The sequence below is a fragment of the Crotalus tigris genome, unplaced genomic scaffold, assembly GCF_016545835.1.
Source record: "Crotalus tigris isolate CLP2741 ecotype Arizona unplaced genomic scaffold, ASM1654583v1 scf7180000024423.372371, whole genome shotgun sequence".
Lineage (NCBI taxonomy): Eukaryota > Metazoa > Chordata > Lepidosauria > Squamata > Viperidae > Crotalus > Crotalus tigris.
The window spans coordinates 1-63,074 of NW_024100590.1; the positions used below are offsets into that span (position 1 = coordinate 1).

General features: G+C 44.4%; 1 protein-coding gene across 4 annotated transcripts; it reads right to left on the bottom strand.

The window, feature by feature from the left end:
• Positions 1-10,892: 10,892 nt before the first annotated feature.
• LOC120302128 (zinc finger protein 493-like) lies at positions 10,893-47,623 on the bottom strand. 4 transcript variants are annotated; one of them, XM_039330047.1, is made up of 7 exons: positions 47,486-47,623; positions 45,064-45,609; positions 41,902-42,013; positions 39,413-39,495; positions 36,275-36,401; positions 34,469-35,474; positions 14,547-19,633 (listed from the first exon to the last, which is right to left on the bottom strand). In XM_039330047.1, exons 2-7 carry the CDS (start codon positions 45,388-45,390, stop codon positions 17,692-17,694), a joined length of 3,597 nt encoding a protein of 1,198 aa, XP_039185981.1. In that variant the 5' UTR covers positions 45,391-45,609; positions 47,486-47,623; the 3' UTR covers positions 14,547-17,691. The 4 variants fall into 4 exon arrangements, with proteins under 4 accessions (XP_039185980.1, XP_039185981.1, XP_039185979.1 ...); XM_039330046.1 differs by lacking the exons at positions 34,469-35,474; positions 36,275-36,401; positions 39,413-39,495; ... (1 more) ...; positions 45,064-45,609; positions 47,486-47,623 and adding exons at positions 10,893-11,849; positions 20,339-20,465; positions 21,252-21,319; positions 22,537-22,648; positions 25,344-26,157 and having other exon boundaries at positions 17,889-19,880; XM_039330045.1 differs by lacking the exons at positions 34,469-35,474; positions 36,275-36,401; positions 39,413-39,495; ... (1 more) ...; positions 45,064-45,609; positions 47,486-47,623 and adding exons at positions 20,339-20,465; positions 21,252-21,319; positions 22,537-22,648; positions 25,344-26,157 and having other exon boundaries at positions 14,547-19,877.
• Positions 47,624-63,074: the final 15,451 nt, after the last annotated feature.

A 63,074-nucleotide genomic window follows, 5' to 3' on the forward strand; every position in this document is an offset into this window, starting at 1 on the left:
AAGTCAATAGAATAAAAGGGAGTAGCACAGCTAAGGAAAAGGGGGAAAAAATGGCAGACTGTGTTGTTTGGCGACCCTTGTGAAATGGTCGTTTGACCTCAAATGGAGTCCCAACCCACAGATTGAGAACCACTGATTTAGAGGGACAAGACCTTCAGCTAGGTTGGCGTGCTTTTATATGGTACGAGAAGTCTAAAGCACATAAGTACTTTCAAAATCATGCGATAAGAAACGTACTACTTTCAGAATGGGAGAAAATTAAACATAAAGTATACATGAAAATACCTGAGTGGCTTTCAACAATGGAAGCATTTGCTTATCCAAATCTGATTAATTATGACAAACTGGGTAGTTATAAAGACATTTTAGACAAAGAGGGAAAACTTAAGGACAGGCAAACTTTACAACTACAAGGTACTTGACATGGTGGTCCTACTTGCAAATTCAAACAAGATACGAAAAAGATATAAAATTGACAGGTTTCTACAAAGAACAGACCCCATTGGATAAAATTTTGTTAAAAACAGATGAGAATTTGATTAGAAAACTCTATAAATTCCTTTTAAACTGGAAGATAGAAGAAGAACAAGTAAAAGAAACAATGATAGTATGGGCAAAGAACTTTGGATATTCTATAGATTTGGAAGACTGGCAAAAACTTTGGGATAAAAATATTCAGCTTACAAAAGCGGACACCAGTTCGCTTAGCGAAAATGTTTAAAAATGTCTCGAATATTTGCTGGAAATGTAAACAACAGCCAGGCACTTATTATCATGCCTGGTGGACATGCCCTATCGCTAAGAAATATTGGTCTAAGATCCATAGATGGTTGGAAAAGATGATGAAACTACAAATAGAATTTAAACCAGAATTGTTTTTGTTAGTAATATTAAGACCTAATTATGGCAAAGAGAATGACTACTTGATATTGCATGTTTAAACTGCTGCAAGGATAGTATTTGCCCAATTTTGGAAAAATGAGAATCTACCATCTGACCAGATTATTATTACCAAAATTTTAGAGTGTGCAGAAATGGATAGACTAACATTAGAAATGAAAGAAAAAGATGACTCAATTTATTTTATTTTATTTTAGAACTTGGGAAAAATTTTATCAATGGTTAGAGACACATTAGAATTTGAAGGATTCAATATTTTAGAATAGTTGACTGATTTTTAATCGAGTTCTAACTAACATTTTGATAATACGATTACTTTTCCTGATTTACTGATTTTCATTTGTTACTTTTGATTGTTAGGATTTATTTTTTTTGAGATTTTATTAGTAGTGTTTACTTAATAGATCAATGTATTTGTTTACTAATTGTTTTTAATATGTTACAGTTTAAGCTTTGTTAAAAATGGTTGAATATGATATTTACTTATGATCTGGATGGTTGCTTGTTTGTTGAAATATGTGATTGTACCTTCCTTATTTTACCCTAATTCCTTATTTCCTCCCCCTCCCCCTTTCCTTTTCCCCCTCCCTTTACCATACCTGTTTTGTTCCTATTTTTCCTCACCTATATAAATTTAATAAAATTTTGTTAAAAAAAAATAAACTGCAACCTTTCTAAAGCAGCCACCATGTTTATTTATCCCTGGCTTGGATGAACCAGGATGAAGACTTTTCTTTCAACAATGGGATGGGATGGGATGGGATGGAAGAGAACAACCAAATGTGATTGGACGCACAAGGAATTTATCTCTGGCACATAAGCTCTAAGAAGCTCATGCATACAAGTGATCAACTTTTGTCAAAGTGAACACCAAAAGTATGTAGGGATTTGGAAACTAACATCCAGGTGGTAGTTGTCCCAAAGGGGCTTTTTTCAAAAGGCAACTGGACTTTCTTGATTTTCCTTGAAGATGTTTTGCTTCTCCTCCAGGAAGGAGGAGAACTGAGGAAGCTTCTTGGAGGAGAAATGAAATGTCTTCAATGAAAAACAAGAAAGTCCAGTTGCCTTTTGAAAACACCTTTGGGATAACACATGCAGACAACATTGGGGTGCAGAAAGCTGGTTTAGATATCGTATAGGGAAGATGCTGAAATATAGTAATAATAATATAATAATAATAAGAAGTTGTTGTTGTTGTTGTTGAATGGGACCTTGGAGGTCATCTCATCCAACCCCCCACTCAGGCAGCTTTCCAAAATACAGGTAGCCCCTGACTTACAAACCACAATTAAGCCCAAAATTTCCATTTCTAAGCAAGACAGTGGTTAAATGAGTTTTGTGCCACTTTACAACTTGCCTTGCCAGTTGGAGAAGGGTCAGGCTTCCCAGGAAACAAGGCCAATGCATAAAATGGCCTCTGACAATTGGAAGGGCAAGGATCAAAGGAGATTCAATTAACAGGTTAAGTAGAAGGATCACAGGAGATTCAATTAACAGGTTAAAAATTAGAATAACCGCATAAGTGCTGCAGCTTGCTAAACCAGAACCCCAAATATACTACGGGAGAAGGAAAAAGCATAAATAGGAAAGATTTGCACCCGCACACCTCTAAAAAGAAGAAGTATGATGTTAGAAGAACAAGTATCACGGAAAGCTTGCTATAGCACTGCTGAAGCAACAGTTACGAAAGTGTTGTGGTTACACACTAGGATAACTTTAAACAGCCTTGCTTTGCTTCATATTACATAGATGCAGAAAGGCTAAGACAGTTGTTATGTCCCGAGCCTTTGCAAACGGCTCGGGCGTTTGCAGGCAGTCCCGGGCAGGTGCAAAGCTGCCCGGGACCAGACAGGCTGTCGCCAGCGCCGTGCGCATGCGCGGGTGCTGGAGCGGGAAAAGTAACCCATTTACCCGGGAGTTGCCTATATAAGAGGCTGGCGCGAAGGCGTTCGTTGGGCGATGGGTGAAACCATCATTCTGTAAGCTGAACGCTGAATAAAAGAGAATAAATGAGAATAGCGGCTTCTCGTCACGTCATGTGTAGTACCCGCCACGCGACTCAACCTTGGCGGCGAGAGTGGAGACGCCAGTTGCATACCTGAAAGAGAGGAAGTGTAAGCTTACCCAGCGTCCTGATCGGCGGCAAGAGAGGAACGAGTTGACATTCGAGGGGTTGAGCTGGCTGTATAAACCCAGTCTCCTGAAGATCCGAGAGGCGGAAAAATCGGAGGCCTTTCAGAATTCGAGTCTACATCCAGAGCACGGTGGGAAGTCCTACGTATCCAGAATGGAGAACTACTCAAGGAAACAAATGTGAGGGACAGATAGCTTGAAGGTTGACCACCTGCTTTGCGTTTGCGGCCAAGGCGCGCCTTCGATAATCGCAGGAAACCTTGCACAGCACCTGTTCCAGTAGGAGTCTGTAAGTACGCAGACCTGAAGAAGCTACTGAAAGAGCACTTCCACCCCAAGATGTCCGTCATCGCATGGCGCCACACCTTCGAGCAAAGGGATCAACGGCCCGGCGAGTCGGCCAAAGAATTCATCGCCGCATTACGGAAGGCCGCCAAGCACTGCGAGTTCAAAGACCTCGAAGAACGACTGAGGGACCGATTTGTGTGCGGGTTAAGGCATCGAGATCTACAACAGAGACTTTTCGCTAAAGAAGAACTGTCCTACCAAGATGCCTTAAGGGAAGTCACCGCAGAAGAAGCAGCAGGCGGCGCTGTCAAGAACATGCGGCCGATCAGAAACAGTCCAGAGGTTGCATCCGTGCACCAGGAAGACGCCCAAAGGAACTCCGAGGAGGATCCGGATGAGGAAGTCGACCGTCTCCACCCACGACGGAAGAAAAACAGAAGGGACGCTCTTCAGCTCCGCTCAAGTGCCCATCGGCTGTGGAGGTCGCCACGGAGAACCGACTGCAAGTTCAGCTACGATACTGCCGGGCATGCGGCAAACAAAGGACACATTGCAGCTGTGTGTCTGGGCCGACGAAAGTACAACCTCAGGAAGACGCCGCCCTGAAGGTTACCAGATGACCCAGCCAGAATAGGTTAGGGTTTTTTGCGCTTCGCGAAGAAGCACTTAGACGGGCACACACAAAGCAATTAGAAAAAGCTGTCAGGTGAAGCTAAAAGGGGGCCATTATCTATGGAACTAGACACAGGGTCTGCTTTCAATATCTCCGTTGCAACATTTAGGAAGATTGTTGTTCGGTAGTGGAATCAGGACAAGTAATGCCTTCCGAAATTGCTGTTAACAGATTTGCAAAAATTCAAGAGTGTGTGTTAAGGGGGAGGCCACCCTTAATGTGCAATACAAGAGTTTTGAAGGTCCACTATACTTATTAGTAGTAGGGGGTGAACGAACGAGTCTCATAGGACTCGATTGGTTTGAGGCCCTGGGGATACACGTCACAGGACTCAACAGTTGACAAACACTCGACCTACAGGAAGTCTGCAAAGAATTTGCAGATGTTTTCAGCCCCCAGCTGGGCACATTCAAAGGACCCCCTGTGTCCTTAAAGCTAGACCCCACTGTCACTCCCATTAGAATTAAAGCAAGAAGGGGCCCTTTTGCTTTAAAGAGTAAAATTGACACTGAGTTAGACAAACTGATTCAACAGGGAATCCTAGAACCTGTTGATTCCAGTCCTTGGGAGACCCCCATTGTCACGCCTATAAAGGCAAATGGGGACATTCGCATTTGTGCTGACTACAAATGCACTCTGAATAAGGCATTGCAGCAACATGCCTATCCTGTTCCTGTGGTCAGTCATATCCTGGCCTTCCTCAAGGGGGGGCGCGTTTTTGCAAAGCTTGACCTAGCTCCAGCATATCAACAGCTGCCTGTTGATGATGACGCTGCTATAGCTCAGACCATTGTGACCCACAGGGAAGCCTTTAAGGTAAAAAGGCTACAGTTTGGAGTGAATGTCGCTCCTGGGATTTTCCAAAGCGTAATGGAAAACACACTACGAGGTATACCAGGGGTCTGCCCCTACTTTGACGATGTCTTGATTGCAGGAGACTCCAAACACATTCTAGCTGAAAGGCTTAGGGCTGTCCTGTTAAGATTCAGGAAATCAGGCCTCAAGCTCAGAAAAGATAAATGCAAGATTGGGGTGCCTTCTACTGAATTTCTGGGATTCAAAATTGATGCTGCTGGGATTCATCCTGCTGAATCCAAACTAACTGTTATTTTAGAAGCACCCAGGCCAAAGTCTAAGGCCGAACTTCAGGCCTTCTTAGGCCTCCTGAATTTCTACAATTCTTTTCTTCCACATAAAGCTAGTGTAGCTGAGCCTCTTCACAGGCTCCTAGACAAACAAGCTGTGTGGCTGTGGTCACAAGCACATTAGGCTTGCTTTAAAGAAGTCAAGGCCTTGCTCACTTCTACAGTGTTTCTTGCAACATTTTCAACGAGTCTCTTCCTGTGTGCATCGCTTGTGCTGCGTCCCCCCTACGGGGTTGGAGCTGTCCTGAGTCACCTCAGGTCTGATGGAACTCAGGTTCCTATTGCATACGACTCCAGAACACGGTCTTCTGCCGAGCGCAACTACGCTCAGATAGACAGGGAGGCTCTGGCTGTTGTTGCTGGAATTAAAAAATTCCACGATTTTCTATATGGCAGGCATTTCACGGTCTTCACTGACCATAAGCCTCTGCTGGGACTGTTTACCACACGTAAGCAGACTCCCCCCATCATTTCCCCTAGAATGCTTAGGTGGTCTATTTTCTTGTCTGCATATGATTTTTCATTACTCCACAAGCCTGGGAAAGAAATGGGCCATGCTGATGGCCTCAGTAGATTGCCTCTGCCAGTAGTAGAACTACCACCCCGCGCCAGCCTGTCCAACATTCTATCAATCCAAGCCTTGCCCCAGCTCCCTCTTAGTGCCATGGATGTACCCCCGCTGAACAGGTACGGAGTCAACACTTTACACTGCCGCGTCCTGGTCCTGTTCCGGGTGCCTGAGCACGTCCCTATTCCTGAGGTTCAGAGTTTCTGGTCCAAAAGGAACAGAAATGTCCCCCCCTTCTACAGGGTTGTCTTCTTTGGGGAACAGAGTTGTCATTCCACCTCAATGAGGACTAGGGTCTTAGAATCCCTCCACGGGGGTCATCCTGGCATTGTTCGTATGAAGGCTCTTGCACGCAGCCACTTGTGGTGGCCTGTTTTAGATAAGGATATTGAGGCTCAGGTGCATGCATGCCACCTGTGCCAACGATCTCGCCCAGAGATGCCCCAAGCTCCCGTGCATAAATGGGAGGAAACGCAGTCCCCATGGTCTAGGGTGCACTTGACTACGCTGGGCCCTTTCAGGGCCAGTTCTTCTTGGTCCTTGTTGACAGCCATTCGAAATGGCTTGAGGTTGTACCTGTCTCTTCCACCACCACTGCAAAGACTATTCAGGTACTGAGGGGGATTTTTGCTGCAAACGGGCTTCCAGATGTCATCGTGTCTGACAACGGCCCTCAATTCACTTCCTCCGAATTCCAAGCTTTCTTACAGGCTAACATGATTCGTCATGCCACATCTGCACCCTTCCACCCGTCCACCAACGGTATGGCTGAACGTATGGTGCGCATCACAAAGGACGCCTGAATAGACTCCCCTACGTGGACTGCATCATAGGTTTGCTGACTTTTCTCCTTTCTTATCGCACCACACGTCCACTTCTACAGGGAGAAGTCCAGCTGAACTTCGTTGGGGGCGCCAACTTACTACTAGACTTGACCGGTTGCATCCGGACAGACTGCCTTCATCTACCTCACATCCTAGGGCACCTAGACAACTACTTGTGGGTGCCCCGGTTTGGGCTCGCAATTACGGGCCTGGTCATACATGGGTCCCCGCTTCTGTGTCCAGGATCACAGGTCCTCTCTCCTACGAGGTTGCCCTGGACAACGGTCGTGTCCTGCGTCGGCACATTGACCAACTTCGCTCTAGGCGAGACTTTTCTGATGAGACTCCTGGGTCTTTTCCAGGGGGGGAGGGGGACCCTTTGGAGCAAAGGGAAGGGCAAGAGCTACTGCCCATCTCCACTGAGGGAGCCACAAACGGCCCATCCCAAGTTCTGCAATTGCTCCGAAAAGAAAGTCATGGAGCTTACCCACACAACAGGCACTCACGCCTACTCCAGCCAGGGAGTCACCCCGGGGGCATACTCACTTTCCACACACATCACACAGCACTCCAGTAACGGAGGATACCCGGGGGCATCCCAACAAATCATTCCCCGCAAGAGAGCTGGCACACAATTCCCAAGGTTGGCCTGACCTTACCCCAAATCCTACAGGGGGTCAAACATACACAGAGCTAGTCGAGGAACCAAGTCCCGACTACAACACCCCTAGCACAAATCAGGGAACACCTGAGTTTTGGGAAAGTACAGAAACCCACACGAGCCCGAGCACAGAATGGGGTTCAGGGAATGGACAGCCTCCTGACGGGTCTTGGACTGACCTAGGAGGTTCTACAGAGACGCCCAGCAGTGGCTATCACTTCAAGGGGCCTGAGGGTCTACAGCTAGGTAGGACAACCAGGTCACAAAGCAACAGAAGCCCTGGCCTGACGAGCCCGGTGGGCAAGCAAGCAGGCCAGGCATCGGGGCACAGTCCTTGGAAGACACCAGGGCACAATAGAGAGAACAGGCTCACGCCTCCCTCCAGTCAGGGACCTTATGCCAGTAACCCAGAGCTAAGAAGGTCACAGAGAGCAAAGAAATCTCCTAAGTATCTAGAAGATTACATAACATTGCTGGCAAGGCAAAAGCCAGTAAACAGTGGGAGCACTGGGGAGCAAAATGTCATGTAAAATAAATGTTGTATGTTGGTAGTAGTTTTAGCCCAGGGGAAAGGGGTGTTATGTCCCGAGCCTTTGCAAACGGCTCGGGCGTTTGCAGGCAGTCCCGGGCAGGTGCAAAGCTGCCCGGGACCAGACAGGCTGTCGCCAGCGCCGTGCGCCTGCGCGGGTGCTGGCGCGGGAAAAGTAACCCCTTTACCCGGGAGTTGCCTATATAAGAGGCTGCGAGGCGTTTGGGCGAGGCTGAAGCCATCTTCCTGTAAGCTGAACGCTGAATAAAAGAAACTGAGAACTCCAGCTGCTTCTCGTGTCTCTTTTCCCGCCATGGACTCAACAACAGTGATGGCGAACCTTTTAGAGACCAAGTGTCCAAAACCCACCCTGCCCTGCCCACCATCCCGTGCCCTGCCTGCCCGCAGGGCCACCACCTCCACAGCCTGCCGCAACAGGCAGCCCAGCAGCACCATGGTGGCCACATCTCCACCCACGCCCTGCAGCAGCATCTGCGCATGACAGAGCACAAGGGCGGAGTCTTGTCCCTGCTACTTGCCTGCCATGTCCTTGGCTGCGTTGCCCTGTGCGGGCAACGCCCGGGGGCGACTCTCCTCCGGAGGGGCTGCTGGTGAGGAGGAGGCCGTGTGGGGAGGCAGGGCTGGGGCGAAGGGACATGTGCCCACAGAGAGGGCTCTGAGTGCCGCCACTGGCACGCGTGCCATAGGTTCGCCACCACTGGGCTAAGATGTTAGTGTAAAACAGGCAGGAATTACTTTCAGGCAGGAGTGTCAAACTCTTAACATTAAGTGACATTTCACGATGTATCGTGAGTTTTCTATGACCGGCAATGCGGTGGGTGCGGTTTCGGCATGACTATCCGGCCCACGGGCCAGCAGTTTGACACCCCTGCTTTAAGGGGAGATGAGACAATTCCTTCTGACTGAGGTGTAATCTTTGTGGCAAACGCTCTGTGGATGTTGGTGGGGTATACAGGTTTTGAGGGAGAGTTCCTTGTGTTATTTTTTCTGCAGAATAAAAGTTTTCGCTTGCAGTCTCCTCCTGTGTGTTCAATTTTAGGCGTGGGCAATACTTGGAAACAGACTCAGCGTTGCGGTGGGAAAGGTAACGAAAACCAAAAGAGACTTTGGAGTTCAGAGGGATCTCTTTCCTTCATTGAACCACTCTGGAAGTTCAATTCTTTAGGAGGAAAATGGTGAATATACCAGGAGTCCTATCTCTGCAAAGTTCAAAAGAATAGAATGGAATGGAATGGAATGGAATAGAATAGAATAGAATAGAATAGAATAGAATAGAATAGAATAGAATAGAATAGAATAGAATAGAAAATATGAAATGGAATGGAATAGAATAATAGAATAGAATAGAAAATATGGAATAGAATAGAATAGAATAGAATAGAATAGAATAGAATAGAATAGAATAGAATAGAATAGAATAGAAAATATTATTATGCTGCTATGCTGCTAAATCTTTCCAGACTCACACTGGCTTATAACAATGGGAGTTGAGAGGGTGCAGGGAGGTAAAATTTAATTTCCTGCTTCGTTCTACCATATCTCATCAGAATTTTCTCCCAAGGTTTATTCCGAGCCCAGGATGTGAGTACTATATCATTACACCAAGGACACGGTAGAAAAGCAATAGCACTCAGATGAAATTTGGTCAATACTATCGCTTAAATTAAGCAGTTTGTTTGCTTTAACTTACCATACTTTAAAAATAATGCATTGCTCACATGTACCGTATTACATAGGATTAATAAGAGCCGTGGTGGTGTAGTGGCTAACTCTAACCACAGCCAGGAGTTTGATTCTCATCTGCTCAAGTTTGATTCAGCCTTCCATCCTTCCAAGGTCGGTAAACTGAGGACCCAGATTGTTGGGGGCAATAGACTGATTCTGAAAACTGCTTAGAGAAGGCTATAAAGCATTGTGAAGCAGTATATAAGTCTAAAACAGCGGTTCTCAACCTATGGGTCACGACCCCATTTGGGGTCGATCGACCTCTTTTCGGGGGTCGCCAAAGGCGGCGACCCGCCATTTTGTCCCCTCCGGGGGCGCGCTGCGCCTCCGGGGGGGGCTGTGCCGCGCGTGGGGGTGGCGGCGCGCCTCCGGGGGTGGCGCCGCGCATGCGCGCCGCACACGAGGACCCCGCCCCCATGCGCGCCGCGGCGCGCATGCGCATAAGGTTTGTGTGACGGGGGTCGCCGTCACACAAACCTTGAGAACCGCTGGTCTAAAAGATGCTTTTCCAGGAGGCAAGTGGACTTTCTTGTTTTTCCTTTGCAGACGTTTTACTTCTCATTCAAGAAGCTTCTTCAGTTCTGACTGGAGGGTGGGGGATGGAAGGATTTATACTTCTTCCAGACAGCTGGTCACTTGCATCCTTTTGGAGAGTTGTTGAGGCCAGCCTGGAGGTTTATCTGTTCAGGTGGCCTCAACAACTCTCTAAAGCAGACATGTCAAACTTGCGACGCCACATGGTGTCACGCAATGTATCGGGACTGTTTTGCCATTGCCGGCAATGGGATGGGCGCAGCTTCCATGTGACGCATCCGGCCCATGGGGACGGCAGTTTGACACCCCTGCTCTAAATGAATGCAAATGACCAGCTGTCTGCATGGAGTATAAATCCATTTTTTCACCATCTGAAGAAACTTCTTGGATGAGAAGCGAAACATCTTCAAAGAAAAACAAGACAGTCCAGTTGCCTCCTGAAAAAGTATCTTTGGGACAACTATGACCTGGATGACTGAGAATCTCCATAGGTCTATAAGTCTAAGTGCTATTGCTATTTTATTCTGAATGACATTAGCAGTTTTTATGGCTTTTACACTAATTATTTTAATTTAAGGAGGCATAGAATTGATGCTAGTGATTCTAAAGCAGTGGTTCTCAACCTGTGGGTCGGGACCCCATTTGGGGTCCCGACCATTTCACAGGGGTCGCCAAACAACGCAGTCCGCCATTTTTTCCCCTTTTCCTTAGCTGTGCTACTCCCTTTTATTCTATTGGCTTTTGAAAGCCAATAGAATAGACTCTCTTGAATAGAGTCTAATTCTATTGGCTTTCAAAAGCCAATAGGAATTGTCCAGGCTGTCTCTGCCCTGCTGAGCCCGCCAAAAGTCCCATTCTGCAAACGGTGCTGCACCAGTTGAGTAGTCCTCGACTTATGACCAGTTGAGTAGTCCTTGACTTACGATCGGTTGGGGGGTCGCGGCATTAAAAAGGTTGAGAACCACTGTTCTAAAGCCATTCATCGACTTCTTCTTAGATGCAAGTGATTGCCACAAATGTCCAGAAGATCAGCATCCAAACGAAGGCCAATATCAATGTGTCCCTAAGATTGTAACTTTCCTTTCTTTTGAAGTATATTTGGGCATCATCCTGGCTTCCTTGGCCTTATCCTTCTCATTAATCACCACCTTTGTGTTAGGAATCTTCATTAAATTTCTACAAACTCCAATCGTTAAAGCAAATAACTGGGACCTTTCCTATATCCTCCTCGTTTCCCTCTTGCTTTCCTTCTTGACCTCCTTTCTGTTCATTGGCCAGCCAAAGAAAGTTACTTGTCTTCTCCAACAAACAATGTTTAGCATTATCTTCACAGTTGCTGTTTCTTCAGTTTGGGCCAAAACATTAATGGTGGTACTGGCCTTCCTGGCTACAAAACCGGGAAACAAGGTCCAGCGATGGTTGGGAAAGAGATTAGCCAACTCTACTGTTTTTTCTTGTTCTGGTGTCCAAACTCTCATCTGTATCATCTGGTTGGGGGTTTCTCCTCCATTTCCTAAGTCTGACATGCACATGAAGAGATGGTCCTGAAGTGCAACGAAGGCTCTGTCACAATGTTTTATGGTGCCCTTGCTTACATGGGCTTCCTGGCCGCCATTTGCTTCACGGTGGCTTTCCTGGCCAGAAAGCTGCCTGGGGCCTTCAACGAAGCCAAGCTGATCACCTTCAGCATGCTGGTCTTCTGCAGTGTCTGGATCTCCTTCGTGCCCACCTACCTGAGCACCAAAGAGAAGTACATGGTGACTGTTCAGGTCTTCTCCATCTTGGCCTCCAGTGCTGGTCTGTTGGGCTGCATCTTCATTCCCAAGTGCTACATTATCATCTTAAGGCCTGATTTGAACACAAAAGAACCAATAACAGGGAAAAAGTAAGCATATCAACATATATATGTTTTCTGAGGTTTTCGCAGGTGTTTGTATGTAGATCTTTGGTTATTCGGGTTTTCTCCTGCGTCAAATTGGAAGTGTCTTGGCGACATTTTGACGAAGTCTCATTCGTCATCTTCAGGCTGGTATTTTCAGCTTCATGCTTCTAAGAGCAATGCTAGAAGCACGAAGCTGAAAACACCAGCCTGAAGATGATGAATGAGACTTCATCGAAACGTCGCCAAGACACTTCCAATTTGACGCGGGAGAAAACCCAAATAACCAAAGACCTACACACACACACGCACACACACACACATATAATGCTTAATGCTTTATAATCTAATTTGTTCCCTTGCTCTAAGCCTGGTGGACTGGCACCAGGCCACGGCGTGCCAGAAACCGGCCCACGCAAACAAAGCCCCATCCGTGGGATGCAGGCAGTACATGAAACCACACCCCTCCGGTCTGCAAAAAACCCTTTCTGCACGGAACCGGCCCCTCGTGCTCCAAAGGTTGCAGACCTCTGCTCTAAACTATATCCCCAGTTTGGCTTCCACTTAAAACTATAGTCATGTTAAGAGTTCCAATGTCGTTTGTAGGAAACAGTTCCTCTTTTCAGTCAAACTAAGAGTCTGGAAGGCATACCTTGCTGGAGAAAGGACCCCAGTTTGAAGAAAAGTGTGTGGCCTTCAGCTGTCCCCTGTGAGCAGTAATTCTAGTAACAACAAGGTATTAAAGGACCTTTCCAAACTAAACTTTGCAGCCAGCCTTCTCAATTTTCTTGGTGATTGATGGACCCTGATAGGTTTCAGAGAGAGCTGGGAATTTTACCTGAGAATCCTCTGCATAGTTACTACTCGGATTAAGAAGGTGAGGTCCTAGACTATATTGTGTCTAAGCAGCCTCTCTTGACCCATGGATCTTGTCATTCCCAAATGTCCCAAAGATGTTTTTCATGAGGCAACTGGACTTTCTTGTTTTTCTTTGAAGAGGTTTTCCTTCTCATCCAAGAAGCTTCTCCTTGGATGGTGGGGAATGGAAAGATTTATACTCCTTGCAGACAGCTGGTCATTTGCCTTCTTTTAGACAGTTGAGGCCACCTGGAGGTTTATCTGAGTTGTCAAAATCACCTGAGTAGTGCAAATGGGTGCGGAGCCTTCTTGGAACTGTTGAAAAGGACTGTTTTGTAAACTGGAGATGAATGATGTCATATCCCTCCTCCTTTGTTGATAGAGGACTATTCAACATCATCTATCTCAGTGGTTCTCAACCTTTTTAATGCCATGACCCCCAACCAGTCGTAGGTCAAGGACTAAACCGGTCGTAAGTCAAGAACTAAACCGGTCATAAGCCGAGGACTACCCAACTGGTCGTAAGTCGAGGACTTTCCCTGCCCGGGAGCGCCACGCATGCGTGGTGCCGCCCCCTGCACTGGCCGAGGCGCAGCTGGCAAGCGGCAGAGACGGAGCAGGCCGACCACCGGCTGGGCCACCAGCTGGCCCAGCCCAAGGGAGATAAGGCACCCGCCGGAAAAGGGGAAAAAATGGCGGACAGCCTTGCTTGGCGACCCCCGTGAAATGGTTGATCGACCCCAAATGGGGTCACGACCCATAGGTTGAGAACCGCTGATCTATCTCCAGTCTACAATACAGTTTTTTCAGCAGTTCCAAGAAGGCTCCACACACATTTCCACCACTCAGGTGACCCTGAGGATACAGATAAATCTGCAGGGGGCCTCTAAAAGAATGCAAATGACCAGCTGTCTGCAAGGAACATAAATCCTTCTATTCTTCACCATCCAGTCAGAGCTGAAGAAGCTTCTTAGATGAGAAGTGAAATGTCTTCAGAAAAAGAACAAGAAATTCCAGTGGCCTCCTGAAAAAGCATCTTTGAGAGAAATGAAATGGATTAAGAGGTAATTAGAGCGACACAGTAGGTGTGAACTTAAATGGACTCCAGAAGATGGTAGAGGACAGGAAGACCTGGAGGAATGTTGTCCATAGGGTTGCGATGGGTCGGACATGACTTCGCAATTAACAACAACAACAAGAGCGACACAGGCAGAAGACAAAGAGCTAACTTTAGCAAACATGGGTAAGAGCTGCTATCAAAGCCTATTTTATTGCGATTTGTGTGGCAAAGTACAAATGCATCTCTGCACAAATGACATCTGCAGATAATCACCTAGTGGGCCTTTTTGTGTGACCCAATTGCTCCTGCGGAAGAAAGACTTGGAGGTTCAGCTGCAGGGTGTGCTAAAGATTTTCCTGAAGTTCTAGGATTCATTCATGAATATTGGCCCAGTAGAGATACCCAGAATATATCTTTGCCTGCTTATCTGGGAACAGATAAGATCCGAGGTGGCACAGCAGTTAGAGTGCAGTACTGCAGGCCACTTTAGCTGACTGTGTTCAGCAGGTCAGCGGTTCAAATCTCACTGGCTCAAGGTTGACTCAGCCTTCCATCCTTCCGGGGTAGGTAAAATGAGGACCCAGATTGTTGGGGGCAATGTAAATATATATATACACTGCTTACTGGTGTACACCGCTTAGAGAGTGCTTGCACTTAAAGCGTATATAAGTCTCACAAATAAATAAATAAATAAATAAATAAATAAATAAATAAATAAATAAACAGACTCTATAGCTCCTGAGGAAAGATTATGATTATGAGCTTGGTCATCTGTATTTTAGATCCATGTCCCCTTGCCAGCTGGTTAAGACCTTCTGGATGGTAACATGAAGGTGGGGTTGGCAGTGGTAAATGCTTCTTTGGTGAAAGGAATGGAGCCTCAATACTTTAAGGTGGCTTTGGTTCACCCCTTTCTTAAGAAGCCATCACTAGCTTCCACCCAGATGGAGAACCTTCCTCCTATCTCCAGTTTACCCTTGTTGGGGATGACAATTTGGTCATACTGCAGCTTCAGGGGATCCTGGATGAAGTCAGGATTCACACCTGGATATGAAATGGAAACTAGTAGTCATGCTTTTTGATGTTCTCTGATGGGAACAAGATGGTGGTAGTGTGTCAAGTTTCACTCTGGGTAACCTGTCAGAGGCTTTTAATACCATCAACCATGGTATCCTTCACAAATGGCTACATGAGTTGAGAGTGAGGACACTGTGTTGTCTTGATTCACTTCCTTCTTCAAGGCTATTTTCACATGGTATTGATCAAGGTTAAGAGGTCCAATGCCCAGCCCCTGGGGTCCTTGCCTAACAATGTTTGGCACAATGTTGGTCAGCCTGAGGACCCTGAATGGAGACAGGATCAATCAAGTGTTGGTTTGATTGTGTTGCTGCTGCGACTGGGGAAGGAGGGGATCTTATGGATCTTAAATATTGTAAGATGCCTGGAGTCACCTGTGTGTGATTTGGGGGAGGGACATATACATTAGTTTAATAAATAAAATTTTGCATCAATTGCTGGGTTTTGGTAAAACAGTAGTCCTTGCTTAACCATGGTGATTGGGACCAGCAACTCCTTCGGTAAACCACACAGTTGTGAAGTCTAACACCATGTGATTGTGCCAACTAACAGGAATTGTGGAATCCCTGTTGCCATCATGAAGGGAATCCCATGCAGTCACAGTGTCCCTTGAACGTGTGGTCATTACTTAAGATCTTCTGCCAGCTTCTCCATTGTCTTTGCTTGATGGAAACCGGCAGTGAAAGTGGAGATTGGTAACTACACAAACTGAATATATAGATTCCATAAATTCCCTGTAGAGACCCATGGGTGGTGGCACCTGGAGGGCTTCATTGGATAACCTGAAGTATGGGTAGGTATATAGAGAGAAGTCACTCCTTCAGACAACCAGATCCTACATTGTGGTCAAAACCAGCATTTTGAATTTAGTCTCAAAAAAGCACTACTGCATCAGCCAGTGTAGGTAGTGAAGAAATGATACAATGTTTATTCTTTTTTTGCCTGTCGCAGCAAGCGACTCTTTCAATGGCATTCCAGGTAGTCCTCAACTTATGACAATTGAGCCCCAAATTGATGCTGCCAAGGGAAACATTTGTTGAATGGTTTTAGCCCCGTTTTACGACCGTTAAGTGAATCATTGCAATTGTTAAGTTAGAAATAGCAATAGCACTTGTGTCTTATATACCACTTCACAGTGCTTCTACAGCCATCTCTAAGTGGTTTTACAGAATCAGGTTATTGCCCTCAACCCATCTGGGTCCTCATTTTACCGACCTTGGAAGGATGGAAGGCTGAGTCAACCTTGAGCCGGTCAGGATCAAACTGCCAAACTGCAGTCAGCAGAAGTAGCTTGCAGTACTGCATTCTAACCACTGCACCACCACGGCATAGTTAATAGGTGGGGATTTCTTTTGCTGCAAAATGGCAAAAAAAAGTTGCACATTGTGATCACATGACCACAAGATGCTACAATCAGCCACAAATGCCAAACCAGTTGCCCAAAATGCAATCATGTGATTGCAGGGAGGGGGAAGGGATGGCAGTCATAACTTTAAGGACAGCTCCTAATTTTTGAAGTCTCTTGTAACTCTGAATGGTTATTATGCGACTGGCCGTACATCAAGGATTACCTTTATAATTAAAAAATAACAACTCTAAGTTATCAAACTAGATTTATTAAAAGGAGAAAGGCCAGGCTATAAAAACTTTGGCAATTGGATATGTATACTTTAGCATTTCGTTTATTTCCACCTCCATCAGGGTGAGGATTCTCTGAGTCTCCTGCTGTCTACTGAGGTAGTGGGGAGGTATTATCAACTAAATAAAGCAACATGATAAAGATATTCTCAACCTGAAATATCTTGTAAGCTATTTTCTCTCACAAATTCAGAGAAGTTGCCCTTGAGCCATGTCTTGCTTTGGTTCCTGACAGGATCATGGAATGAGAGAACAGATGAGTTGAGATGGACCTCAGAGGTCATCTTGTTCAACACCCAATCCAATCCTTGGTGTTTCTTCATCGTTGAACAGCTCTTGTCATTAACAGAAACTTTCTGTCTTGTCGATAAATTCTACATAAATCAACCAACTTTCTACATGACAGACCTGGAGATACTTAGAAAACAATTGTCATGTTACTGCAGTCCAGGTGCTAAGCAGGCCCAGTGTCAAGCTTAAAGTGTGTGCACAATATTGCTATCGTTACTGCTTCTTAGCTTGCCATTGCACTCAGGGGGAAAAGAGGGGAGGAAATGGAATGCAGAATCCAAAAAAAACCAACCGTATGAACCAAGGATGTTTCAACAAGTGTTTACCCATAAACAAAGATACTTTCCCATAACAATATTTTAACACTTGAACAATGTGACCTGCATTCAGAGGGGGAGAATTCTATTTTAATGATAGCAGTTTGCGTGGGAAATAACCAGAGCTGGTTTTGCTTTCATTCGTGCCGAAATGATATACCTAATACAGTTTTGCACAAAAAAATTGGATCATCGCATCGGTGCTTACTTGGTTGGATTTTTTAGTCAGAACATTGACACCAAGTGGCTCTAACTACTACCCATAAGCCTTTCCATTCTGGCCTTTTGTCATCTTAGTCACTCTCCTCTAGACATGTTCCAGTTTGTCACAATTTTTCCCAAAATGTGTGAATTATTTTTGAGAGGGGAAATGGATTGCTTTAGCTAAAGCTTTCCTTACACTCAATCTATTGATACAATTTCTTCTCTGAGGGAATACTTTTATGAGAAGCAAATTTGCTACTGAAGGAAATTCCAAATTAAGTGCTTATTAATTCATCAATCAATCAATTCATGATGATTAATCAATTAATCATGAATTGATTAATCATGTTTCTGAGGTATCACAATTCACTGACAACATTCATATGGCTTTCCCCTTCCGTGGATCTTTTTATGAGAAGTAAGGTTACTCCTCATACTGAAGCTCTTTCCACACTCCATGCATTTAGAGGGTTTTTCTCCTGTGTGGACCCTTTTATGGCAGGTTAGAGAATAGTTAATACTAAAACTTTTTCCACACTCCATGCATTTATAGGGTTTCTCACCGGTGTGGGTCCTTCTATGGGAAGTAAGGGAAGAACGTATAGTGAAGCTCTTTCCACATTCCATGCATTTATAGGGTTTCTCTCCTGAGTGGATCCTTTTATGAGTAGTTAGATCACTGCTAGTAGTGCAGCTCTTTCCACACACCATACATTTATATGGTTTCTCCCCTGTGTGGGTCCTTTTGTGGGAAGTAAGGGAACTGTTCATACTGAAGCTCCTTCCACATTCGGTACATTTATAGGGTTTCTCCCCACTGTGAATTCTTTTGTGGGATGTAAGATTACTATTCTGAGTAAAACTCTTTCCACAGTCCACACATTGATAGGGTTTCTCTCCAGTATGAATTGTTTTATGGGAAGTAAGGGAACTACTCTTACTAAAGCATTTGCCACATTCCATGCACTGATACGTTTTCTGCCCTGTGAGGATCTTTTTATTGGAAAAACTCTTATCAAAGTTTTTCCCACACTCTACATGTTTTGATGTTTTTGGATCACTGTGAATCCTTTTGTGGGAAGTAAGGTTACTGCTCATGCAGAAGCTTTTCCCACATTCCATGCATTTGTATGGTTTTTCTCCTGTGTGGATCCTTTTATGAGAAGTTAGAGAACTGTTCATACTGAAACTCTTCCCACACTCCACACATTTGTAAGGTTTCACTCCTGTGTGGATTGTTTTATGAAAGGTAAGGGAATAGTTCCTATTGAAGCACTTTCCGCACTGTGTGCATTCATAGGGTTTTTCTCCTGAGTGAATCCTTTTATGGGAAGTAAATGAACTCAACCCTCTAAAACATTTTCCACACTCCGTGCATTTAAATGGTTTTTCACCTGAGTGGAGTCTTTTATGAGTGGTAAAGGAGGTCAAGCCACTGAAACACTTCCCACACTCCGTGCATTTATACGGCTTTTCCCCAGTGTGGATCCTTTTATGAGAAGTTAGAGAACTGTTCATACTGAAATTCTTTCCACACTCCATGCATTTATACGGCTTCAGTCCAGTGTGGATTGTTTTATGAGATGTAAGATGACTGCTCTTGTAGAAGCTTTTTCCACACTCCAGGCATTTATATGGTTTCTCTCCGGAATGGATCTGTTTATGGGAAGTAAGATTACCATTCCTGCAGAAGCTCTTTCCGCATTCCGTGCATTTATATGGTTTTTCTACCATGTGGATCTTTTTATGGGCATGAAGATGACTGCTCTTGCGGAAGCTTTTTCCACACTCCAGGCATTTATATGGTTTCTCCCCGGAATGGATCTGTTTATGGAAAGTAAGATTACCATTCCTGCAGAAGCTCTTTCCGCATTCCATGCATTTATATGGTTTTTCTACCACGTGGATCCTTTTATGAGATGTAAGATGACTGTTCTTGCGGAAGCTTTTTCCACACTCCAGGCATTTATATGGTTTCTCTCCAGAATGGATCCGTTTATGGGAAGTAAGATTATCATTCCTGCAGAAGCTCTTTCCGCATTCCGTGCATTTATATGGTTTTTCTACCATGTGGATCTTTTTATGGGCATGAAGATGACTGCTCTTGCGGAAGCTTTTTCCACACTCCAGGCATTTATATGGTTTCTCCCCAGAATGGATCCGTTTATGGGAAGTAAGAGTATCATTCCTGCAGAAGCTCTTTCCACATTCCATGCATTTATATGGTTTTTCTACCATGTGGATCCTTTTATGGGCATTAAGATTACTGTTCTTGCTGAAGCTTTTCCCACACTCCATGCATTTATATCTTTTATCTATACTGTCAAAATCTTGGTGTAAAGTAAGAAGAAGGTTCCAACTACATTTTTTATCATTGTCCCTGCATGCATATGGAGAGATGAGGGATTTCTCCATGTCTCTATTTAACTGGCTTCTCTTGGGACTTTCTGGTCTGCACTGATTTCCAAATCTCTCTCTTCTGATTTCAGTTTCAAGAGATTTTGAAAAATCCACAACTTGCTTTGTATAATTCTTGGTCTCTAGCCCATCACCTGCTTGGGACAAAAAAAGAAAGATAAAATTTCATGAGATACGAACGTAGGATATCCGTACAGAAATGGTATGAAGATTTTAGCTTTTCCTACAAGTGGTGCAGATACAATACTCTTCTTTTCCATAGACAGAATAATACCAGATCAGAATTTTGTCTATTAAATAAACCAGCTACTTTTTTTTTTACTAGAATAGCAATAATACTTAGACTTACATACTGCTTCACAGTGCTTTACAGCCCTCGCTAAGTGGTTTACAGAGTCAGCATATTGCCCCCAACAATCTGAGTCCTCATTTTATCAACCTTGGAAGGATGGGAGGTTGTCAACCTTGACCCAGTGAGAATCGAACTGCTGGCAGTTGGCAGAATTAGCCTGCAGTACTGCATTCTAACCACTGGGCTATTATGGCTCATATATCTTCCAATATTTCTGAGCCCAGAGGAAAGAAACTCCCTTACCTAAAAAGACCACATTGTTTGCATTTTCCAGCGTCACCTCCTTGTATAGAGATTTTTGTTCGCAATTCAGCATGGCCCACTCCCCCTCGGAGAACAGCACCGCTACATCTTCAAAGGTTATGGGCTCCTAACACAGAAAAAAAGAAAAAAATCCCAATTAAGTGGACATTTCAGGAACTTATCAAGTCTTCTAGCTTAATGGAAATAACTTAAAACGATCTTCAATATCCTCCAGGAATTAGAAAAGCGGAAGCTGCTCATGATCCAAAAGCTGGCTAGAAAGATTAAAATAAAATAAAAAAATAAAATAATAAAATAAAATAAAATAAATAAAATAAAATAAATAAAAGAAAACAAAATAAATAAATAATAAAATAAAATATAAAAAAATAAATAAAATAAAATATAAAATAAAATAAATAAATAATAAAATAAAATAATAAAATAAAATATAAAATAATAAAAAATAAAATAAATAAAATAAAATAATAAAATAAAATAATAAAATAAAATAAATAAAATAATAAATAAATAAAATAATAAAATAAATAAAAAAATAAAATAATAACATAACATAACAAAATAAAATAATGAAATAATAAAATAAAATAAAATAATAAAATAAAATAATAAAATAAAATAAATAAAATAATAAATAAATAAAATAATAAAATAAATAAAAAAATAAAATAATAACATAACATAACATAATAAAATAAAATAATGAAATAATAAAATAAAATAATAAAATAAAATAAATAAAATAATAAATAAAATAAAATAATAAAATAAAATAATAAAATAATAAAATAAAATAAAGGAAATGGCACTGGAAATGAGATTTGAACCATTAAGGATGGATTAGGAATCTCTTTGTAGAAATCACATTGGTACTAGAAGATCTCATTCCTACCTGAGATGGAAGTACATCCACTGTATCTGTTCCAACACAATGAAGAGACGTTTCCACAGGTAGCATCACTGTTGTACCATTTGCCAAGATAGAGATAAAAAAACAAAAACAAATAATTACATGTTTTAAAAACATTTAGCATCGTTTGGTCTGGTAGTTAAGACATCAGACTAGAAACTTGGAGTCCATGAGTTCTAGTACCACCTTAGCCATGAAAGTCAGCATGGGTGACTTTGAGACAGTCATTCTCTCTCAGCCCAACCCATTTCACAGGGTGGTGGTTGTGGGAAAAATAGGAGAAAGAACGTGTGTTGAGTATGTTCACCCTACAGTTATTTGTAAAAATAATAAAAGTGGATACAAATTAAAAAAACAATGCTAAATACAATGGCCTTCTTACACACAGAGCTAAAGGTTTTTTTTTCTTTTTAAGACCCTACAATCTTTTAATTCGGGATAGACCTGAGGTGACAATCGAATCGAATCGAATTGAATTATAAAGTGGAAGGGACCTTGGAGGTCTTCTAGTCCAACCCCCTGGCTCAGGCAGAAAAGTCTATACCATTTGGGACAAAAATAGAATACAGCTGAGGATTTTTCAGACAGGAAGGCGGTGCAGAGAGTGGTGAGAATGGCCAAAAAGATCATTGGCTGTTCCCTCCCTCCCATCCAGGACATAGCACAGAAGCGTTGCTTGAGCAGGGTCTGCAAGATTATCTGGGACACTACACATCCTCTTCATGACCTGTTTTCCTTGCTACCTTCTGGGAGGAGGCTTCGTGGTCTCCGTAGCAGAACATCCAGATTCAGCCATAGTTTCATTCCGTACAGCATTAACCTTGTGAACTCTCAAGCTTCCTCCTTCCGTTATATATTCAAGACAATGGACAATATTTAATATTTGTCATGTATATGTGGGAGTGTGGGTCTATACATACGTTGTATATAGTACGTTTAGGTGTGTATCATGTATGTGTTTCATTTTGAGAGCAGGCAACTAAATTTCATTTTTGATGTGTGCCGTTGTGCCCACAGTAAAAAAAAAGGACAATAAAGGTTATCTTATTTTCTCTTATCTTATCTTATCATCTTATCTAGATGCCCTTCCTGATGCTATATCTGTCTGTACCTAGGACTGAACTCTCAGCTTTCCAAGTGGGAGGCGAGCGGCTTCACCACTAGGTTATCACGCTACTCAGATAGAGAGCGGAAGTAGTTTTGCAAAACAAGATCATGAAGAATTCAGGCATTATGGACATTATGGACCAGAAGAGCCTTCCTTTACCTGAAGATGGAGCCAGAGGTGGTTTCTCCTGGGAGATTCCCTCCAAGACCAGCTCCTGAGGAGAATATGTTTCATAGTGTTCAACGGCCATCTCAATGAAGGGCTTCTGCGCCTGGAACAATAGTCAAGAAAAAAAAGGAAGACTGCGTTACTCCCTAGTGCAGACATGTCAAACTCGCAATGTCATGTTACGCCGCACGACATATCGGAGCTTTTTCCCCATTGCCGGCAATGGGATGGGCGTGGTTTCGTGATGCATCCGGCCTGCGGGCCAGCAGTTTGACACCCCTGCCGTAGTGCTTCGAACACCACACTCCACCTTCATATTGTCAAGACTGATTTGCTTTTTCGCCTACATTTTTTTCTCCTGCTCATATCTTGACGGTGGAATGCAAGGGAGGGAGGAATGGTATCTAGGCAACCGAGAGCCCAAGGCCAGCTCTTGAAGGAGAAGTGGACTGTTCCTGTCAGGTCCCCATAGATCCCTCCCAAGACACTGCCATTCTGATGGGAGGGATGAATAGTTTTCTGGCTTTCTGGTAGAAAAGGGGGGGGGGGACTTGGGACCTTTCTAAGATGTATTCATTTTTGCTTTGTCCCTCTTTTGCTTTCATGTATCTTCCTGGGAATTGGGAGGGGGAGGAGGGATGAGCCTCCTCCCCCTGGTTTGCCTCGTCTCCAGAGAACCCTGCCTGCTACCAAGGTTGCAGCGCCTGAAAACAACTTGTTATCACCTTCTTGGCTCAGAGTTCTCACAACACCTTTGCACTATTGGATTGGCTCTTTACGGACTGGGCAATTGGGAAGGGTTTGAATGATGGGGGTTTAACCTAATGTTTTGCGCGGGGAGCTTTAGATCCTGCCTGCTTTGTCTGCAATCACTTTCTCTCAATAAAAGATCCTTTTAAAATGATGTCTGTTTCAAGAGTTAAGCTTTCTTGAGGGAATAGCTGTGGTGAGACCTTACAGTTCCCATAACTAGAAGAAATATTACTATCGGACAACGTGAACTCCTGGTGGGTGGGGGTAAGGGAGTCTATTGTTTAACTAAGCAGGTTTTTGAGCAGAAAAACCAGAGCTGGTTTCATTTCAAGAAGTATTAATACCACTCTACAATGCCTTGGTAAGGCCACACTTGGAATACTGCATCCAGTTTTGGTCACCACGATGTAAAAAAGATGTTGGGACTCTAGAAAGAGTACAGAGAAGAGCAACAAAGATGATCAGCGGACTGGAGGCTAAAACATATAAGGAACGGTTGCTAGAATTGGATATGTCTAGTTTAATGAAGAGAAGGACGAGGGGGGACATGATAGCAGTATTCCAATATCTCAGGGCCTGCCATAAAGAAGAGGGAGTCAAGCTATTCTCCAAAGCACCTGAAGGCAGGACAAGAAGCAACAGGTGGAAACTAATCAAGAAGAGAAGCAACCTAGAACTAAGGAGAAACTTCCTGACAGTGAGAACAATTAATCAGTGGAACAGCCTGCCTCCAGAAGCAGTGAATGCTCCAACACTGGAAGTTTTTAAGAAGAAACTGGACAGCCATTTGTACGAAATGGTGTAGGGCACAGGTCAGCAACCTGCGGCTCCGGAGCCGCATGCGGTTCTTTGAGCCTCCCCCTGTGGCTCCCAGCCTCCTCTGCCTTTGCAGAGAGAGACAGAGACAGAGAGAGGCAATTGCGCTTCCCTGCTTCTCTCTCTCTCTCTCTGTGTGTGTGTCTGGGTGTGTATGTGTGTGTGTGTTTTTTTTGTGTGTGTGTGTGTGTAAAAGAGAGTGCACTCACAGTGTTCTCCGAGGAGCTGAAAAGCTTTCTGGGCGGAGCTCCTCCCTTTGCTGCGTCTCTGCAGGAAACAGGAAGCAGGAAGGGCAGGAGAGAGCTAGCTAGCCCAGCTAGGCTGACTCAGGAATTCTGGGAGTTGAAGTCCATGAGTCATAAAAGAGACGAGGTTGCCTACCCCGGAGGTTGTTGGACAACAGATTGAAGCTTGCCAGGTGAGCAGCAGATAGGAGGGGGGGGAGAAAGAGAAAGAGAGAGAGAGGGAGAGAGAGAGAGTGGGGGAAGAGGAGTGGCAGACCAAGGGCAGATAGAGAGGGAGGGAGAGAGAGACCCTTTTGACATCTAAAATGAAGATAACACTGCATATATCCTTTTTTTACCTGTGTGCGTATGTAATTTTATTCTCTTAAAGCATTAAAGCATTCTGTTGGTGATCATTGTTTTAATAGTATGGATATTCCCAAGAGTCATATTTTTACTTTTATTTTTAATGTGTATATGTGTGTGTGTGTGTGTGTATACACACACATACACATACACACACACACCTATAATAAAGGTAAAAAAGGATATATGGAGTGTTATCTTCATTTTAGATATCAAAAGGGTTTTGCGGCTCCCAGTGTTTTGTTTTTGGTGGGAAACGGGTCCAAGTGGCTCTTTGAGTGTTTTGGGTTGCCTACCCCTGGTGTAGGGTTTCCTGCCTGAGCAGGGGGTTGGACTAGATGACCTCCAAGGTCCCTTCCAACTTTACTACTGTTATTATTATTATTACTTTCTTCTGTGCCAATGTACATTTTCAGTAAAGTATTATACGCTTGGTAAAATCGTGTCCCAGGAGTTTCTTTTTCTGGAAATGTCAACTGTATAGTTGACACATATATCCTCAAAAAGCTTCAAGAGCACACAAAAGAATATCTAAAGTGGAAATCTCCTCCTCACCATACTAGCTGCAGAAAAGAACATTTAAACATTCCATAACATTATTTTCTACAACTTCCATCTTTTGAAATGATATTGTCTCACTTGCATCTCTGCCAGATTCTTCTCTGTGTGTCTGAGGAGGAAGCCTTCTGCCAGGGCCACTGCCTGGGAGGTGGTCTCTGCTCCACAATCCTGGACCCAGCTCTTCATTTCCTGAGGCAAGATGGCCAGGAACTGTTCCAGGATCACCAGATCCAGCATTTGAGCCTTTGTGTGCTGTTCTGGGTTCAACCACTGACGGCAAAAATAGTGGAGCTGCGAGCAAACCCATCGAGGTCCTTCAGCCTTCCGGTAATGGAAATCCCTGAAGGATTGTCTTTGTACATTGAAGGGCATCATCGTCCCTTCAAGATCTGGTATCTTCTGCCTGATACTTTCCCTTTCTTTCACCCTGTTGTCTTTGTGAAGAGAAAGAAGACATGTGGATGCTTCCTCATATTCTGGCCTTTCTCCATCCATGTTCATTCTCTGCTCTTCAACATCTCCCCAAGGGTGAAAGATAGGAGCTGTGGTGGTGCAGTGGTTAGAATCCAGTATTGGAGGTTAATTCTGCCCACAGCCAGGAGTTTGATCCTGATCGGCTCAAGATTGACTCAGCCTTCCATCCTTCTGGGGTCGGTAAAATGAGGACTCAGATTGTTGGGGAAAACAGGCTGACTGTATAAACTGCTTAAAGAGGGCTGTACAGCACTATGAAGGGGTATATGTCGAAGTGCTATCGCTGTTGCTATATCCAAGTCTCTTTTCTTTGCAGGACCGTAATGTCAGGAAGAGGTTTCTCTTGAAAAACCGATAAGGGTCTTTGGAGACACGTTATCTTGGTCTCTCTCCAAAGAGGAACTTAACTTCTCACTCACAATCTAAAGTGGAAAGTAAAGAAAAGAGCATTAATTTTTCAGTAAATTATAGATCAAGGGGTTGAGAGAACAATACTGTTCAGACATTTTCCTCAGTGTTTGAGTTTACTAAGAAAACTCCTCCGCGGTTAACGTCTGTAGAGAAGATCCACAAAAAGGGGCCTTTTCAGATCAGCCACAGCTCTATCTGTCTAAGGAGATTCTCCATCTTTCCAAAAGGCAACTGGAACTTTCTTGTTTTTTCCCCCCAGTTCTGACTGAACCCAGCAAGCTTCTTGGATGAGAAGCAAAAAGTTTTCATGGGAAAAAAAGAATAGAATAAATAGACTAGAATGCAGAATAGACTAGACTAGACTAGACTAGACTAGACTAGACTAGACTAGACTAGACTAGACTAGACTAGACTAGAATAGAATAGAATAGAACAGAATAGAATAGAATAGATGGAATGGAATAGAATAGAAAATAGAATAGGAAATATAACAGAACATAGAATAGGAAATAGAATAAAATAGAATAGAGAATAATAGACTGCAGAATATTACAGAATATTATAGAATAGAATAGAATGCAGAATAGAATAGAATAGAATAGGAAATAGGAAATAGAATAGGAAATAGAACAGAATAGGAAATAGAATAGGAAATAGAATAGAATAATAGAATAAAATAAACTGGAGAATAATAAAAGACTGCAGAATATTATAGAATAGAATAGACTGCAGAATAGAATAGAATAGGAAATAGGAAATAGAATAGGAAATAGAACAGAATAGGAAATAGAATAGAATAGAATGGAGAATAATAGCATAGACTGCAGAATATTACAGATTATAGAATAGAATAGAATGCAGAATAGAATATTATAGATTATAGAATATTACAGAATATTACAGAATATTACAGAATATTAGACTAGACTAGACTAGACTAGACTAGACTAGACTAGACTAGACTAGAAGTTGGAAGGGAACTTGGAGTCTTCTAGTCCAACCCCCCTGCTCAGGCAGGAAACCCTATACCATTTCAGACAAATGGCTATCCAGTCTCTTCTTAAAAGCTTCCAGGGTTGGAGCATTTACCGCTTCTGGAGGCAGGTTGTTCCACTGGTTAATTGTTCTAACTGTCAAGGAAGTTTCTCCTTAGTTCTAGGTTGCTTCTCTCCTTAATTAGTTTCCATCCGTTGCTTCTTGTCCTGCCTTCAGATGCTTTGGAGAATAGCTTGACTCCCTCTTCTTTGGGCAAGCCCCTGAGATATTGCTATCATGTCACCCCTAGTCCTTTTCTTCATCCCCAACTCCAGCAATCGTTCCTCTTATGTTTTAGTTTCCAGTCCCCTAATCATGTTTGTTGCTCTTCTCTGCACTCTTTCTAGAATCTCAAGAAAGTCCAGTTGGCTTTTGAAAAAGCACCTTTGGGACAAAGCTCCATCTCTTTCTTAGTTGGAAGGGACTGTCAACTGTTTCACTCAGTCATCTAGCACAGGGCTTTTCAACCATTCCACCGATTGTACCCCTTTTAGGATATGGCAATATTCAAGTACTACCTAGCAAAGTGTCAAAAACATGATGACCCAAAAAAAACAAACCCCCTGTTCAAAGTTGCAATTGCACTGAAATGACTTATGACCATTTTTCACACTTATGACCATTGCAGCATGCCCAGGGTCATGTGATTTATATTTGGATGCTTGGCAACTGATTCATATTTATGATGGTCACACTGTCCCAGGGTCATGTGATCCCCTTTTGCAACCTTTTGACAAGCAAAGTCAATGGCAGGGCTGCTGGTGGCTAAGTGCTAAGGCGGGACTTCCCTCCCTCCATTCCTCCCTCCCTTTCCTGCCTCCCTTTTTCTCATGCCCACCTCCTTCTGAAGGAAGAATTTGAACCCCCCCCCCCTATTTTCTCTCTTCCATATATTCATCTAACAAGGAAAAGCCTCCAGAGCAGTGGTTCTCAACCTTTTTAATGCCGCGACCCCCAACCGGTCGTAAGTCGAGGACTACGCAACAGGTCGTAAGTCGAGGACTACTCAACTGGTGCAGCACCGTTTGCAGAATGGGACTTTTGGCCGGCTCAGCAGGGCAGAGACAGCCTGGACAATTCCTATTGGCTTTTGAAAGCCAACAGAATTAGACTCTATTCAAGAGAGTCTATTCTATTGGCTTTCAAAAGCCAATAGAATAAAAGGGAGTAGCACAGCTAAGGAAAAGGGGGAAAAAAATGGTGGACTGCGTTGTTTGGCGACCCACGTGAAATGGTCGTTCGACCCCAAATGGGGTCCCGACCCACAGGTTGAGAACCACTGCTCCAGAGACAGAAAAGACAAACTGCTGAGTGAACTAGCTTAAAAAGGAACATTCCCCTTTAAGAATTAGCTACTGGCTAGAAAGGAAAGTTAAGGAGCGCAGCAGCCAGCACTTCAGGAAGAAAAAAAAAAAATGTAGTAAGTATTGGCTGCAGGCTAAGGCACTGGGAAGTTTAAATGCAATGGATCCAATTAGCAAGACCCCAGCTGCTTTTAGAGCTGACTCCCCTCCCCAACTCACAGTTATAGCAAGCACTGGGAAGTTTAAATGCAATAGATCCAATCAGCAAGGCCCCAGCTGCTTTTAGAGCTGAATCCCCTCCCCACTCGCAGTTATAGCAAGCACTGGGAAGTTTAAATGCAATAGATCTAATCAGCAATCATACTCTACCCTACCCTACTCTATACTACATTCCATTCCATTCCAGGCTCTGCCTTTGCCCCTGCTTTCCTGGTCCCCCTCGCCCCCCCCCACCTCTACTCCATTGCTTGCAGGGGTCTTACAGGACAAAAGCCTCTCCCCCTTCCTCGCCCCGTCTCCATTTTCAGGCCGATGGCTACAACAGTTGAAAGCAATTGCAAATGAGGGTCTTGCAAAAAAAAAAAAAAAAAAAAAGGAAGAATGGTACTCGCCTGGCATCACGTGAGAAAAGGGAGTGCAAACTCCAGGCTTTTCCCTCTGCAAATCCGGCTCTCCTTTCTCCAAGAGAGGCGCGCAGCGGGAGGATAAGTTTGGCCCGGTAGCGCATGTGCTACGCAGTGTTTCTCAACCTTGACCATTTTAAGGCATGTGGACTTCAACTCCCAGAATTCCACAGCCAGCAATGCTGGCTGTGGAATTCTGGGAGTTGAAGTCCACATGCCTTAAAATGGTCAAGGTTGAGAAACACTGTCAGCTACAGCCTCGCACTGGTCTCCAGTGAGGGGTTAAAGGGAGAGAGTGCTGCCTCGTAGAAGGACCACGCTGGGGGTCACTTCCTGCCCCTCCACGTTCCTGGGGTGGGGGTCACTTCCAGGGAAAAAGGTCTTCGGCACAGCTGTTCTGGATTGGACAGCTGGGATCCTCTTTGCATGAGACCCCCATCTAGTGGTTCCCGCCTGCAATGGAAGGCAGAAAATTGAAGGAGGGATGAGAGGAGAGATGGGGGGTGGGAAGGGGAGAGGGGAGTGAATAGCTCTTCTGCTTTGTTTCATAGAGAATGGAATGGAATAGAAAAGGAATAGAATAGAACAGAACAGAATAAAATTAAAGATAGAAATAACGATAGAACATAGAACAGAACAGTCTCTTTTAAGAAGAGACTGGACAGCCATTGATCTGAAATGATATAGGGTTTCCTGCCGGAGCAGGGGGTTGGACTAGATGACCTCCAAGGTCCCTTCCAACTTTATTATTATTTGAGTAGAGTAGAGTAGAGTAGAATAGAATAGAATAGAATAGAATAGAATAGAATGGAATAGAATAGAATAGAATAGAATAGAATAGAATAGAATAGAATAGAAATAATGATAGAATATAGAATAGAACAGAAAAGAACAGTCTCTTTTAAGAAGAGACTGGACAGCCATTGATCTGAAATGGTAAAGGGTTTCCTGCCAGAGCAGAGGGTTGGACTAGATTGCCTCCAAGGTCCCTTCCAACTTTATTATTATTATTATTATTATTATTATTATTATTATTATTATTATTATTATTATACTAGACTAGAGTAGAGTAGAGTAGAATAGAATAGAATAGAATAGAATAGAATAGAATAGAATAGAATAGAATAGAAATAAAGATAGAAATAAGGATAGAATATAGAATAGAACAGAACATTGACAGCCATTGATCTGAAATGGTATAGGGCAGTGGTTCCCAACCTTTTTAATGCCGCGACCCCCCAACCGGTCGTAAGTCGAGGAGTACTCAACCGGTCGTAAGTCAAGGACTACTCAACTGGTGCAGCACCGTTTGCAGAATGGGACTTTTGGCAGGCTCAGCAGGGCAGAGACAGCCTGGACAATTCCTATTGGCTTTTGAAAGCCAATAGAATTAGACTCTATTCAAGAGAGTCTATTCTATTGGCTTTCAAAAGCCAATAGAATAAAAAGGAGTAGCACAGCTAAGGAAAAGGGGAAAAAATGGCGGACTGTGTTGTTTGGCGACCCCCGTGAAATGGTCGTTCGACCCCAAATGGGGTCCCGACCCACAGGTTGAGAACCACTGGTATACGGTTTCCTGCCTGAGCAGGGGGTTGGACTAAATGACCTCCAAGGTCCCTTCCAACTTTATTATTGTTGTTGTTGTTATTATTATTATTATTATTATTATTAGACTAGACTAGACTAGACTAGACTAGACTAGACTAGACTAGAATAGAGACTAGACTAGACTAGACTAGACTAGACTAGACTAGACTAGACTAGAACAGAACAGAACAGAACAGAATAGCAGAGTTGGAAGGGATCTTGGAAGTTTTCTAGACCAACCCCTTGCTCAGGCAGGAAACCCAATACCATTTCAGACAAATGGTTGTCCAATCTCTTGTTAAAAACTTCCAGCATTGGAGCATTCACAACTTCTGGAGGCAGGTTATTCACTGATTAATTGTTTTAACTGTCAAGAAATTTCTTAGTTGTAGCTTGCTTCTCTCCTTGATTAGTTTCCATCCGTTGCTTCTTGTCCTGCCTTCAGGTGCTTTGGAGAATAGCTTGACCCCCTCTTCTTTGGGGCAGCCCCTCAGATATTGGAACACTGCTGTCATGTCCCCCCCTCGTCCTTCTCTTCATTAAACTAAACCAGGGGTCTTCAAACGTGGCCCTTTTATGACTTGTGGATTTCAACTCCCAGAATTCCTCAGCCAGCGTGTCTGGCTGAGGAATTCTGGGAGTTGAAGTCCACAAGTCATGAAAGGGCCAAGTTTGAAGACCCCTGTCCTGGATAGAAGGAAGTGAACTACCAATAACCTTTTCTGCCATCCTCACCACTCTCTGCACCGCCTTCCTGTCTGAAGCAGTGATGCTTCCAAAGCAGACAGGGATGCAATATGACCGGATGCTCTCCACTGTCCCTCTGTAGAAAATGGTAAGGACAGGGTGCGAAGAAGATGCGCTTCTCTCATGTGACGGAGAAAATGTAGACGCTGCTGTGCCCGCTTCACTCGTGTCTCGCTGTTGAGCAACTAAGGTAGTCTCCATGCCAATGTGGCACTTAAGCTGCCACTTGTACTATTGGAAATAAAAATGCGGCCTAATCGAGCATTTCTGCCTCAGGGCAACAATTTGTTTCCTTTGGATCTGTAGTTAGCCCTCAACTTATGACCACAATCAAGCCCAACATTTCTGTTGCTAAGTGAAGCACTTAAGGGAGTTTTGACCCATTTTACGACCTTTCTTGCCACAGTTGTTAAGTGAATCACTTCATTTGTTAAGTTAGTAACGGGTTGTTAAGTGAATCTGGGCCTCCCCATTGGCTTTGCTTGTCAGAAGGTTGCAAAGGGGGATCACAGGACCCCCAGAACACTGCAACTGTCATTAAATATGAACCAGATGCCAAGCATCTGAATGTTGGTCCCCTGCCTATGGGGATTCTACAACGGTCGCAAGTTGAAAAATGGTCGCAAGTGATTTTTTTCCCCCGTGCCATTGTAACCTTGAGTCCTCACTAAAGGAATGGTTGTAAGTCAAGGACTACCTATATGGGTGTGTCATTTATTTATTTATTTATTTATTTATGAGACTTATATACCGCTTTAAGTGCAAGCACTCTTTAAGCGGTGTACACCAGTAAGCAATGTATATATATTTTACATTGCCCCCAACAATCTGGGTCCTCATTTTACCTACCCCGGAAGGATGGAAGGCTGAGTCAACCTTGAGCCGGTGAGATTTGAACCGCTGACCTGCTGAACACAGTCTGCTAAAGTGGCCTGCAGTACTGCACTCTAACTGCTGGGCCACCTCGGCTCCATGACTCTTGTTGGGGTTTTCTTTCTGAAAGCAGAAGCTTAAACATAAAACAATACATATTTTTATATACCAAGAATATTGTATTGCAAATTAGCCGACTGTAAACAGAGGAAAATCTTGAGTGACACATACAGTAAGAAGGCAGGGCTGTGTTGGTCAGAGTATATAGCTATCTTAGGAATTAAAAACTGTCCCCTTAAGGCAGTGGTTCTCAACCTGTGGGTCGGGACCCCATTTGGGGTCGAACGACCATTTCACGGGGGTCGCCAAGCAACGCAGTCCGCCATTTTTTCCCCCCTTTTCCTTAGCTGTGCTACTCCCTTTTATTCTATTGGCTTTTGAAAGCCAATAGAATAGACTCTCTTGAATAGAGTCTAATTCTATTGGCTTTCAAAAGCCAATAGGAATTGTCCAGGCTGCCTCTGCCCTGCTGAGCCCGCCAAAATCCCATTCTGCAAACGGTGCTGCACCAGTTGAGTAGTCCTCGACTTATGACCGGTTGCATAGTCCTCGACTTACGACCGGTTGGGGGGTCGCGGCATTAAAAAGGTTGAGAACCACTGCCTTAAGGGATGGACTTCTGGGTATCGTAGTTTATGTTATCTGGTCATATCTGTGTTCGAACTGGCCACTGGGAGGGACTTCTGTTTAATTACGGGATATCCTGGCTACGTGCCAGTCAGCGAGGTCTCCCTGAAGTCCAGCCACGACATCTGTTTGCTTCGTTAGTATAGAAGAAGCTATTCTTTTTTACCTACGTGATGGGTCCAGATTACGATCTGTATTTCAGAAGAATCTCTACAGTAACTGTAAGTTAATGTCTTGAGGATGCCTGATGAATTAAAGTAATTTCCATGAATCCCTTCCGTGGAGTTAATCTGCCTGTTATCAAGCAAGATCGAGCAAGCCCCCTGCTTGATCCAGATCAAGGGAGTGTGGCTGAATCTTCACAAATCTCTGTTAACATATAGATACTTGGTTTAACATCTTGAATGAATTCAGAAAACTTGAATTGCCTGGCACTAATATCAATTTTTATTTCATATCCACTTACAGCTATGCAGAGTCCAGAAAAAAAACAATAAAATGTAAATACAGAATTAACTAATATCAGCAATGAAACAACTTTATTATCAATGTCCAGGGAGATTCTCAGTCATCCAGGTCATGGTTGTCCAAAAGGTGATTTTTTCAAGAGGCAACTGGACTTTCTTGTTTTTCTTTTCTTTTTACTTCTCATCCAAGAAGCTTCTTCAGTTCTGACGGGATGTGGGGAATGGAAGGATTTATACTCCTTGCTGACTGCTGGTCATTTGCATTCTTTCAGATCAGTGGTTCTCAATCTTTTTAATGCCGTGATCCCCAACCGGTCGTAAGTCGAGGACTAAAGCGGTCATAAGTCGAGGACTAAACCGGTCATAAGTCGAGGACTAAACCGGTCATAAGTCGAGGACTAAACCAGTCGTAAGTCGAGGACTTTTCCTGCCGGGAGCACCGCGCATGTGTGGTGCCGCCCCCTGCGCCAGCCGAGGCGTAGCTGGCAAGCGGCAGAGACGGAGCAGGCCGACCACCAGCTGGGCCACCAGCTGGCCCAGCCCAAGGGAGTAAGGCACCTGCCGAAAAAGGGGAAAAAAAATGGCGGACAGCCTTGCTTGGCGACCCCCGTGAAATGGTCGATCGACCCCAAATAGGGTTGCGACCCATAGGTTGAGAACCGCTGTTTTAGAGAGTCATTGAGGCCACTTGGAGGCTTGAGGACACAGATAAACCTGCAGGTGGCCTCAACGGTTCTCTACAAGAATGCAAATGACCAGCTGTCTGCAAGGAGTATAAATCCTTCCACTCCCCACCATCCAGCCAGAGCTGGAGAAGCTTCTTGGATGAGAAGCGAAACATCGTCAAAGAAAAACAAGAAAGTCCAGTTGCCTCGTGAAAAAGCATCTTTGGGACAACCGTGATCTGGATCACTGAGAATCTCCATAGGCATCTCATCCGTACGATCTTTTTATTGGGCGTAAAGGAACAGAGATCACGGAAGAGCTTTCACGACTGAACTTTTTCTGCTATGTGAATCCTCTTATGAGAAGTAAGGTGACCGTTCTGACTGAAACTTTTTCCACACTCTAAACATTTGTACGGTTTCTCTCCTGTGTGGGTTCTCCTGTGGCACGTAAGCGAAGAACTCATTATGAAGCGCTTTCCACATTCCGGGCACTGATACGGTTTCTCCCCGGTATGGATCCTTCTGTGGCAAGTAAGAGATGAGCTAATACGGAAGGTTTTCCCGCACTCCAGGCATTTATAGGGTTTCTCCCCTGAATGGATCCTTCTGTGGTAAGTAAGATCACTGCTGGTGTTGCAACTCTTTCCGCACTCCGTGCATTTATATGGTTTTTCGCCCGAGTGGAGTCTTTTGTGGGTGGTAAAGGAAGTCAAGCCATTGAAGCTCTTTCCACACTCCGTGCATTTGTACGGCTTTTCCCCAGTGTGGATCCTTTTATGGGAAGTAAGGTAACTGTTCATACTGAAGCTCTTTCCACACTCCGTGCACTTGTACGGCTTCAGCCCGGTGTGGATTGTTTTATGAGACGTAAGGTGACTGTTTTTGCGGAAGCTCTTCCCGCACTCCAGGCATTCATATGGTTTCTCTCCGGAATGGATCCTTTTATGGGAAGTAAGATTATTATTCCTGCGGAAGCTTTTTCCGCATTCCATACACTTATATGGTTTTTCTACTGTGTGGATCCTTTTATGGGCATTAAGATTACTGTTCTTGCTGAAGCTTTTCCCACACTCCATGCATTTGTATCTTTTATCTCTAAGGTCAAAGTCTTGGTGTAAATTAAGAGGAAGGTTCCAACTATGCCTTTTTTCATCTTTTCTGCATGCATACGGAGAGATGAGGGATTTTTCCAGGTCTCTGTTTAACTGGGTTTCCTTGGGCCTTTCTGGTCCCCACAGATTCCCAAATATCTCTCCTCTGATTTCAGTTTCCATTGATTTTGAAGGCTCTACAGCTTGCTTTGTATAACTCTCAGTCTGTTGTCCACCAACTGCTGGGAACAAAATGAAAGAAGAAAGAAAATTTCATGGTTGAAGTACACATGCAGCATATTTCTATAGAAATGGGTTGAAGATTTCAGTTCTTCCTATAAGTGAGGAAAATATCAGATGGGAATTTCCCTTAATTAAAAGATCAGATGAATAAGAATAGAATGGAATGGAATGGAATGGAAAGGAATGGAATTGAATAGAATAGAATGAGTTGGAAGGGACTTTGGAGGTCTTCTAGTCCAACCCCCTGCTTAGGAAGGAAACCTTATACCATTTCAGACAAATAGTTGTCCAGTCTTTTCTTGCCACAGGAGCGAGGGGGTCAATTTATTCTCCAAAGCATCAGAGGACAAGACAAGAAACAATGGTTAGAAACTGATCAAAGAGAGAAGCAGCCTGGAATTAAGGAGAAACTTCCTAACAGTGAGAGCAATTAACCAGTGGAACACTGGTTGTTCCACTGATTAATTGTTTGTCAGGAAATTTCTCCTTAGTTCTAGGTTGCTTCTCTCCTTGATTAGTTTCCATCCGTTGCTTCTTGTCCTGCCTTAAGGTACTTTGGAGAATAGGTGGACCCCTTCTTCTTTGTGGCAACCCCTGAGATATTGGAAGATTGTTGTCATGTCACCCCTAGTCCTTCTGTTCATTAAACTAGACGTACCCAATTCCAGCAGCCGTTCTTTATGTTTTAGCCTCCAATCCCCTGATCATCTTTGTTGCTCTTCTCTGCACTCTTTCTAGAGTCTCAACATCTTTAATGTGTTCCAATACTATTTGAGCTCAGAGGAAGAGAATGCCTTACCTAAGGAGACCATATTGCTTGCATTTTCCAGCATCACGTCCTCGTATAGAGATTTTTGGTCAAAATTCAACATGGCCCACTCCCCTTCAGAGAACAGCACTGCTACGTCTTCAAAGGTTATGGGCTCCTAACACAGAAAGATAACATTCCCAATTAATTAATAGCTTCAAGAACAATACTTAGCAATAGCACCTAGACTTATATACCTTTTACAGCCTTCTCTAAGTGGTTTACAGAGTCAGCATATTGCCCCCAATAATCTGGGTCCTCATTTTACCGACCTCGGAAGGATGGAAGGCTGAGTCAGCCTTGAGCCGGTGAGACTCGAACTGCCGAACTGCTGGCAACCGGCAGTCAGCAGAATCAGCCTGCAATACTGCATTCTAACCACTGCGCTGCCACAGATCTTAACTAAAGAAGATCTCTGAAGAAAGTTTGTTTTGACCAGGGCTATGCAACCTTGGCTCTCTTATGACTCGTGGACTTCAACTCCCAGAATTCCTGAGCCAGCCACGCTGAGGGGAAAGGGAGAGGTTTCCAAGCTGAGCCATGCTGGCTCAGGAATTCTGGGAGTTGAAGTCCACGAGTCATAAAGTGGCCTAGGCCTAGGCCAGAGGTAGGCAACCTTGGCTCTTTTATGACTCGTGGACTTCAACTCCCAGAATTCCTGAGCCAGCCATGCTGAGGGGAAAGGGAGAGGTTTCTAAGCTGAGCCATGCTGGCTCAGGAATTCTGGGAGTTGAAGTCCATGAGTCATAAGACAGCCAAGGTTGCCTACCCCTGGTTTTGACCAAAGTCAGGGCCCAGATAAGCCACAAGGGAGCAATAACATGAAACTTCTTCTTCTAGTCTCGGTCCCTTTTCATCTCATTTTAGAGGAGGATCTGTTACAGGCTTTAATTTTAAATCAAGTCTGACCTGTTGCTAAACAACACTTAGAATCTTTCCAACTTTCCCTCCATAATCCCAACCCACTGACTGTGCAGAATCTTCAAAGCCATTTTGTGGTTGCATTTTGCTTAGGAATCAACTGATGACAAGACCTTGCTGCATCAGAGATTAGGGCTCTTCCCCATCGGGAAAGTACCGTGTTTCCCCGAAAACAGGACTGGGTCTTATTTATTTATTTTTTGCCTCCAAAAGAGGCATCAGGTCTTAGTTTCGGGGGATGTCTTTTATACTCACCTCTGGCACTGACAGCCTCCCCCCCCCCAGCTGGTCCACTTCTTCTGGGGCCAAAGGAACAACTTCATTCTGCAGCTCCATTCCGGCCTGCATTTTGCAGTCAGTCCTTTCCAGAAGGCCTATGCAGCCAAGTACCGAGCTATGGATTCAATTCAGAAGTCTTGCAGAACCAAGCTATGGATTGAATCCATAGCTTGGTTCTTGGCTGCAGGGGTCTTCTGGAAAGGCCTGTGACTGAGAAATGCAGGCTTGGCTGAAGAAGAAATGGGCTGGTGAGGAGAGGCCTGGCTGCCAGGTAAGTGGGTACAGGGCGGATGGGGCAGCTGCACACCTCCACCCTAGCTTGATTTTTTAAGGTGTGCGCATCACCCCAAAACTAGGGCTTATTTTGAGGGTAGGCCTTCCTTTCAGGGAAACATGGTAGTTTTCTTCAATGAATTGCTCAGAGCACCGTGTATGGCAAGTGAACTAGTCAACAAACTCCACTGAACATCGACACAAAGTTGTTGGGAGACCTCCTCCAGGTTGGAGCAAGAATGCCATAGCTCTGCAGATGACCTAATGGCTTCTCCCATCAGAGTGCTGGAAGCTTTTCACGATCAGAAAAGCAAGCTAGAGGGAGCTAATAAAATAAAAGACACGGCACCAGAAATGAGATTTGAACTATTAAAGATGGAATAGGATTCCCTTTGAAGAAATCATATTGTGTGATGTCTCCCTTGGGCGACTCCCCAGATTCCTCCTCAGATGCCAGCTCAGGGGAGGTTGAGCCCATTCCTGGCAAGTCAGCAACTGAGTTGATTGATGGCTTTGAACGGCTGTCCAAAAGAGATTTGGAGGAGGCTTCAGCTGGGGAAAGTTTGCAGTGGCCGACAGCCAGCGAAAAGGAGGAAGAACTGCCTCTGCACTTGATTTGAGAACACACAGGGAAGAGAAAAGGCAGGAGCAAAAAAGGTCAGCCAGACTACTTGAGAGGAGATGGCCTCGCCCGTCTTGATGGGCTGCACCGGAAAGCTGGCTATTTATCACAGCAGACAGATGGAAGTGTTGCTGGAAACAATGTGTTGATTTTCTAGCTGTATGTTTGGTCATCTTGATTCCTGCTTCACTCTGGATTGACACTGTGCTTGGAATTGTGTCTTGGAGACACTGAACGTTTCTTGCCATGTGAGCTTTCTTGTGTGTACTGTAGATTTAAGTTTTTCTTGGTGGAGTTATTTTGTTTGAGCAACTATTAGGCCATTGCCCTGTGGATCCATCATGGCCAGCTCGTGGCTGGATTTCATTGGGACAGTTCTGGGTTTTGGTGAAGGGAATTGCTGGGGAATATTAATACACTCACTAATCCACAGTTATGTGTGTATGCGTGAGTGGGGCAACACACATTGGTACTAGAACAGACATGTCAAACACAAGGCCCGGGGGCTGGATGCAGCCCGCAAAGTGGTTCCATGTGGCCCGCGAAGCCATCCTGGAAACAGTGAGGGAACGGCCCCCACTGCCTTGGCCCTGGCCCAGACCGGCCGGGGCCAGACCGGCCGGGAGCCAATGTACAATTTTGTGGTAGCCATCTATGCTGAAACGTATTCTGTCTTAGCTCCACAAGGCCGCCTGGAAACAGCGAGGAACCAGCCCCTCCTGTGTTGGCCCTGCCCCCTGGGTGCATGCTGGGGAGGTGTCACCCTTTGTGAGGAATGAAGAAATGGACCATGCCTTGGCGCTTGCCCTGGTCCCACCCCCTTCTGCCAGAGACCCTCAGATCTGTCCCACTCCTGCCCAGGCCCCCACAGGCACCCTTGACACAAATGATGTAGAGCTGGCCATGCCCACCCAGTAAGCCGCACCCACCCTGGCCACACCCACCTGCCCCTCCCCCGAGGGCAACCGCAATGCTGATGCAGCCCTCAATGAAATTGAGTTTGACACCCCTGTACTAGAAGAACTTCCCCCTACCTGAGTTGGAAGTGTAATCACTGTTCCTTTTCCACCAGAAAGAAGAGCTGTTTTCACACCTAGCATCACGGCTGTTCCGTTTGCTGAGAAAGAGATTAAAAAAAGTAATTACATGTTTTAAAAACAGCTATCAAAGAGTCTGTAGGATTGTTGTAGGGAAAATAGGAAGAAGGTTGTGTGGAATATGTTCACTGCCTTAGTTATTTTCTAAAAATAATAAAGGTGGGATATAAATGAAATCAACAATAAAGCTGAATACAATGGCCTTCTTACATATAGAGCCAAAGTTCAGCTAGTCCTCGATTTATGACAATTGAGCCCAAAATTTCTGTCACTAAGGGAGACATTTGTAAAGTGAGCTTTGCCCGATTGTACGACCTTCCTTGCCACAGTTGTTAAAGCGAATCACGGCAGTTGTTAAGTTAGCAACACAGGTGTGATACGCATCTGGCTTCCCCATTGATTTTAGCTTGTCAGAGGGTCGCAAAAAGATGATCACATGACCCCCTGGGGACACAGCAACCGTCATAAATATGAGTTGGTTGCCAAGCATCCGAATTTTGATCACATGACCATGAGGATGCTGCAATGGTTGTTGGTGTGGAAAAACAGCCGCAAGTCACTTTTTTTTTCAGTGACGCTGTAACTTCAAATGGTCACTAAATTAGCTGTTGTAAGACAAGGAGTCCCAATATAATAGGGCTATCAGTTAGAACAATGAATCGGTGGAACGACTTGCCTCCAGAAGTTGTGAATGTTCCAACACTGGAAGTTTTTAAGAAGAGATTGGACAACCGTTTGTCTGAAATGGTGTAGGGTTTCCTGCCTGAGCAGGGGGTTGGACTTGATGACCTCCAAGGTCCCTTCCAACTCCTATTCTATTCTATTCTATTCTATTCTATTCTATTCTATTCTATTCTATTCTATTCTATTCTATTCCATTCCATTCTTTGACTGGACAGCCATTTGTCTGAAATGATAAAAGGTTTCCTGCCTGAGCAGGGGGTTGGACTAGAAGACTTCCAAGATCCCTTCCAACTTTTATTAATTATTATTATTGATCATCACACAGTCAGCCAGATGTTCAGACTGGATTTGGCATTTTTGTCTACTTATCGAGTCCTTACCCAGGACCTGGGATAGGCAGATGTGGACGTTTGATAGTATTACAGATATCGTCGCAAGATGGAAGCAGTTCCTAGTAAGGCTGCCTTTTGCAATTGACTAATGGCAAATTTGTCAATGCCAATGCAGTTCAAGAGGTGCTCCAGTTGTTTTGGTGCCTATTACTATTGAAACTAGCCTTGCTTGCCTTTGTCACAATCTTTCTATTTTTTATTATTATTATTATTATTATTATTATTATTATTATTATTATTATTATTATTATTATTATCGATCATCGCACAGTCAGCCAGATGTTCAGACTGGATTTGGCATTTTGTCTACCTATCGAGTCCTTACCCAGGACCTGGGATAGGCAGATGTGGATGTTTGATGGTATTACAGATATCGTCGCAGGATGGAAGCAGTTCCTATAAGGCCGCCTTTTGCAATTGACTAATAGCGAATTTGTCAATGCCAATGGTGTTCAAGTGGTGCTCCAGTTGTTTTGGGATTGCACCCAAGGAGCCTATGACTATTGGTACTACCCTTGCTTGCTTTTGCCACAGTCTTTCTATTTCTATTTGTAGGTCTTTGTATTTTGTTATCTTCTCCAGTTCTTTCTCTTCTATTCTGCTATCTCCAGGCACTGCCACGTCCACTATCCAGACTTTTTTGTCTTTCTTATCGACAATTGTTAAGTCTGGGGTGTTATGTTGCAGGTGCTTGTCTGTTTGAATTCTGAAGTCCCAGAGCAGTTTAATTTTATCATTTTCTATGACTTTCTCTATTTTATGATCCCACCAGTTTTTGCTTACAGGCAAATGATATTTTTTGCAGATCTTCCAATGCACCATTGTTGCTACTTTGTCATGCCGCTGCTTGTAATCAGTTTGTGCAATCTTCTTGCAACAGCTTACCAAGTGTATTATTATTATTATTATTATTATTATTATTATTATTATTATTATTATTATTATTATTATATTCCAAAGAATAGAATAACAGAGATGGAAGGGACCTTGGAGGTCATCTAGTCCAACCCCCTGCTCAGGGAGGAAACCTTATACCATTTCAGACAAATGGTTGTCCAATCTCTTTTTAAAACTTCCAGTGTTGGAGCATTCACCGTTTCTGGAGGAAACTTGTTCCACTGATTAATTGTTCTGTCAGAAAGTTTCTCCTTAGTTCTAGGTTGCTTCTCTCCTTGATCCGTTTCCATCCGTTGTTTCTTGCCCTGCCTTCAGGTGCTTTGGAGAACAGCTTGACTCCTTCTTCTTTGGGACAACCCCTGAGATATTGGAGCACAGCTATCGTGTCACCCGAAGCTCATGAATAGCTCAGGCAGTACAGACTCTTCAGTCTGTTGCATCAGGAGAACCTACCTGAAGATGGGTCCAGAAATGGTTTCTTCTGGGAGATCCCACCAAAAACCAGGTTCTGAGGAGGATATTTATTATAGTGTTCAATTGTCATCTCCCTGAAAGGCTCCTGAGCCTAAAACAATAGGAAAAAGGAACAGTGCATTAATGCCCAGTGCTTCCAACACCCCACCCTCCCTTCAAAATAGCGACTGTACTCTTCATATTCCCTCAGAAAGATTCAAGGACAGACAACAGACGATTTAAAGAGAAAATTAAATCTCCTAACAATAATTAGAGAAGTTCCAAAGGTGCTTTTTCACGAGGCAACTGGACTTTCTTGTTTTGCTTTGAAGACATTTCGCTTCTCATCCATCAAGCTTCTTCAGCTCTGACTGGAGGATGGGGAATAGAAAGATTTATACTCCTTGCAGACAGCTGGTCATTTGCATTCTTTTAGAGAGTCGGTGAGGCCACCTGGAGGTTTACCTATGTCCTCAGAGCCACCCGAGTAGTGCAAATGGGTGTGGAGCTTTCTTGGAACTATCGAAAGGACTGTGTTGTAGATTGGAGATAGATGATGTCGTATCCCTCCCCCTCTGTTGAGAGAGGGCTGTTCAATTTTGACATAGATGGTCTCTTTGACCCCTTTTTCAAACCAGTGGTCCTCTCTATACAAAATGAGGGCTTTGCTGTCTTCAAAAGAGTGCCCTTTGTCTTTTAAATGCAGATGGACTGCCGAATCTTGTCCTGATGGATTTGTTCTCCTATGTTATGGCATGCGTTTATGAAGTGGTTGTTTTGCTTCCCCAATGTACAGATCTGCACATGGCTCATGGCATTGTACTGCATATACCACATTGCTTAATATGTATCCGGGTGTTTCATCTTTGGGGTGGACAAGCTTCTTCCTGTATTCTTCAGTGCACATTTATAATAATAATAAAGTTGGAAGGGACCTTGGAGGTCATCTAGTCCATCCCCCTGCTCAGGCAGGAAACCCTATACCATTTCAGACAAATGGCTGTCCAGTCTCTTCTTAAAAACTTCCACTGTTGGAGCATTCACCACTTCTGGAGGCAGGTTGTTCCACTGATTAATTGTTCTCACTGTCCGGAAGTTTCTCCTTAGTTCTAGGTTGCTTCTCTCCTTGATTAGTTTCCACCCGTTGCTTCTTGTCCTGCCTTCAGGCGCTTTGGAAAATAGCTTGACTCCCTCTTCTTTGGGGCAGCCCCTGAGATATTGGAACATTGTTATCATGTCCCCCCTCGTTCTTCTCTTCATTAAACTAGACATACCCAATTCCAGCAGCTTTTCCTTATATGTTTTAGCCTCCAGTCCCCTGATCATCTTTGTTGCTCTTCTCTGTACTCTTTCTAGAGTCTCAACAACTTTTTGACCAAAACTGGATGCAGTATTCCAAGTGTGGCCTTACCAAGGCATTGTAAAGTGGTATTAGCACTACACGTGATCTTGATTCTATCCCTCTGTTAATGCAGCCTAGCACTGTGTTGGCCTTTTTCGCAGCTGCAGCACACGGCTGGCTCATTTAAGGCCATCTATGTCAAAATTGAACAGCTCTTTCTCAATAGAAGGGGAGGGATATGACATCATCTATCTCCAGTCTACAACACAGTCCTTTCAGCAGTTCCAAGAAGGCTCCACATCCATTTGCACCACTCAGGTGACCCAGAGGACACAGATAAACCTCCAAGTGGCCTCAACCACTCTCTAAAAGAATACAAATGACCAGCTGTCTGCAAGGAGTATAAATCCTTCCATTCCCCTCCATCCAGTCAGAGCTGAAGAAGCTTCTTGGCTGAGAAGCAAAAACATCTTCAAAGAAAAACAAGGTAGTCCAGTTGCCTCTTGAAAAAACACCTTTGGGACAACCATGGCCTGGATGACTGAGAATCTCCATAGACCAGTAGTTCTCAACCTGTGGGTCGGGACGACCATTTCACGGGGGTCGCCAAACAACGCAGTCCGCCATTTCCCCCCCCCCCTTTTCCTTAGCTGTGCTACTCCCTTTTATTCTATTGGTTTTTGAAAGCCAATAGAATAGACCAGTAGTTCTCAACCTGTGGGTCGGGACCCCATTTGGGGTCGAACGACCATTTCACGGGGGTCGCCAAACAACGCAGTCCGCCATTTTCCCCCCCTTTTCCTTAGCTGTGCTACTCCCTTTTATTCTATTGGTTTTTGAAAGCCAATAGAATAGACCAGTGGTTCTCAACCTGTGGGTTGGGACCCCATTTGGGGTCGAACGACCATTTCACGGGGGTCGCCAAACAACGCAGTCCGCCATTTTTTTCCCTTTTCCTTAGCTGTGCTATTCCCTTTTATTCTATTGGCTTTTGAAAGCCAATAGAATAGACTCTCTTGAATAGAGTCTAATTCTATTGGCTTTCAAAAGCCAATAGGAATTGTCCAGGCTGTCTCTGCCCTGCTGAGCCCGCCAAAAGTCCCATTCTGCAAACGGTGCTGCAAGTTGTCTGCAGCAAAGGCAAGCTGTCTGGAAGTTTCCACCCCTCCCTGCTGAGCAACTACTAAAAATGTAAGTAAAAGAAGGCCAGGGGTGGGAGGTGGGAGGCCGGCGGGCGCAGGGAGGGTTGCTGGCGCGCATGGGGCCCGGCAGGTGCCTTACCTCCCTTGGGCTGGGCCAGCTGGTGGCCCAGCCGGTGGTCGGCCTGCGCCGTCTCTGCTGCTTGCCACCTACGCCTCAGCCAGTGCAGGGGGCAGCACCATGCATGCGCGGTACTCCCAGGCAGGGAAAGTCTTCGACTTACAACCGGTTGGGTAGTCCTCGACTTACAACCAGTTGGGTAGTCCTCGACTTATGACCGGTTGGGGGTCGTGGCATTAAAAAGGTTGAGAACCACTGGAATAGACTCTCTTGAATAGAGTCTAATTCTATTGGCTTTCAAAAGCCAATAGGAATTGTCCAGGCGGTCTCTGCCCTGCTGAGCCCGCCAAAAGTCCCATTCTGCAAATGGGGCTGCACCAGTTGAGTAGTCCTCGACTTACGACCGGTTGAGTAGTCCTCGACTTATGACCAGTTGGGGGTCGCGGCATTAAAAAGGTTGAGAACCACTGGCATAGACAATTAGTTCTGGAAGGGAAACATTTAAACATTGAGTAACGTTATTTCCCATAATGACATCTTTCGGCATGATACGAACTCACCTGCAGCTTCTTCTGCTCCGCCTGGCTCAGTAGAAAGCCTTCTGCCAGGGCCACCGCCTGGGAGCAGGTCTCTGCTCCACATTCCCTCACCCAGCTGGCCATCTCTGGAGGAAGCACAGTCAGGAACTGCTCCAGCACCAGAAGGTCCAGCATCTGAGCTTTCGTGTGTTTTTCTAACTTTAGCCGTAGACGGTAAATATGGTGGAGTCGGCTACAAAGTTCTCGGGGCCCGTCAGCCTCTTGGTAGCCGAATTCCTTGAAAGAGTGAATTCGTAGAACCCCATTGGTGGTTTCCCCTTCCAGGATGTATTGATTGCTTTCTTCCATGAATTTCCCAGCAGTTTCACTCAAGACAACACTGGGGGCCTCTTCCTTCTCCTTTGCTTGCTGCGCTTAAATGCTGTTCTGGTCAAATTGAAAGGACTTTACCGATCTGCAAAACACTTTTCATTGATAGGAGCAGGAGGGCAGGAAGAAGCCGAGGATTTTTTCTTCCTGGAAAACTGGAAACTTTACACACAACCAGAGGTCTCTTCAGCAACCGAGCTAAGGGGAAAAGGAAACAAAACATTTTAAAAAGCATTAATGGCAGAGTAGAGTAGAGTAGAGTAGAGTAGAGTAGAGTAGAGTAGAGTAGAGTAGAATAGAATAGAATAGAATAGAATAGAATAGAATAGAATAGAAATAGAAGAGAACAGAACAGAATAGAATAGGAAGAAAGAAATCAAAACGAATGGAATGGAATAGGAATAGAACAGAACAGGAACAAACAGAAACCGAAACGAATAGAAATAGAAATAGAATAGAATATAGAACAACAGACTAGGAAGGGACCTTGGAGGTCATCTAGTCCAACCCCCTGCTTAGGCAGGAAACCCTATACCATTTTGGACAAATGGTTGTCCAGTTTCTTCTTAAAAACTTCCAGTGTTGGAGCATTCACAATTTCTGGAGGCAAGTTGTTTCACAGATTGTTCTCACTGTCAGGAAATCTCTCCTTAGTTCCAGGTTGCTTCTCTCTTTGATTAGTCTCTTCTTGTCCTGCCTTCAGGTGCTTTGGAGACTAGGTGAATCTCTTCTTCTTTGTGGCAACCCCAGAGATATTGGCACAATGCTATCCTGTCACCCCTAGTCCTTTTAATTAAACTAGACCTACCCAATTCCAGCAATCGTTCCTTATATGTTTTAGCCTCCAGTCCCCTGATCACCTTTGTTGCTCTACTGCACGGATGTCAAACTTGCCACGTGACGTATCACGATGTATCGCGACTCTTTTTGCATTGCCGGCAATGGGGTGGGCACGGCTTCGGTATGTTGAAACTGGCCCATGGGCCGGCAGTTTAACACCCCTGCTCTATTGTGTATTCCTTCTAGAGTCTCAACATCTTTTGTACATCATGGTGACCAAAACTGGATGCAGTATTCCAAGTGTATAGGTATGTACACACATACACAGAGAGAACCTACACACACAGAGAGACACATATATCCATATCCATAATCATACCCATACATACATAATACATATATACACATGATACATAAACAGATACATGGACAGATGAGATAGATAGATAGATAGATAGATAGATAGATAGATAGATAGATAGATAGATAGATAGATAGATAGATAGATAGATAGATAGATAGATAGACGGACAGACGAGATAGATCAATAGATAGATAGATAGATAGATAGATAGATAGATAGATAGATAGATAGATAGATAGATAGATAGACAGACAGACAGACAGATAGATAGATTAGCAGGAGATTGGGAAGGCAGCTCATATAGGCTCCTGCCTCTGCGCCTGACTCCTTGAGCACGTCATCAGCCCGTTGATTGTGTTAATCCTTATCACACCAAGTTGTTCCGCATCAGGCAAACTATCTTTGACTCCACTGGTTGTTTTAGTGACTCTTCTTAACCACAGGCTTGTTTATATTAAACAGGCTGGTTTATTATATCCTAGTGTTCGTTTTTCTTTTATTTGTTAGCATAATGCCCAGGATTCACATTTTTAGTATTTTAAAAGACGATAGATAGATAGATAGATAGATAGATAGATAGATAGATAGATAGATAGATAGATAGATAGATAGATAGATAGACTTTCTATTGAGAGCAGGCAGCAGAATTTCATTTTTAATGTAGCCCAGTGTGCTCCTATTAAAAATAAATATCAATAAAGGTTATCGTATCTCCTTGCCTACCTCCACCACCATCCCCGCCCCGCCTTTGCTGTCCGGGTTTTCCAGGACAAAAGCATCCGCTAGCCCGCCCCCCTCCCCTCTTTTGCTCTAAGGCTGCAAGGGCGAATGCCTCCAACCTTGCAAGCAATTGCAAAAGCGGCTTTGCAAAAGGAAAGCTTCTTCGCGCGACATCAAGAGGGGAAAAGGGAGCGCAAACTCCAGCCTTACCCCGGCAAACGCGACAAAGCCTCCGGTCTCCAAAGCCAGGCGCGCAAGGCAAGGATCCGCGCTCCGAGCTCTTCGGAGCTGGAGAGCAACGCAAACTCCGCGGCCAGCCTCCCCTCGTCCTCCAAGAAAGGGTTAAAGGGAGAGAGTGCTGCTTCCTAGAAGGGGCACGCTCGGGGCTGGGATTTTTTTTTTCCCTTGACCGTGCTGGCGTGGGGTCCTCCGGGCTCATTGGTGCAGGCTGTCCTGGATTTGGGGTGGGGGGGGGAGAGAAGGGGGAGCCTCTTTGCGGGAGGTCCCCGTTTAGTGGCTTCTCCTTGCACGGCCACCACGCGCTTAAACCGGGATTTGCTTTAGGACTGGCTCAGTTTCAGAGAACGTCCAATTCAGTGTTTCTCAACCTTGACCATTTTAAGGCATGTGGACTTCAACTCCCAGAATACATATATACACATGATACATAAACAGATAGATAGATAGATAGATAGATAGATAGATAGATAGATAGATAGATAGATAGATAGATAGATAGATAGATAGATAGATAGATAGATAGACGGACAGATTAGATAGATAGATAGATAGACAGACAGACAGACAGACAGACAGACAGACACAGACAGACGGACAGATGAGATAGATAGATAGATAGATAGATAGATAGATAGACAGACAGACAGACGAGATAGATAGATAGATAGATAGATAGATAGATAGATAGATAGATAGATAGACACAGACAGACAGACGGACAGATGAGATAAATAGATAGATAGATAGATAGATAAACGGACAGATGAGATAGATAGATAGATAGATAGATAGATAGATAGATAGATAGATAGATAGATAGATAGATAGATAGACGGACAGATTAGATAGATAGATAGATAGATAGATAGATAGATAGATAGATAGATAGATAGATAGATAGACAGACAGACAGACAGACAGACAGACAGACACAGACAGACGGACAGATGAGATAGATAGATAGATAGATAGATAGATAGATAGATAGATAGATAGATAGATAGACGGACAGATTAGATAGATAGATAGATAGATAGATAGATAGATAGATAGATAGATAGATAGATAGATAGATAGACAGACAGACAGACAGACACAGACAGACGGACAGATGAGATAGATAGATAGATAGATAGACAGATGAGATAGATAGATAGATAGATAGATAGACAGACAGACAGACGAGATAGATAGATAGATAGATAGATAGATAGATAGATAGATAGACAGACGGACAGATGAGATAGATAAATAGATAGATAGATAAACGGACAGATGAGATAGATAGATAGATAGATAGATAGATAGATAGATAGATAGATAGATAGATAGATAGACAGACATGCCTTAAAATGGTCAAGGTTGAGAAACACTGCTAATTCATGTTTTTAAAAGCAGAGTAATCTCATTTTAATGTACGCTGACTGGTGCACATTTAAAGTGACAATAAAGTTATTATTCCATTCCAATCCTATCCTAATCTCATTTCATTCTATTATTCCATTATTCTATGTTCTATTCCAGTGATGGCGAACCTTTTAGAGACCGAGTGCCCCAAAAACTGCCCCATCTCCACCCCACACCCCCTGCACTGCCCCCACTCCACCCCTGCCCCACCCCCACTCACCTGCAGGGCCACCCACCACCTCTGTTAGGAATAAAATTTTAGAATAAAAAGTAAAGTTAAGTGACACGTACTCTGTAAAATTTCTACACAAAATATCTACACGTAGACTGCAAGATTTCTACACAATTTCTACATGTACATGTACCTTGTAAGAGTTCTGCACGTCGGCTGTAGGATTTCCACACTGAGCTGTAGGATTTCATGATAAAGTACATATAAGGGAATAGGTGAAGCAAAATAGTAAGGGGCAGTGATAATAATAATAATAGTAAAGTTGGAAGGGACCTTGGAGGTCATCTAGTCCAACCCCCTGCTCAGGCAGGAAACCCTACACCATTTCGGACAAATGGCTGTCCAGTCTCTTCTTAAAAACTTCCAGTGTTGGAGCATTCACCACTTCTGGAGGCAGGTTGTTTCACTGATCAATTGTTCTCACCCTCAGGAAGTTTCTCCTTAGTTCTAGGTTGCTTCTCTCCTTGATTAGTTTCCACCTGTTGCTTCTTGTCCTGCCTTCAGGCGCTTTGGAGAATAGCTTGATTCCCTCTTCTGCATTTTGTTTAGGCGTGTCTGATAAGATTGTAACCTCAGAGGAGGGGCCAAGGCGTCGGGATAGAATACATATAATGTGTGTTTTCGCTGTGACTAGGTGTGGCTCAAATATTTATTTGGCGTCCACCACGCTTTGCAAACCGTTGTAGCCAATAAATCTCTGTCTAATTTCAACTTGCGGTTTGGTGTTATTCAGTGGGCTAGAATTTCTACCAACACCTCCATGGCTCACCGATTGCCCAGGTGGCCCAGCAGCGCCATGGCGGCCACGCTCTCCATTATGCCCAGCAGTAGCATCTGTTTGCGACAGGGTGCAAGGGCAGAGTCTTGTCCCCACTGCCCAGCTGCCATATCCTTGGCTGTGCTGCTCCAGGTGGGCTGTGCCTGGGGCGACTCTACTCAGGGGGGGGGCTGCTGGTATGGAGGGGGGCAAGGGGGGAGGTGGGGCTGGGGCAACGGCACGTGTGCCCACAGAGAGGGCTCCGAGTGCCACCTCTGGCACTCGTGCCATGGGTTTGCCACCACTGTTCTATTCCATTCCATGTTCCTGATTCTCAACAAATGTCAAACAACATCCACTGCCAAATCAGAGCAGGAAGACCCCTCATCCTTTTATTTGTAATTAGTGTAAGCCGTTAGTACAACCCCCCCCCCAATTCTCTTGCATCTCACTATACAGGCGTTGGTTGCCTATAGTTAGTTACACATGTGGAGGCGACTGGAATCTGTACAGCAGAAAGTCTGTGGGTAGAGGGAAACAATAAAATTGGGAGAGTTGAAGAACTCTTTAGTAAGGTGACCAACCGTCCTCCTTTAGGGAGGACAGTCCTCCTTTTGTGAGTTCTGTCCTCCCTCAAAAAGTGTCCTCCTACATGTCCTCCTTTTCGATATTTGAAGACTAATCTGCAGGGCTTTTTTTTTTCTCATAGAATGCTCAGAACAGCATTCCGGCATCTTTTTTTGTTTTTTTTTTCAACTTTTGCATGAGCTGTGGTACTCCCCCTATTGGCTTTTGAAAGCCAATAGGAATTGCTGCTGAGTGCGCCAAAACACCCGACCGGCAAACTTTGCACATGTTAAGTTGTCTGCAGCGAAGGCAAATGGGCAGGAACTTTGCACCCCTCCCTGCTACCCAACTACACCATCTCCTAGTTAGTTCCAAAGATACCCTGAGGAGACTGGAGCGGTGACGCCACGGTAACTTTCTCTTGATCTTCGGCCCTGCTAGGGCAATAATGGTTGCGGGCACAAGAGGCAGGGGTGGCGGGGCTGCTACGGGTGGGGGTGTGAGGGGAGGCAGTGGCCGGCTGCCCCGTGCTGTGGGAGCCGTGGGGCCTGCTCTACACAGGGCTGTGCAGGGTGGGTGGTGGTGCTGGCAGGGCGGCTGCTGGCAGGGTCGGAGCCGGCACAGCTGTGCTTTGGGAGCCGCGGGGCCCGCTCTACATGGCGGGGCAGCAGTGCTGGCGGGGCAGCTGGGGTGCAGCATGTAAGCATAATTACAATATAAAATGTTATTGTTACAAATGTTTTTTTATTATGCATTTATCATATTATAGTGTATTCTGTATTATTGTTGCAATGAATAAAATATTTCTTTTATTTACAATATTTTTTTCTTCAATTTATTTGTGTCCTCCTTTTCATTGTAAAAAAGTTGGTCACCTTATCTTTAGGCAGGTACATGTATGAAAGCTGATGTCTCCAGCTTTGAAGACCAAGGTTTCTCTGTTATGAAGAGCACATGACCAAGAAAATGAACAAGATGGAGTCAGGAACTGGAACAGATCTCAGGTTATCAGACTAATTCCTGGGAGGATAGTCTTAAGTATACTAGCTTGGTAGGAACATGAGAATTCAGGGTTCCTATGCAAGAAAACGATGATAAAAGAGCCCTTCTGCTGACACAATTATTGCTTCTCATGGCCAATAAGTCAAAACCCATTAAGTGAAAGAATAAATCTTTCAACAACTATTGGCTTCTCACCATCTCTATGTGAAAAAAGTAAGGTTCTACATTTAGCCAAGAAAAATCAAACGCACAGGTATAGTTGATACCTTGCTCAATAGTAGCAACTGTGGGAAGGATCTCGGAGTCGTAGGGGACAATCACTTAAATATGAGCCAGCCGTGTGTTGCAGCTGCCAAAAAAGCCAACACAGTGCTAGGCTGCATTAACAGAAGGATAGAATCAAGATCATGTGAAGTGTTAATACCACTTTATAATGCCTTGGTAAGGCCACACTTGGAACACTGCATCCAGTTTTGGTCATCATGATGTAAAAAAAGATGTGACTCTAGAAAAAGTGCAGAGAAAAGCAACAAAAATGATCAAGGGACTGGAAGCTAAAAATAAAAAACAGCTGTTGGAATTGGGTATGTCTAGTTTAATGAAGAGAAGGACGAGGGGGGACATGATAGCAGTGTTCCAATATCTCAGGGGCTGCCACAAAGAAGAGGGAGTCAAGCTATTTTCCAAAGTGCCTGAAGGCAGGACAAGAAGCAACGGATGGAAACTAATCAAGGAGAGAAGCAACCTAGAACTAAGGAGAAATTTTCTGACAGAACAATTAATCAGTGGAATCACTTGCCTCCAGAAGTTGTGAATGCTCCAACACTGGAAGTTTTTAAGAAGAGACTGGACAAGCATTTGTCTGAAATGGCATAGGGTTTCCTGCCTGAGCAGGGGTTTGGACCAGAAGACCTCCAAGGTCCCTTTCAAGTCTGATATTCTATTCTGTTAACGTAGGTCTTCAAACCTCTTCATCATCTCAATACTGTTCCTCCACTTTACCTATCTTTCCCTTCTTAGAAACATAGAAAACAGACGGCAGAAAAAGACCCATCAAGTCTGCTCTTTTGAGTTGTTTTCTTTTTATCATTTTATCAGTTTTGTATTTTTATTTTTTGTCAGTTGATAGAAATGTCTTTAACCTAAGTATGTTTAAACTCAATTACTGATGAACTGACCCCCTATCCCCACTGGAAGTTGATTCCAAGTTTCCACTACTTTAAAGTATTACTTTCTGATATGAGGCACTGTACTGCTCTATAAAGCCTTAGTTAAGGCCACACCTAGAATACTGCATCCAGTTTTGATCACCACGCTATAAAAAAGATGTTGAGATTCTAGAAAGAATGCAGAGAAGAGCAACAAAGATGATTAGGGGACTGGAGGCTCAAACATATGAAGAACGGTTACAGGAACTGGGCATGGCTAGTCTAGGAAAGAGAAGGACCAGGGGTGACGTGTTAGCAATGTTCCAATATTTGAGGGGCTGTCACGGAGAGGAGGGGGGGTTAACCTTTTTTCCAAAGCACCAGAGGGCAGGACAAGAAACAATGGATGGAAACTGATCAAGGAGATTCAACCTAGAAATAGGGAGAAATTTTTTTGACAGTGAGACGAATCAACCAATGGAACAGCTTGCCTTCAGAAGCTGTGGGAGCCTATCACTGGAGGCTTTCAAGAAGAGACTGGACAGCCACCTGTCTTGAATGGTATAGGGTCTCCTGCTTCAACAGGTGCTTGGACTAGATGACCTACAATAGGCATGTCAAACTTGCGACGTCACGCGAAGTATCGGAGCTTTTTCACCATTGCCGGCAATGGGGTGGGCGCGACTCCGGTATGATGAAACCAGCCCGCGGGCCGGCAGTTTGACACCCCTGACCTACAAGGCCCCTTCTCAACTCTGTTATACTAAGTCTATTCTATTCTAAGAATTCTCCTTTTGAATTTCCCTCCTGTCAGTATGAGGTTCTTGCATTTCCTTCAATGTTCCCAGGAGTAACTTTTTCTTCTTCAAATCAATCACATCTTTCTCTGCATGCAATGATCACTCACCTCTGGAGCCCCTGAATCTCTTTCCACATGTAATATATGTGTAGTTATTTCTATGAAGGTCATTTTATGGGAACTAAATTGATTGTTGTAAGGCTCTTTCACAATGCAGCATGAAACTCTATGCAGATTCCCCCGTATGGACTTTTTATGAGAAATTGAATCAATATACTATTTCCCACACATAATGCATCTCATCTGTATGAACTTTTTATTGGGTATAAGAGTCATCTGAAGACTTTTCACTATTAAATGTTCGAACATGGCTTTTCTCCTAAATGAATCCTCTTATGAGAAGTAAGATGACCATTCTGGCTGAAATTTTTCCCACACTCTAAACATTTATATGGTTTCTCCCCCGTGTGGGTCCTTCTGTGGCACTTAAGGGAAGAACTAATATTGAAACGCTTTCCACATTCCGAGCACTGATACGGTTTCTCCCCTGTATGGATCCTCCTGTGGCAAATAAGAGAAGAGCTAATACGGAAGCTTTTTCCACACTCCGAGCATTTATATGGTTTCTCTCCTGAATGGATCTGTCTATGGGAAGTAAGATCACTGCTGGTGTTGCAAGTCTTTCCGCACTCTATACATTTATAGGGTTTCTCTCCGGTGTGAATCCTTTTATGGGAAGTAAGTTGATTGCTCTGAGCAAAGCATTTTCCACATTCCGTACACTTGTACGGTTTCTCACCAGAATGGATCCTTTTATGTGACGTGTAATGACTGCTTCTGTTGAAGCTCTTTCCACAATCGGGACATTTGTATGGCTTCTCCCCTGTATGTATCCGTTTATGACAAGTTAAGGAACTGCTCGTACTAAAGGTTTTTCCACACGCCATGCATTCATAAGGCTTCTCTCCCGAGTGGATCCTTTTATGGGATGCAAGATCACTGCTCGTACAGCAACTCTTCCCGCATTCCATGCAGTGAAAAGGTTTTTCCCCTGTATGGATTCTATTATGGGAAGTAAATGTACTCCTAGTACAGAATCCTTTCCCACACTCCATGCATGTATACGGTTTTGCCCCCAAGTGGATGTTTTTATGGGATGTAAGCAAACTCTGCATGCTGAAGTCCTTTCCACATTCCAAACACCGATATGGTTTCTCCCCCACGTGGATCCGCTTATGGGAATTAAAATGGCCACTTGTGCAGAATCCTTTCCCACACTCCGTGCATTTATAGGGTTTCTCCCCTGAGTGGATCCTTTCATGGGAAGTAAGGGAACTCCGCATGCAGAAGCTCTTTCCACATTCCACACATTTATGTGGTTTCTCCCCGGAGTGGGTACTTTTATGAGAAGAAAGGGAACTGCTCGTGTTGAAGTTCTTTCCGCATTCCATACACTGATGTGGTTTCTCGCCGGTATGAATCCTTTCATGGAAAATAAGGCAGATTCTCCACCTGAAACTTTCTCCACACTGCAGGCATGTATATGGTTTCTCTCCGGTGTGGATCCTTTTATGGGAAATCAGGTTACTGCCCTGACTGAAGGTCTTTCCACAATCCATACACTTGTATGGTTTTTCCCCGGAATGAATCCTTTTATGGGAAGTAAGAGAACTGCTCGTGCTGAAAGCTTTCCTGCATTCCGTACATTTATAGGGTTTTTCTCCCGAGTGGATCCTTCTATGGGAAGTGAGAGAACTGTTCAGAGTGAAGCTTTTCTCACACTCTGTACATTTATATGGTTTCTCCCCTGTGTGGACTCGTTTATGGTGAGAAAAAGAACTCAATCCACTGAAGCTCTCTCCACACACTGCGCACTTGTACGGTTTTTCTCCTGTGTGGATTCTTTTGTAGGAAGTAAGCTGACCACTCTGTCTGAAACTATTTCCACACTCCATGCAGATGTACGGTTTCTCTCCAGTGTGAATCTTTTTATGAGAAGTAAGGTGACTACTTACAGTGAAGCTCTTTCCACACTCCGCACATTGATACGATTTCTCGCCCGAATGGATCCTTTTATGGGAAGTCAAAGGTTGCAAATCGCCGAAGCTCTTTCCACACTCCCTGCATTTATATGACTTTTTGGCCACGTAGATGGTTTGATGCAAAGTAAAAGGGATAGTCCAATTGTATTTTTTTCCATATTCCATGTATTTATATTGCTGTTCTTTCAGGTAGGTTGGGCAATGTTCACATAAATCCAATTTATCTTTGATTATTTTTCCACACCTAAGGCACATGACTCTTTTGTTGTGATCTTGGATTAGGTAAACATGGATTTCTGCACAGTTTGAAGGCAAGTTCTCCAATCTACTGCTTGAGTTGTTATCTTCAGATCCTTTTAATCCCCGCTGATTTCCAAAGTTGTCTTCTCCAGTTTCGGTTTTGACACTTTCAAAAAGTTCCACAACTGGCTGTTTGTAATCCCCGGTCTTCCAACCTGGTCAGGACAAAAAGAAAGAAACAAGAAAAGTTTATGCAACATTTTAGGCACAATGGAAGAGTTCCATCAGGGATCATTCCCAATTAGTTGCATATTTTATTAGAAGAAAACTTAAGATTTATTCCCACTAACGGTCTTTCTGAAACAAATGATGTGATTGTGAATACATACATACATACATACATATATACATACATTAGGAGGTGTGATGACTCAGCAATTAAAGACTCTGAGCTTGTCAACTGGAAAGCTGACAGCCTGGGTTTGAGACCTGAGCACTGTGTTAAGGGGTGAGCTCCCGTTACTTGTCCCAGCTCCTGCCCACCTAGCAATTCAAAAGCATGCAAATGCGAGTAGATAAATGGGTACCACTTTGGTGGGAAGGTAATAGTGTTCCATGCGCCCTGGCATGTAGTTATGCTGGCCACATGACTGCAGAAATGTCTCCAGACAAAACTGGCTCTCTCAGCTAAGAAGCAGAGATGAACACCACCCATAGAGTCGGACATGACTGGAAAGGGGGAACCTTCATATGCATTTAACTAATATTCCAGTTTTTCCTTTTTGTCAATCTGGGTTTAGAATATGGTTGTTGACATATAATGTTCCTCAGGATTCTATCTTATTTCCATTATGTTCAATACCAAGATAAAACTGCTGAAGTCATTACTATCTATTCTTCCTCCACATCCAATTTACAAATAGATGCTCTTCCAATTGAACCCTGATTGTGTTCAAAGGTGAAATGGATGAGTAAAAACAACATGAAATCAAATCCAGAGAAGATGACAGTGTTATCGGTACAACAGAAATAGACTAGAGAACTGAATTTCAACATGTTTTGAATGATGTCTATGAGATTCTCAGCCATCCAGGTTATGCTTGTCCCAAAGTTGCTTTTTTCAGGAGACAACTGGACTTTCTTGTTTTTTCTTTGAAGATGTTTCGCTTCTGATCCAAGAAGCTTCTTCAGCTCTGGCTGGATGGTGGGGAATGGAAAGATTTATATTCCTTGCAGACCGCTGGGCATTTGCATTCTTTTAGAAAATCGTTGAGGCCACTTGGAAGTTTATCTGTGTCCTGAGTGATGCAAACGGGTGTGGAGCCCTCTTGGAACTGCTGAAAGGACTGTGTTGTAGACTGAAGATAGATGATGTCATATCCCTCCCCCTCTGTTGAGAGAGGGCTGTTCAATTTTGACATAGATGGCTTTAAATGTGCACCCAAGAATACACTAAGGAAGAAGCTTGTCCACCCCAAAGATGAAACACCCGGATACATATTAAGCAATGTGGTATATGCAGTACAATGCAGTGAGCCATGTGCAGATCTGTACATTGGGGAAACAAAACAACCACTTCATAAACACATGGCACAACATAGGAGAACAAACCCATCAGGACAAGATTCAGCAGTCCATCTGCATTTAAAAGGCAGAGGCCACTCTTTTAAAAATAGCAAAGTCAACATTTTGGACAGAGAGGACCACTGGTTTGAAAGAGGGGTCAAAAAGGCCATCTATGTGAAAACTGAACAGCCCTCTCTCAACAAAGGGGGAGGGATACAACATCATCTATTGCCAGTCTACAACAGAGCCCTTTCAGCAGTTCCAAGAAGGCTCCACACCCATTTGCACCACTCAGGTGACCTTGAGGACACAGATAAACATAAAGTGGCTCAACCACTCGCTAAAAGAAGGCAAATGACCAGCTCCCTGCAAGGAATATAAATCCTTCCATCCCCCACCATCCAGTCAGAGCTGAAGAAGCTTCTTGGATGAGAAGTAAAAACATCTTCAAAGAAAAACAAGGTAGTCCAGTTGCCTCTTGAAAAAAAACATCTTTAGGACAACTATGGCCTGGACGACTGAGAATCTCCATAGACAATTAGTTATAGAAGGGAAGCATTTAAACTGTGATGACCCAGGGCCCCGAACAGAGACAAAGCAATTAGCTGGTCAGAATAATTGTCTTTGTAAGCACTGCCAACGTTCACCCAACAGCCCCCACATATGCTGGCACAAGTTCAATAAAACAGTCAACGGAGTTAAACAGTTCTTTAAAGTAAAACAGATAACAAAGTATGATCTTTTCCTCCTGAGCAAGTGAGCCTGCCTCCATTGTTCCCTCCTCCTCTCTACTCTCCTTGCTCTGGGATCTGGTGGGGAGGGGCCTTGCTCCTCACCTGAGCTCTGCCTTCCCTGTTCCAAACTTGAAGGGCCCTGGCCTGCTTCAGCTTGTTGGGCAGGTTGCTGGAGGCAACTGTTTGCAAAGAACTTCAGAGTCAAGAGATCATGGTCTGTTTATTTTGTCTGTGAGTGTTCTGTTGCTTTTGTTTTTCTGGGACAATTATCAGGTCTGTAACTCAAATAAAAAAGGTTTATTTTCCAGTCTGCTGTTAAAAGAGGGGTTGTCTTTGTGCAGTAACAAGGACATACGTAGGCTGGGACAGAACATCAGCTACTGGAGGCATTAAGCGATACAGTCACTGAGCAAAACATCACGTGACCATGATAAGAGTTATGACATATCCTATTCGGTCATTAATTTATTTATTTATTTATTTACAGTATTTATATGCCGCCCAATCCCAAAGGACTCAGGGCGGCGTACAAAGTTAAAAACAATGATAAAACAGTAAAATAAAGCAGTCATACCACAGTCATACCGCGAGTCCGATCATATCCCGGCCCCCCCGGGGACATCAGCCCCAGGCCTGCCGGAACAGGAGGGCTTTAACAGCCTTCTTAAAGGCCGGCAGGGTGGGAGTTGTTCGAACCTCGGGGGGAAGTTGATTCCACCAGGTCGGAGCCACCACAGAAAAGGCCCTTCCCCGAGGGCCCGCCAGCCGACACTGTCTGGCCGACGGGACCCGAAGGAGGCCCACTCTATGGGACCTCACCGGTCTCTGGGAACTAGGTGGCAGAATGCGGTCCTGTAAGTAACCTGGCCCTATGCCATGAAGGGCTTTAAAGGTGATAACCAACACCTTGAATTGCGTCCGGAGACCCACAGGAAGCCAGTGCAGCTCGCGGAGGATAGGTGACACGTGGGCGTACCTTGGCGCGCCCACAATCGCTCTCGCGGCTGCATTCTGAACCAACTGCAGCCTCCGAATGCTCTTCAAGGGTAGCCCCATGTAGAGCGCATTACAGTAATCCAGTCTTGAGGTGACAAGGGCATGAGTGACTGTGAGTAAAGCCTCCCGGTCCAAATAAGGCCGCAACTGGTGCACTAGGCGAACCTGTGCAAAAGTCCCCCTGGCCACAGCCGATAGATGTTGTTCCAGATTTAGCTGTGAGTCCAGGAGGACACCCAAGTTGCGTGCCTGCACTGAGGGAGGTAGATTTGCCCCCCCCCCAGGACTAAAGATGGACCATCCAGTTGACCTTTGGGAGGCAAGACCCAGAGCCACTCGGTCTTGTCAGGGTTGAGTCTAAGCCTGTTCACCCCCATCCAGACCCTCACATCTTCCAGGCACCGGCACATCACGTCGACTGCTTCACTGAAAGGACACGGGGTGGAGATATATAATTGGGTATCATCCGCGTATTGATGATACCTCACCCCGTGTTGCCGAATGATCTCACCCAGTGGTTTCATGTAGATGTTAAAAAGGAGGGGGGACAGGACCGAGCCCTGAGGCACCCCATAATCGAGGCGCCTAGGGGTCGATCTCTGTCCGCCCGCCAACACCGACTGCGACCTGTCAGAGAGGTAGGAGGAGAACCACCGCAACACAGTGCCGCCCACCCCCACCTCTCCGAGACGACGCAGAAGGATACCATGGTCGATGGTATCGAAAGCCGCTGAGAGGTCAAGAAGCACCAGGATAGAGGAATGACCCCTATCCCGGGCTCGCCAGAGGTCATCGGTCAGTGCGACCAAAGTAGTCTCAGTGCTGTAGCCGGGCCTGAAACCAGATTGAAAAGGGTCCAGATAATTGGTTTCATCCAAGGATCGCAAGAGTTGGGACGCCACCACCTTCTCTACAACCTTCCCCACAAAGGGGAGGTTGGAGACGGGACGAAAGTTCTTCAAAACAGCTGGGTCCAGGGAAGGCTTCTTGAGGAGGGGCCTCACCACCGCTTCCTTTAAAGGTTGCGGGAAAGACCCCTCCATCAAGGAAGCATTGATTATCGCCTGGAGCCAGCCTCGTGTCACCTCCCTACTGGCAGAAACCAGCCAGGAGGGGCACGGGTCCAATAAACAGGTGGCGGCATTCATTGCCCTCACGGCCTTGTCCACTTCATCAGGGGTCACAGGCTCAAACTCGCTCCAGATAACATGACTAAGACCAGCCCCTGGCAACTCGGCTGGCACTGCCCAGTCGGAGTCCAGGTCTCTCTGAATCTGAGCGATTTTGTCCGACAGAAACTGAACAAACTCCTCAGCTCTCCCCTGCAAGGGTTCCTCCGCCTCCTCCACTTTAAGAAGGGAGCGGGTCACCCTAAACAAGGCGGCCGGGCGAGATTCTGCGGACGCAATAAGTGCGGAAAAGTGAACACGCTTTGCCGCTCTTATCGCCACTAAATAAGTCCTAAGATAGGCTCTTAATAGTGATCGGTCAGATTCAGAGTTACTGGCCCTCCAACGTCGCTCTAGACGTCTCTTGTGGCGCTTCATCTCCCGGAGCTCCTCAGTAAACCAAGGCGCCCTCCGGGGACCACCACCACAGAGAGGTCGCAAAGGCGCAATTCGATCCAGGGCCCCGGACGCCGCCTCATTCCAGGCCGCAACCAGGGACCCGGACGAGTTGTGGACAAGGGAGTCAGGTATTTCCCCAAGCTCCTCCTGGAACCGATCTGGGTCCATTAGGCGCCTGGGGCGGAACCACCTAGTCGGTTCCCTCTCCCTGCGATGGGGGAGTGATGCTCTGAAGTCCAGCCTCAGTAGGAAATGATCTGTCCATGACAAGGGAGAGATCTCTATTCCCCTTAATTCCAGATCATGTCTCCATTGCCCCGAGAGAAACACAAGGTCGAGTGTGTGACCACAAGTCACTGCTTGTTATTAAGCAAGACATCACCTCACGATGATCTGCAACTTTACCGCTGGCCTTTCCATTGACTATGCTTGTCAGAAGTGGGTTAAGAAACATGAGAATGGCAATCCATGTGGCCACAGGATGCTACAACAGTAGTAAATGTGAGGACTGGTGGTAAAGTTACTTTTTCAGCACCATCATCACTCTGAACAGTCACTAAACATAGCAGTCGTTAAGCGAGGACTGCTTGTAGTTCTTTCCCTGCAATAAAGAGCATGGGACTTTCAGGACTTCCAAAAGCCATAATTAAGTACAGAAAGATGGTGTCAAGAGTGAAACTTTGGCAGCTACGTGCCTCTTCATTTTGACTTGCCATTAGAGTTGGGGGGGGGGGAGGTGTTGCTTTGAAAGTATTTAGATGGAGAAATGAAACCTCTTTGATTCTGCTGGAGAGCCTGAGCCCTTTCCAAGGACACTGCAACAGGTGTGAAAGAGAAGCAGACAGTTCCCATAACCAAGGGAAATTATTTACAGAGACTGAGAGGGCGGGGGCTTGGGCGAAGAGACTTTTGTTTAATTCTTTGATCTGGTGTCTGAGAACCTCAGAGTGAATTTTGCTTTCACAGTACCATGCCGTGTATTCAATAAACAGTAAGATTTTCGGAAACGGAATGATCCTGGTGAATTATTTGGATTCTCGAGCTGGAGGTTGACCGGTGGAAAGGTGCTTCTGAGGTTATCAAAGCAAGACCTTGACTGAAACATGCTCTCCTCTCTCTATGGAAACAAGATGAAGTTTCTAGCCCTGCCTATTAAAATGAGTGGGATGAGAAATGCAGATGAGGATATTGTCTTTTTCTGTATTAAAATATAAGACCAATATTTCTTCCGAGAAAAAGAGAAGTTGGTTGCTTGTGACCAGCAAATATGTTCTCCAACAATTTGACATTAAAGTAAAAAGGAGCTCTTACCCAAAGAAGCCACATTCCTAGCGTTTTCTAACATAACCTCCACATACAGGGATTTTTGATCAACATCCAGCAGGACCCATTCCTCCTTGGAGAAAGACACAGCGACATCCTCGAAGACCATGGGTTCCTGAAAGAGGAAGAAAACAATCCTATTAATGTAGATTTCCAAGAAATTCTTAATGAACGCAATTCTAGTGACAAAGTTTCAGCATGGGATAAAGGAGAATTTTCCCTGGAGAAACTAGGAAAAACCATCAGGATTCAAAGCCGCTAACATTTACATACTGAATGGCACCAACCCCAGTATTCCTCTGGGATTAATTTCTGGGATAAGCCATGAATGATCCACTTGTGCGAAGAGAACCGTGAGCTTCAGAGGCGTTCGTGGCCCCAGTCACGTGAGTGTCGTTGTGGGCCTTGTTGCGGGCACTTGTGGTCCCACTCATGCAAGACTACTACTACTACTACTACTACTACTACTACTACTACTACTAATAATAATAATAATAATAATAATAGTAGTAGTAGTAGTAGTAAAGTTGGAAGGGACCTTGGAGGTCATCTAGTCCAACCCCCTGTTCAGGCAGGAAATCCTACACCATTTCGGATAAATGGCTGTCCAGTCTCTTCTTAAAAACTTCCAGTGTTGAAGCATTTACTGCTTCTGGAGGCAGGTTGTTCCACTGATTAATTGTTCTCACTGTCAGGAAGTTTCTCCTTAGTTCTAGGTTGCTTCTCTTCTTGATTAGTTTCCACCATTGCTTCTTGTCCTGCCTTCAGGTGCTTTGGAAAATAGCTTGATTCCCTCTTCTCTATGGCAGCCCCTGAGATATTGGAATACTGCTATCATGTCTCCCCTTGTCCTTCTCTTCGTTAAACTAGAGATACCAAATTCTACCAACCGTTCCTTATATGTTTTAGCCTCCAGTCCCCTAATCATCTTTGTTGCTCATCTCTGTACTCTAGAGTCTCGACATCTTTTTTACATCATGGTGACCAAAACTGGATGCAGTATTCCAAGTGTGGCCTTACCAAGGCATTGTAGAGTAGCATTAATACTTCATGTGATCTTGATTCTTCACGTGATCTTGATTCACACGAGCCTCGTTGCGGGCGTTCACGACCTCAGTCACGCTCACAGCCCTGCAAGCATTGGTGGCGTTTCTGGCACGACTTGCATGAGTGTCGTC

Coding starts and splice junctions, on each gene's coding strand:
- LOC120302128 (XM_039330047.1), bottom strand. CDS start 45,390: ATGGAAGAAAGCAATCAATACATCCTGGAAGGGGAAACCACCAATGGG. Junction 42,014..45,063: donor CGGAGCAGAAGAAGCTGCAG/GTGAGTTCGTAT, acceptor CTATTGTTTTAG/GCTCAGGAGCCTTTCAGGGA. Junction 36,402..39,412: donor TGATTACACTTCCAACTCAG/GTAGGGGGAAGT, acceptor TTTCTGTGTTAG/GAGCCCATAACCTTTGAAGA.